The 72,089-nt window shown below is 38.1% G+C and overlaps 4 protein-coding genes across 4 annotated transcripts; 2 read left to right on the forward strand and 2 right to left on the reverse strand.

Moving 5' to 3' along the window:
* Positions 1–1,355: 1,355 nt before the first annotated feature.
* On the reverse strand, positions 1,356–2,996 carry LOC131649364 (uncharacterized). The gene is made up of 2 exons (XM_058919126.1): positions 2,651–2,996; positions 1,356–2,470 (listed from the first exon to the last, which is right to left on the reverse strand). The coding sequence occupies exons 1-2, from the start codon at positions 2,994–2,996 to the stop codon at positions 1,356–1,358; spliced, it is 1,461 nt and encodes a 486-aa protein (XP_058775109.1).
* Positions 2,997–39,506: 36,510 nt separating this feature from the next.
* LOC131651483 (formin-like protein 4) lies at positions 39,507–43,189 on the forward strand. Its single transcript, XM_058921143.1, has 2 exons — positions 39,507–40,880; positions 41,029–43,189. Exons 1-2 carry the CDS (start codon positions 39,676–39,678, stop codon positions 42,239–42,241), a joined length of 2,418 nt encoding a protein of 805 aa, XP_058777126.1. The 5' UTR covers positions 39,507–39,675; the 3' UTR covers positions 42,242–43,189.
* A 907-nt stretch (positions 43,190–44,096) lies between these two features.
* On the reverse strand, positions 44,097–48,751 carry LOC131651484 (protein WVD2-like 7). Its single transcript, XM_058921145.1, has 8 exons — positions 48,523–48,751; positions 47,601–48,287; positions 47,038–47,517; positions 46,856–46,920; positions 46,550–46,643; positions 46,375–46,446; positions 45,493–45,597; positions 44,097–44,455 (listed from the first exon to the last, which is right to left on the reverse strand). Exons 2-8 carry the CDS (start codon positions 48,285–48,287, stop codon positions 44,426–44,428), a joined length of 1,533 nt encoding a protein of 510 aa, XP_058777128.1. The 5' UTR covers positions 48,523–48,751; the 3' UTR covers positions 44,097–44,425.
* A 16,935-nt stretch (positions 48,752–65,686) lies between these two features.
* LOC131649365 (uncharacterized) lies at positions 65,687–67,249 on the forward strand. The gene has a single exon (XM_058919127.1). The coding sequence runs from the start codon at positions 65,687–65,689 to the stop codon at positions 67,247–67,249; it is 1,563 nt and encodes a 520-aa protein (XP_058775110.1).
* The last annotated feature ends 4,840 nt before the right edge of the window (positions 67,250–72,089 follow it).

Here is a 72,089-nt window from a genome sequence, read left to right on the forward strand (position 1 = left end):
TCTTGTTGTAACGGATCTTTATGTATATTGATATTTCTGTTTAAATCCTTGAATCTTGTCTTGTTTAATGCTTGCTCTTTGTACAGAACTTCTGATGCTGTCGTATAAGGCTTTATGGCATAATATCTGCACACTCAATGAAATCATTAGTAATAAAATTGTTACTAACAAAATATATGCTTGTTATCATCAAAACCATATTCTTAATATAGATTCTCAATCTTGTTCTAACAATCTCCCCCTTTTTGAGGATGACAAAAAACATGTATTTTCATGGAACAATTTTATGAGGTGATAATAATTAAGCAAGTATATTGCATCCCCTTTTATATGTTCAATCAAGCAACTTATTTTTCAACAACTTATTCATCAAAATCTATTATTCTTTCTCCCCCTTTTTGTCATAGTCAAAAAGCTTTTAAGAGGGTCAGATGGGGTTGAACAGACTAGGTTCACTAAGATAATTTCTCCCCCTGAGATGTGTAGTCTCCCCCTGAATTTGATAACCATAGACTCCTGGTTAATAGCTGCTTCTGAGATAAATTCTTCAGTTTGTTTCTTCAGAAGTTTGATAGATGTAGTTGTGCATGTACTCTTCTTCTACAAGTTCTAAAGATAGTTTCTTTTAGATTCAGATTTTCCTGCACAATTTCAAAGCAGATACTACTTGTACACGAGTTAGGAATATCATGTCAATTTTCAAGTTTCTCCTCCTTTTTGATGTATAACTTTTAACAAGAGAACTTACTTCAAAATTTCTAATATTTCACCTATACGGTTACTTATAAGATTATTATTGTTGTAATTGATTGCAAACAATAAGCAAGGAGCATAAAATGAAGCACACACAGATGTTCATAAAGCAGTGATCAAAACAATCCACAAAATAAGCAAAGTTTTAATATACACAAAGCTAGGATTATATCAAAAATTCAGACAGAAACGGGATCTAAGGTTGCTTAGAAACAAGAGATATTAGAAGATTTTTTATTTCATTTGTAGACTCCTCTTGCCTCATCATCCAGGATTTGAATTCCCTATTGGTTGCGTCCTGCCTGGCTAGTCGTTTTCTGACTTCTGCATTTTCCTTCTTTAGTTCATTTAGCGTTTCAAGCACTTATCAGATTTGTCACTGGCAACGCTTACAAGCACAGAGGAAACCGTGAGAACTTTGGGAGACAACTGTTTGCATTTACTTTCTAGGTTGGTATTCTTCCTTCACAAATGTCTTCATGCACTTCAATTGGAATTTGCTTTATCAAGGCCAAGGAAGTTGCTTGATCATCATCAATATCCATATGCTCAGAAGATGTGGAACAGGGAGTGTTGCGGATTACTAGAGGAGGTTTTAGCGCCTAGAGATCCATCACAAGAGTGATGATAACATTCAGATATTCAGAAAATTTCTCATTAGCATGAGTGCGGCATACTTCTTTGAGTTTAAGAGACTCAGAGTTGAATCTCCTTCTGAATGCATCCCAAAGGGTTTCTGAGGCCACTAGACTTCCATTTGTTACACAGTCAGCTTTTAATCTTGCAATCCATCCCTGCATCTCGGTTTCAAAATTCTTGAATAATATGTCAACATCTGTTAGGATGGGTTCAGGATGATGAGGTTCAAGAGAAGGTTCTGCTTCGGGTTCAGAGGTTTTTTCAAGTTCAGGTTCAATGGATTGTTCTTGTTCTTGTTGTTCTGTTTCCGGTTCAGCAGACTGATCTGGTTCTGGTTCAGTGACTTTGGTTGGATGAGATTCTGGAGTTGAAACCTCTGAGTTTATTTGGGGTGAGTTTGATGTGTGAATTGGTGAATTTTGTGGTGAAGGTGAGGCTGAGATGATTTGAACTTCTAGTGAGGATGGACAGACAGAGTCTTTTGGGGATGAGAGAGGTGAAGTAGTTTTAGTTAAGTGTGGTGGTGTTTGTGTGATTGATTCTGCAAGGGTGTTATATGTCGGAACATTGGGTAATACTGTCGCTAAAGGGCTGGTAATCCCAGGAATGTTCCATGATCCTTTATACCACTCATAAGGTTTTTCAATGTGGTTTATAGTTTGAGGTCTGATTTCAGATGATTCTGAACTGACATTTTCAACATGGAATGATGGATCATTTACTGATAAAGGTGAAGCTTCTGGTTCAGAAAAAGTGGTAGATACCATTTCTTTTGGTTGTGGATTTTCTTTTTCTTTTGGAGGTGAAATTTCAGGTGGGTTTAGATTTGTTGGTGTGGGAGTAATGACAGGATTTTCTTGCTGGAGTTCTGGTGAAGTGATTTTTGTTTGGGTTTCAACAGATGGTATGGGTGAGGATTCTTTTTGGTTGGAAGTTTGAATATCTGTTTCTTTTGGATTTTCTAAAGTACTGGAAATAGCTAGAAGTGTAGGGGTCTGAGTTTCTTGTTGCTGGGTGACAGCAATGGTTTCTGTTGGTTTGGATGATTCAGTTGATTTTGAGTCAAAATTGTCAATGTCTGACAACAGCTGTACTAAGTTTTGATTTTCTCGAGAATTTGTGGGATTGGTTTATAAAGTTGGGATATCAGGAGATTTGGAGGATTGGTGGATAGGGGATTCAATAGTTTGAGGCTCAGGTAAGGCAGATGTTTCAACATTATTAGAATTAATAGGAGAGATGAAAGTAGAAGGATTACCTGAGCGCTTTTTCTTCTTTCTCTTCTGATCTTTGGAAGTTTTGGTAGAGGTTCCTTCTTCTTCCACCTTTATTTTCTTGGATTTCTTCTTCTTCTGAACTTTTGGAATAGGATCATTTCTGACCTGAAGCCAAGCCGGATCAATTGGTATGCCAGCCTGCTTGTTCAATTCGATGAAGTTAAGAATGATATCTGGAGTATCTCCAGCATTGAACATAGGGAAATCATTTATCTGAACTCTCCTTTGATTAATGAAGCTTTTTGTATAGGGAGTGGGTGGACAGACAATTTCATTGATGATTTTCATCTTCTTCAGGTTCTTTCCACTTAGAGTTTTTCCATACATTGGTTCTAATTCTTCCACCAGGTTTGCCTCTGCTAAATGAGCTACTATGCCATTTTCATTCAGAATATTTGAAATCAATCTTGAAAGAGGAATCCAGTTTCTCTGAATCTTAACTTCCGATTTTCTCTGGACTCGTTGACATGAGCCCACAAATGTTTGAAGAGAATATATGATAGATCAATCTTGATGTCTTTACCTAGACAGTAGAGTAGAAATTATTGATCGGTATTGACATAATTTGAAGAGCTTGTTGCTTTTCGATGGAAGATGCTGAAGGAGTGAAAAACACTTAGAAAGGGGGGATTGAATAAGGGTTGTTTCTTTTTTGAAAATAAAAATAATGAACACAATTATTTTTATCCTGGTTCGTTTGAACTCAAACTACCTCCAGTCCACCCTCACAGGTGATTTACCTCCACTGAGGATTTAATCCACTAATAAAAAATGATTACAATGGTTCTCCACTTAGATCAAACTATAAGTCTTCTTGAGTCTACAGATCACAACTTGATCACTTAAGGAATTTTGGTTTACAAATATATAATCAAATACAAGAGATTAAAGTTGCTTCTAATAAAGCTGTAATCACCAAGTGATTTTTCTCTTAAGCTTAAGTTCTATAACTCACTAAGAATACAAAGGTATGTGATCTTGAAGATGAAGTTTGCTTGCTTTGATCAAGAGCTTTTGCGTGAGACAGAATCAGAGTGTGTGTTGTAAATTTGTAACGTAAGCTCTAGCCTTTTTCTTGGACAAACTTGTTCCTTTTATTGGCGTGAGAATGTGACCGTTGAACAGTTATGCATTTAATGCTTTGCGTAAACAGTACAATGCTGCATTTAATGTTTCATGCTTTTGTCAACTGCCTCGAGCCTTGCATTAACTGCTACTTCTGACTTTGCCTTTTGTAGCCATACTTCCAACGTTCCTTTTGTCAGACACACAGACTAGCCTTTCTAGCTTTTCATCATTTGCTTCTGTTTTTGAATCAGACTTTATGTTTTAGATTTGTTCATTAGAGTTTCCAGCGTTTGGTGCAGATCAGAACTTCAGCGCATCAGACTATGGAAGTTCTTTTGAGCGTGATACCTTTCATAGCTTCAGAGCTTGCTTCTCATAGTACATGTTCTGACAACTTCAAGACCATCTTCTGATGTCTTCAAGGCCATGTTCTGATGTGGCCATCCAGAACATCTGGGTCAGAGCATCTGAAGAATGAAATGTTGCATACTCTTTTATGCTTTTCCTGAAATGGAAAACGTAATCTATTAGAGTACCACATTGTCTTATACAAAATTCATATCTAATGTTATCATCAAAACTAAAAAATATGATCAGAACATTTCATGTTCTAACAGATACAGCCCATGAAGATCTTTGCCCAAACTTGGTAATATTCCTTCATATTTTTGAATTTTGAGGAAGGTTTCCCATTCTTAAAGATTTCAGTATAAACAGCTTCCATATCTGGTCTTCTGTCAGCAACTCCAACTACTCCTTATCCTTTAAGACCGAGTAACTGTTTGATTAGGTTTTCTGTAATAACAATTTGCTTACTCATAACCATTGACAAAATTGCTTTGCATGAATCCAAAATTCTTTAACAAGAAGAGGGAAGACTGGTCCGATTAATCTGTCAAAGAAACTTTCCCATCTTTGAAACCTAACTGCTGGTAGCAAATCAATCCTGTTTTCTTTGATGTTTTCCAGGTCGACCATGTATTCGCATATAACTTCTATTTCATCCACAGGAAGAAGCATCGTCCTTTGTGGTTCAATATAACTTTTGGGTAGAGGGCGGTTGAAGGCAGTAGAGGGGTTTTGATGGGATGATGATGCAGACGCCATTGATGAGCGATTGAGATATTTGAGAGAGAGAGAGAGAGAGAGAGAGAGAGAGAGAGAGAGAGATAGAGAGAGAGAGAGAGAGAGTAAGAGGCTTATAGGGTTTTTGAAAAGACGAGGGAGCGAAAGAAAGGATGAACGGTTTCACAGACTATTTATAGAGAACACACATACAGTTATTAAAAAAACTAAATTGAAAATAAAAGATTTTTATCAAATATCAAAGATACAATCATGATAAACATTTAATAGATTTGACAAACATGGGAAGGTGTAACACCCAGAAAAATAATTATCTGCTTGATTTAGACATTTGTGATGTTTATTGAAATTTTTGAGTTTTGGAGCGATTTAGTCGGTATTAGTTCGGGATAGCGGATCGATATTTAATCGGAAATTTTAATATTTTTAGTATTAGAAATATTAATGAGCTAATATCTAGCGTTTTGGGAATTTTCCGAGTAATTGAGATTAGACCGGAAATATGAGGCTTTGAGTAATAAATCGGTATAGTAAAATAATCGGATTTTAATTTAGTAGAATATCGTTAGAAATAGTATTTTAATTTATTTGGAGTTAGTGAGCATATTGGGCCTATTTTGATTAAATGAAGAATAGAAATGTGGTGTTATTTATTAAGCCTCAATATTATAGAAAGAATAGGTTTTGTGTAGTTAGAGGTTTAGAAAAGAGTAGAGAAAACCAGAAAAAGAGAAAAATCATTTTGGGAAGAGAGGAAGCTAGGTCTTGAAGAGGAGAAGAGGAGTCCCAATTTAAGTGCTAGGGTTTGTAGAGTTTTCTTCAATCCAAACAAGGTATGTAACACCCCTCTAATAACCCGCGGCAATTAACGAAATTAAATCAGAGTAACATGCAGAAAGGTGTCACAATTCATAAAAAAAATAAACCTCGTTTGGTCATATGTCATGCATTCACCAAGAACATCCAAACATAACTCATCATTCAAATTATCATGTTTACACAGCAGAATAAATCGTCAAGTCAACAATCACATCATCAATGTATCATACTTCAATTAAAGTAAACAAATAGAGTTATATTCTAAAACTCAAAACATCGCGTTCCCAGTGTTACACCTATCAGAGCATGACACCCGACACAACAACTAAACTGACTTATGAGCTAATCCTCACCAAGTCACACCGCTATCCTCAATCTGAAAAATGACAACAAGTAAGGGTGAGTCTCATCACAGTTAACCAATGTTATTGCATCATAAATAACAATATATCATAGTTATATCATTCACCTAATCGTTTCACATTCAGACACATCACCGTCACACATCCACAGACATCAAGTCATCACATATCATATATTAATCATGTTATAAAAATCATGCATATGTATGAAACTGACACTATGCATGTGGCACCAACATCATCAATGGGAAAACCCATCGACCGATCTATCATCATTCAGATACGGCCGTGCCAGCACAGATTCCACACAGTGGGAATCTTGCCCTTCACTGAATCCTCTCATCATTAGGATTCAGCCCTCATCAATGACTATGAATGCATGCAAACATATATACAACATACTATCATCATCATCATACTATGAGTAACATCATCTTATACTCATTCATCATCATCACTATCATCATCATCATTAATAAACAAGTATGTTCATATATATATTAACATCATTCAATAAATCATACATCAATAATTCAAACAGATTCATCAGTCAAAAGTTACACGTCTTCAAACTTTCAAAATTCACAAAACAGCAAAATCTGCATCTCACGCTGGCCATACGGGTACCATACGCGTACCAACAGGGCCAAAAATCCACACAAAACACACCATACGCATATCATACGCGTATGAGCAAAACCATATTTCCACACAAAACACGCACATACGCGTACCAGCCAGGTATACGCGTATCAACCAGATACCATACGCGTATCATACGCGTACGAGCAGGAAGTGCATCCTGATGTACATTTGGGGAGCGTACCATACGCGTATCAACCCCCCCCCATACGCGTACTATACGCGTATCATACGCAAATGGGCAGTAGTTTACCAAAACCTGCAACTTACACATTCGTCTTCCTCGCGAATTCATCTATACAGCCTGCGATTTGGATCAAAAACCAGAATTTCTACACTTCTAAATACATGGCAATCATCTATCATCCATAGTCTGTCAATCCATGTCTATTTTATTCGATCCAAACATAATTCCACTAAATCTTTTAGGGATTCATAATCTTAGGTTTCAACATGTAGATTAACACAATAACAAATCAAAATATGGAACCCATGGATCTAAAAAACATTCCTAATCAACATCATCATTCACAACACGATAATAGAGATTAAATGGAGAGTCCCCCCTTACCTTAGCCAAGAGTTCTTGATTGGTTCTCCCTCTTCAGTTTCCTTGCAGTTCTTCGTGTTCCCAAAAACCTTCAGACTCTCTTTTCACGTTCTGCCCCTTTCTTTCCAATTCCAATTATTTTATGAAAAATAATATTAAAAATTAGTAAAAGCCTTACTACACCATACCCCCCCTCTTTTACTATTCTCTCACATGGCCCAAATGCCATAAGCCATTATTTTTCCATTATTTTCACAAAATCCTTAATAATTCTAATTATTAATTCAATATTCCAATTAAATTAAAATTAAAATTATACGAGTGTTATAACTCTCCCCACTAAAAGAGTTTTCGTCCTCGAAAACATACCTCAGATAAAGAGTTCCGGATAAGAATCCTTCATCTGGCTCTCTAGCTCCCAGGTAACAGTTCCCTCAGACGGTCCTCCCCAAGCTACTATGACCAAAGCTATTTCCTTGCCACGCAATTGCTTTAGCCTTCGATCTTCAATCCTCACAGGCAAGGTCTCAATTGTCAAGTTGTCTTTCACATGTACGTCATCTACTTGGATCACATGGGACGGATCCGAAATGTATTTCCTTAACTGAGACACATGAAATACATCATGCAAGTTTGCAAGCATCGGCGGTAAAGCAATACGGTATGCCATTTCTCCCACTCTTTCAGAAATTTGGAATGGTCCAATAAAACGCGGAGTCAACTTCTTTGACATCAATGCCCGACCAATACCTGTCATAGGAGTAACTCTCATAAACACATGATCTCCCTCTTGAAACTCAAGTGTTTTCCTCCTCTTGTCATGATAACTCTTCTGACGACTCTGAGAAGTTTTCATCTTCTCTTGAATCATCTTAATTTTCTCTGTAGTCTATTGTACAATTTCTGGTCCGATCACAGCACTCTCACCAGATTCGTACCAACACAACGGCGTCCTACATCTCCTACCATACAAAGCCTCAAACGGAGCCATACCGATACACGAATGATAACTGTTGTTGTAGGTAAACTCGATCAAAGGCAGATAACTATCCCAAGCACCTCATCTTTCCAACACACAAGCCCATAACAAATCTTCCAATGACTGAATCGTCCTCTCAGTCTGTCCATCCGTCTGCGGATGATAAGCAGAACTCAATCTCAGCTTAGTACTCAAAGCCTTCTACAAACCTTCCCAGAACTTTAACGTAAACCTCGGATCTCTGTCTGACACGATACTTGAAGGAATACCATGTAGACTAACTATCTTCTCAATATATAACTGAGCCAGCTTCTCAATCGGATAATCCATTCTTACCGGTATAAAATGTGCAGACTTCGTCAACCTGTTCACCACGACCCAGATAGCTTCACAATTCTTGACAATTCTTGATAAACCAGAAACAAAATCCATTGATATGCTATCCCACTTCCACTCAGGAATAAACATCGGTTGCATAAACCCAGATGGCTTATGATGCTCAATTTTTTACTTCTGACACGTCAAACAAGAATACACAAACTCAACAATTTCTTTCTTCATTCCAAGCCACCAAAACAGCTTTTTCAAATCATGATACATCTTGGTAGCACCAGGATGAATACTTAATCCACTACGGAGTCCTTCTTCTAGAATACTTTTCGAAGCTCAGCAACATCAGGAACACAAACTCTGTCACCAAACTTCATTATACCATTCTCGTCAACTCTGAATTCATCGCCCTTGCCTTGGTTAATCAAAGTCAACTTATCGATCAATTCGACGTCAGCTTTCTGACCCTCTCTGATCTCTTCAAGAATACCGTTGGTCAGCTTCAGCATACCCAATTTAACACTAGTAGGAGTACCTTCACATACCAAACTGAAGTCTCTGAATTGTTCAATCAAATCCAATTCCTTCACCATTAGCATAGACATATGCAAAGTCTTCCTACTCAATGCATCAGCAACTACGTTTGCCTTACCAGGATAGTAATTCAAACCAAAATCATAGTCTTTGAGGAATTCTAGCCACCTTCTCTGCCTCATATTCAACTCTTTCTGATCGAAGAGATACTTCAGACTCTTATGATCACTAAACACCTCGAATCTCGAACCATACAAATAATGTCGCCACAGCTTCAAAACAAAAACCACAGCTGCAAACTCTAAATCATGAGTCGGATAATTCCTTTCATGCACTTTGAGTTGTCTTGACGCATACGCGACTACTTGTTGATTCTGCATCAGCACACCTCCCAAACCCATCAGCGAAGCATCACAATAAACCACAAACGATTCTGTCGGATTCGGCAAAATCAAGATAGGAGCACTTGTCAGCCTCTTCTTCAACTCTTGGAATCCTTCTTCACATTTTGCATCCCAAATAAAAGTCTGACCCTTCCTGGTTAATTTAGTTAACGACAATGCTAACTTTGAAAAGCCTTCTATAAACTTCCTGTAGTAACCTGCCAGACCAAGGAAACTACGAATCTCTGACACTGACTTCGGAGCTTCCCACCGAGATACCGCTCCTATCTTTGTAGGATCAACCGCGATACCATTCTTAGAAATCACATGTCCCAAAAAACTGACTTCCTCCAACAAAAACTCACACTTTGATAACTTGGCAAAAAGTTGCTTCTCTTTTAACAGCTCTAACACAGTTCTGAGATGTTCCGCATGCTCCTCTTCACTCTTAGAATATATTAGGATATCATCTATAAACACCACCACGAACTTATCGAGATAAGGATGAAAGATCTTGTTCATATACTCCATAAAAACACCAGGTGCATTAGTAACTCCAAACGGCATTACCGAATATTCGTAATGTCCATACCTCGTCCTGAAGGCAGTCTTCTGAATATCGTCGTCTTTCACACGGATTTGGTGATACCCAGACCTCAGATCAATTTTACTAAATACACATGCTCCAACCAGCTGATCCATCAAATCATCAATCCTCGGCAGTGGATACCGATTCTTGATAGTAACTTTGTTTAATTGTCTGTAATCCACACACAGTCTCATCGAACCCTCTTTCTTCTTTACTAGCAACACAGGCGCACCCCACGGAGAAACACTAGGACGAATGAATTTCTTCTCAAGCAATTCTTCCAATTGTTTCTTCAGTTCAACCAACTCAGACGGCGACATACGATACGGTGCCATCGACACTGGACTAGTTCCCGGAACCAAATCAATAGCAAATTCTATTTCTCTTTCTGGTGGTAATTCATTAACATCTTCCGGAAAAACTTCTGGAAATTCATATACCACCGGTAGTTTGCTACTCGCTACTTTCTCTTTCAAATCCATCAATGCAAACAACATAAATACCGTTGCACCGTCTCTGATAGCTTCATTCACTTGTCTAGCTGTCATGTTCAGATCATCGACACTGACAGCTTTAGGAAAAATTATCGTCTTCGCAAAACAGTTGATATGAACACGATTGAATTCCAACCAGTTTATTCCCAGGATTACATCGAATTGTTTCAATGGAAGACACACTAGGTCCATCCCGAATTCCCTACCAAAAATGTCAAATGGACAATTCAAACAGGCAGATGAAGTAGTTACTGAACCCAACGCAGGAGTGTCAATAACCATGCTTCCATTTATGTCAGATATCTCTAAATTCAACCTCTTAGCACAATCCAAAGAAATTAAAGAATGAGTTGCGCCAGTATCAATAATCGCAACTAAAGGTGTGCCATGAATGAAACACGTACCTTTAATCAATCTATCCTCTGGAGTAGTCTCTGACCCGGTCAAAGCAAAAACCATTCCTCCCGACTGGTTCTTCTTTGGCTTGGTACAATTCGGACTAATGTGGCCCTCTTCACCACAGTTGTAACAAGTCACAACCTTCTTCTTGCAGTCAGCAGCAATATGGCCCACTTGGTCACACTTGTAACACTTCTTCTGATCAAGCTTACACTCGTTCCTATGATGTCCCATCTCACCACAATTATAACATCTGATACGAGCACTGGAATCTCCTCCACTAGGTTTCTTCCAATCAGCATATTTACCTCTACCATATGGCTTACCTCTATCCATATGTTTCTTACCCTTCCTGTCAACTAACTCGCGAGAGTGAGATGACTTCAGCTTAATGTTATCCTCTTCAAAAATCCTGCTACATTCCACTAAGTCCACAAACCTCCGAATCCTATGATATTTAATGCCTTGCTTGATCTCGTCACGAAGGCCATTCTCAAATTTGACACACTTTGAGAACTCACTAGCTTCATCATTGTTGTAGTGGACATAGTACTTTGCCAACTCAACAAACTTCGCAGCATACTCTGGTACCGTCATATTACCTTGAACCAGCTCCAGAAATTCAATTTCTTTTCTGCCCCTAACATCCTCAGGGAAATACCTTCTCAAAAATTCCCTCTTGAACACAGCCTCAGTAACTTCTATACCAGCAGCCCCCAGTTCAGCTCTGGTTGCCATCCACCAGTCATCAGCTTCTTCAGACAGCATATGTGTACCATACCTCACCTTGAGATTCTCAGCACAATCGATGACTCTGAAAATCCTCTCGATCTCCTTCAGCCATTTCTGAGCACCTTCAGGATCATGCGTGCCTATGAACAATGGAAGATTGTTCCTCTGAAAATTCCCCAGTTGCCTATCAGCACCAATCCCTGCTCCTACGGCATTTCCTCCAAGCACACCAGCAATCATGCCCAGAGCCTCAGCGATAGCATCATCATTTCTTCCTCCTCTTCCAGCCATTGTTCTGCTTAAATCACAAACAATTTAAATCAGAACAAAAGTATCGACAAATAACTCGTATTAGTCGCATACACAGGAAAGACTAACACTAAGACTCTGGTCACAACGACCGACTATGCTCTGATACCACTATTGTAACACCCCTCTAATAACCCGCGGCAATTAACGAAATTAAATCAGAGTAACATGCAGAAAGGTGTCAAAATTCATAAAAAAAAAATAAACCTCGTTTGGTCATATGTCATGCATTCACCAAGAACATCCAAACATAACTCATCATTCAAATTATCATGTTTACACAGCAGAATAAATCGTCAAGTCAACAATCACATCATCAATGTATCATACTTCAAACAAAGTAAACAAATAGAGTTATATTCTAAAACTCAAAACATCGTGTTCCCAGTGTTACACCTATCAGAGCATGACACCCGACACAACAACTAAACCGACTTATGAGCTAATCCTCACCAAGTCACGCCGCTATCCTCAATCAGAAAAATGACAACAAGTAAGGGTGAGTCTCATCACAGTTAACCAATGTTATTGCATCATAAATAACAATATATCATAGTTATATCATTCACCTAATCGTTTCACATTCAGACACATCACCGTCACACATCCACAGACATCAAGTCATCACATATCATATATTAATCATGTTATAAAAATCATGCATATGTATGAAACTGACACTATGCATGTGGCACCAACATCATCAATGGGAAAACCCATCGACCGATCTATCATCATTCAGATACGGCCGTGCCAGCACAGATTCCACACAGTGGGAATCTTGCCCTTCACTGAATCCTCTCATCATTAGGATTCAGCCCTCATCAATAACTATGAATGCATGCAAACATATATACAACATACTATCATCATCATCATACTATGAGTAACATCATCTTATACTCATTCATCATCATCACTATCATCATCATCATTAATAAACAAGTATGTTCATATATATATTAACATCATTCAATAAATCATACATCAATAATTCAAACAGATTCATCAGTCAAAAGTTACACGTTTTCAAACTTTCAAAATTCACAAAACAGAAAAATCTGCATCTCACGCTGGCCATACGCGTACCAACAGGGCCAAAAATCCACACAACACACACCATATGCGTATCATACGCGTATGAGCAGAACCATATTTCCACACAAAACACGCACATACGCGTACCAGCCAGGTATACGCGTATCAACCAGATACCATACGTGTATCATACGCGTACGAGCAGGAAGTGCATTCTGATGCACATTTGGGGAGCGTACCATACGCGTATCAACCCCCCTCCCCCCCCCCCCCCCCCATACGTGTACCATACGCGTATCATACGCAAATGGGCAGCAGTTTTCCAAAACCTGCAACTTACCCATTTGTCTTCCTCGCGAATTCATCTATACAGCCTGCGATTTGGATCAAAAACCAGAATTTCTACACTTCTAAATACATGGCAATCATCTATCATCCATAGTCTGTCAATCCATGTCTATTTTATTCGATCCAAACATAATTCCACTCAATCTTTTAGGGATTCATAATCATAGGTTTCAACATGCAGATTAACACAATAACAAAATCAAAATATGGAACCCATTGATCTAAACAACATTCCTAATCAACATCATCATTCACAACACGATAATAGAGATTAAATGGAGAGTCCCCCCTTACCTTAGCCAAGAGTTCTTGATTGGTTCTCCCTCTTCAGTTTCCTTGCAGTTCTTTGTGTTCCCAAAAACCTTTAGACTCTCTTTTCACGTTCTGCCCCTTTCTTTCAAATTCCAATTATTTTATGAAAAATAATATTAAAAATTAGTAAAAGCCTTACTACACCACACCCCCCCCTCTTTTACTATTCTCTCACATGGACCAAATGTCATAAGCCATTATTTTTCCATTATTTTCACAAAATCCTTAATAATTCTAATTATTAATTCAATATTCCAATTAAATTAAAATTAAAATTATACGGGTGTTACAAGGTAAGGGTGGGGTTCTCTTCCTATAATGGGGCTTATGAGCAATTGTATGTTAGGATTAGGGATTTAGGTTTTGCTTTTACTGTGTTAATTGTTATCGGAGCTTAGAAATTCTATGTTTTCTGTGGCGCTGATTGTTGCTGTTTATGCTCATGCTTATATGCTTCTGTTTATGTTCATGTTCGTATGCTACTGGAACTGTTGTGTTTGTGTTGTTAGTGTGAGTCTGCAAATGAATATATATGAGTGTTGAATACACTATGACGAACGGCATAGAAGTCATTAACATACGGCCGTGACTCCTATAGCCCCCATGACGGGCGGCAATCATGGTGGGAGAGGGGTTGTCGAGTGGCACCCCATTAAGCTATGCCTTGATTTCGTTTTGTGTAACTTTTCTGTGACTTTGTTTTCTCTTGTGCCATGCCGTTTCATTGTATGTTCCATAGTCTGGAAACGAAATTTAATTGTGAAGTGATACAAAATTGAATACTATAATTAGGAACAGAAATAGGAGTGGACTGAGACTGAACATTGGGATAGTTTACAGTGGCTTGATTTCCTTACATCAGTAGTATGAATTAATTAGCAGAGTAGCAATTAACAACAGAATCTTGAGTTGGAATTTAATGAATAACAGGGAGTTAGTATATAGCAGTACATATTGGGTTTAACCGAATAAATCAGCTTATCGATAATTAATTGAATTGTGTCCGATTAACCAGTATTGGTTTATGATTATATCCTTGACTTTGTCGTGAATATCTTGTAATGATGGTTGCTAATAGCTTTGACCGTTGATTTGATGAATTGTCGGAATTGTCCGTTGTTATGTGAAGTTGATGTATTACGTGTGAAGTATTATTGCCTTTTATGATCGGTGATAATGATGTTATGGGCGTGTGCCTTGTGACGAATGTTTTGTGAAGTCAATGATGATAATGATGTTGTGTAATGTTCGGTTCATCGAGTCGCATACATTTGCATATATATCGTGACGGACTGGATTGGCAAATTAGTGATGAAGGCTTATGCCTTGTGCCTCTGAATTGGGCAATTGGTGACGGGGGCTGAAGCTTCGATTGGTACCACATGCATATACATGAGTCATGTACCATATGTCATATGTGATTGATAATTGTGACGTTTTGTGACTATATAGTGATTGTATTTTGTGACTTGTTATATGACGAAAGTATGTGAATTGTGAATTGAAGACTTTGTGAGTAGAATGATGATATCAATACTTGTGAATGCAATTAACTGAAAATGTCTAATTTATGATATACAATTTATCATGCGCTCAATTATATGAATTGATATATCACCCTTTCTTTGTTTTGTTGCTGCCTTTATATTGGTAACGTGCAAGTGATTCGCATTGAGAAGAGGTTAGCTGAGTTGGTCTTGAGTCATTGTTGCTCTGATACGTAGCACTCGGGGGGACGAACGCGTTAATTTACTTGTTTTTGATTTATTATGTTTTGGCAAATACTTGAGTTGTCTTTTGGAGATTGCCACTTTAATTGTGTTAATTGTTGAATTATGATGCTATGAATCTTTGAACTAATTGTTGAGTTTCCGTTGCACTTCTATGGAAGTTGATTCATGTTAAAGATTATTATTTGATGTTTCGGTTCTCCCGTATTTTGAGAATGTTATATATCCACTTTATGCAACGAGGTGATTTGCTTTTGAGAATGAATATGTGATACCTCAATTATTTCGTTTGTGAATTTTTATACTCTGATTTTATTTAAATTCCGCGGGTAGATTTGGGGTGTTACAGAAGGGACATGACTATTGAATTGATTGGAACAGTTTCCTAGAGTTTCGTCACCATACCTTGTACGCGCGATGTTTTAGAGACTTACCCACATGTTAACATCTTGGAGTTAGTGTGACACCGCACTATTGTAGAATGGATCTTTTGACCTATGATCTTCTAAACCCGAAGTGCAGATGTGTTTCTTAGCAAGGATTTGTTCTTTTCTTCTGAAACCTCAGAAGTTTATTGTTTTATCCTTTCAGAGTTGATAGATTTTATAAAAAGAACCAGTTTACTTTCTTTTCTTTTATTTGGTTTGACTTAAAATGAACACAGTGGTTAAGGTCTAACTTAGAGTTATAGCACATGCATGGAGAATATGACAGACAGTAGAGTAGGTGACAACTAATACTAGGCATGCAAGAGATATTTATATACAATTATTAATAAACTCATATTAAAGTTAGCAGAATTATAAAAGAGAGTTTTAGAAAAATATGACAGTTCTGGATGATAAACCTTTCTTCCAGTATCTTCTGAGAAAGAGTATCTTCTTGAGCAGAATTTCTGCCTTTCCTTGCTTCAGAGTCTTAGTTCTAAAATCTTGTTATACCTTGTCTTCTTCCTTTGATTTGAACTTGACATCTTCTGATTATATTGAGTGTTGGGATATGACGTTGATTTTCTACTCAGTGTGGTTTTTTTCCTTCGGGATCTCTCTACACAGTTAAGTGTTTGATCTTGAGATCAATAACAGAGCCATGCTCTGATACCAATTGAAGGTGGATAAAAACACAAGAAATGGGAGATTGAATTGTGTTCTTTATCAAATTAAAATTTCCTTTCTTTCAATTCTTTTCTTTCTCTTAGTTTCTCATCTTCTGGATATGCTTTAATGTTGCGGAAGCATGTTTGGAATGGAGTTGCATAACCAATGAGATGTTCATTTTAAATTCTTTATATCATCAGAACTTTTGACTTGCCTCAGTACAGTTCTAAAGACATTCTGCATGAATGATTTGAGTTAAATGAATTGTACAGAAAGTAAAAGACACGTTCATTTTTATCCTGGGTCACCTTCTGAATAAGGCTACCTCTAGTCCACCCTCCTCAGGTGATTTGCCTCTCAACAGAGGACTTAATCCACTATAACCAAACTTGATTACACCTGCACAATCAACCGTCGTGACTAACAACCTGCACAACCAACTGCTATGACTAACCCTACACAAGCTACCCGCGAGTGACTAACCCCTAGATGACTGAACCGTTCAGTGATCCCTTCTAGATATAATGTTCATCAATATAGTAACCCTACACAAGCCAACTGCTCGTGACTAACTGCAATGGACTGTTCAGTGATCTGATCCACAGATATAACATCCATTGACTCCTGGACTTCTGACCTTCACTTGGTCTCCAAGAGAATTTTCACAATGACCACCATCATTGTCTTCTCAAGCTTCTGACCTTTGCTTGGTCGCTCAAGGAATCATAACCAAATTAAATTGGTTTTAATACAGTACTTCTTAAGTAAGCTGATGTTCTAAATACAAACTGTTTGATACCAGGACAAGTAATTTCTTTAAAGTGAACAATCGTTTGAATCTTCTTGTCTGCATCTTCTGTTCTTCTCTTCAAGCAGATTAAGAACAACAGTTCTTATTCAGAGTTGCTTCTTGTTTTGATCTTCTGTTCTTCTCTTCAAGCAGATTAAGAACAACAGTTCTTATTCAGAGTTGCTTCTTGTTTTGATCTTCTATTCTTCTCTTCAAGCAGATTAAGAACAACCGTTCTTATTCAGAGTTGCTTCTTGTTTTGATCTTCTATTCTTCTCTTCAAGCAGATTAAGAACAACAGTTCTTATTTAGAGTTGCTTCTTGTTTTGATCTTCTATTTTTCTCTTTTTGACTGTCTCTAAAAAGATGGTGTTTCAGATTGCTTTTGTTTAAGCTTTAATCACTTTAGTGATTTTAGCAGTCTTGAGCACTACATCTTTTTCGAACCACACATTCCATGATGAATCTTTCTTCTATTTGTACCTTTTGGATTGTATCCGTTATCTTGATCTTTGGAGAGCACATTAAATGCTTGTGTGCTACTTTTTACTTTTATTTTCTCCAATAAGCTGCATGTGGGTTGCTTCTTTAATCAACATTGGGAGTTGTTCCATTTAATTATTACAACCGGTTTGCTAGTGATGATGTTTGTAACGGTTTTTCTTTTGATTCTGAACTTTTGTACTTTGTAGGCTGAAGTTGTATTTTCTTTTCTTGTCCGCGTGTGCCTTTGTTGTTGTAACATTTTGTATGTCACTGTGTCATACCCTAAAATTTCCCCACCATATTCAAATATTCAAATTATTTTAAAATTGGATTTTTTATAAAATTTTGAGGTCATTCACATTGACGTCTTGAATTTTATAAATATTCGATTTAAAGTCTATTTTAAAATATAATAATTTACTCTTAAATTATTTATATTTTAATAAATAGCAAAATATTTTCCCATGCTTCATACACTTTCAATTGGCTTTTCTTTCCAACAAATAATATAGTGCAATTGGTAAGGATGTAAGGCTTGCAAGTACAAAGTCTCGGGTTCGAATCTCACTTCTAACACTTTTTTCTCTTATTTGTTTCTAACTATAATTTTAATTTTATTTTCATTTATATTAAAAAATAAAAAAAAATCATTTTTTATCATTTTATTTTTAATTTTTGTTTTAATTAATAGGCATTTTTTAAAATAAGCAATTTTAACTTTTTATGCATTTTTAGTCAAAAAAATCACTAAAAATCATAAAATATTCAAAAAAAATCCAAAAAAAATAAGTTTTTAATCTTATTTGTCCTATGTTTAGCACTTTTTATAACTTAGGGAACAAGTCAATCTTATTAAATTAGTTTGATTTAATTTTTTATTAAAATTAAAACAAATTGATTTTTGGGCTTTGATTTGGTCCATAGTTTTACTATAATTATTTTTCTTCTAACTTAATTCATGATGATAAATAGGACTAACAATTCTAACCCTGAGGTGAACTCTCTCTCTTCTCACAAACACAAAAAATATTTTCTCCTACTTCTCCTTCTTCAGGGTTGCAATTCCGGTTGCAGCACAGTAATAAATTTTCCAGCCTATCAATCGAATTCTGAAACTACTGTTTCGATTTGCTCCTAATTTTTTCCAGAAGTTCAGAAAAAAATCGTAGAACAATACTCCTTATTTTAAAGGATTTCGACCCTCAAAATTGCAAATTTCTCTTTTTTCTATTTTATTTGATTTAATTTCTATTTTCATATTTTCAAAAAAATCTAAAAAAAATTGTAGTTTCGTGTTCTTATTTTATTTGATTTATAATCAGGTTTTTATATTTTATTTTATTTTATTTTAATCACTTTTCTATTTTCCATTTGTTTTCTTAACCGTAACATTGCGTTGGTTTATGAACAGGTTTTCTATGGATTGACCAAGTGGATGGTATCCCAATTGCTTTTTTGGCCAAAAACCTTTTGGTATTTGGCCAAATCAAGGTTATTCGTAATTCTGTCCATAATTTAATTTGTTAAACCCCAATTCTTTTCTTGTGTTATTATTATTACTATTACTAATATTCTTATTATTATTATTATTTTATTTTTTTCAGGTACCTCCCTTGGCCAAAGGGGGACAGATGTCAATTCTTCCTTACACTTATTTGTTTGCTTCATTGCCCCTGAAAACCTTGGTAAAATCTCTTTTTTAACCATTAACCCTAAAATATATATAATAGGTAGATGTTGTCCATTTTCATGAATTAGGGTTAGGATTTTATCACATCCTTTATTTTAAGGCTAATAATTATTTTAAGGCTAATAATTATTTTTAGGCTAATTAATTTATTTTTAGGCTAATTAATTTATTTTTAGGCTAATAATTATTTTTAGGCTAATAATTATTTCAGGCTAATAATTATTTTTAGGCTAATTAATTTAATTTTAGGTTTGTTAGCCTTGTTTTCAAAAAAACCTTTTTGTTGCGTTTTCGCTCTCCTTTCAATTTTATCCTGCTTTTATTTTCGCGCCCAATTCTTCCTCTATATTGTAACTGCCCCAAAGCCTTGTAATAGCTAGGGGTTTCTATTATTTTGCCTCTATTCATCTGCAGGTGTTTATTGTAATAGATTTAGGTTTTTAATTTCCGCCTTTACTTTCTTGCCTTTATTTTTCTGCCCTACAAGTGTTTATTGTAATAGCGTAGGAACTTTTAATTTTGTCTTTATTTTTTATTTTTAACTGCGTGGTTAGTAATCCTAGGGAGTGCAAGCCTTGTTAAAATTAACCTAGTATCACTCTAATTACAAGATAAAATATCTGAACTTAACCACCTGATTGTGCCACACACACATCTTTAGGGTAACCTCTTTTGTTGCCTGTTGCCTTTCAACATTAAAATAGTCAAGTCCCTCGAATTTGAGGATACCTAAAGCAAATGTTACTCTCAGTTCATCATCATAAGATCATAGTCCCTTCGAAGTTGCCTACGATAAAAGTGATCTTGTCCCTCGATGTTGCCTCGGTAAATGATGATTTGTCCCAATTGCTAAGGTATCCTCACTGGTTTCCTAAAGAATAATGACTATTCTATCCTTCCCTAAAGACTACCTACCCTCTATATGGTAGGGACTGTGAATACAAGATCACACTCACAAAGAAGTTTTTGATCCATGACAAACTCCACAAGCAAACAAACAGCAAGGCTTAAGCAAAAGAACTCAAGGAAATGCTAGGTTGGCTATTCAAGACAAATCAGGTCGACCTGCAATATATCTAGGTCGACTCAAAACTAAGAAAACAAGAAAGATTCAGAAATACCACAAGTAGGTCGACCTAACCACACTCCCAGGTCGACCTAAACTGAAGAGTTTTTGTCATATCACTGTTAGGTCGACCCACTCACATCCACAGGTCGACCTAATCTGAAGAATTCTTCAAAAAGCTGAATTAACTGATTCTAGGTCGACCTAACCTAGAAATGGGTCGACTCAACTGGCAACAAATTCATTCTGACTCATTCTTACCTCTGTTAGGTCGACCTAAGCACCAAGGTAGGTCGACCTATCTGCTAAAAACTTTCCAAATCATGTGTTCACTCTGCTCCAACATACCAGCAACTCATATATATTGTCCAAGGTTCAATTATTGAATACAACACCAACGACTGAAAGATACACAAAGGCTTCTCATCTTCGTTCTTCGTCATCTCCAACATAATTACACATAATCATTCTTGCATTGAGGGTTAGTGATCGAGTTCGATAACGTCCATGGAACGGAATTGAAGATTCCTAGTGGGTGAAGATTTGTGGGGTTTTTGGTGAATAAAATCCGAGGGTTTTGTCCTCCAAGATAGGTGTTTCTTGGGGGTTTTTATCAAGAGGTTTCATCGAGGATCCATCTGAGTGTGAAGATTGAAGAACAAGGGTTCAAGGCAATTCAAGACACTACAGAAAAGGGATCAAGTGAAGCTCTTGGATCACCTTGATCTGGCTCAAGATTAAGGGGGAAGAAGATTCAAAGGATCGACAAATTCGGTTTATTGTTTATCGCTTTGTTTTCTTCTTTGTATATACTACTTTCAACATTAATGGAAGATTTCCCAATTTCAATTTGGAATTGGGGGCAGACGTAGTCGTAGCGAGGACGATCGACGAACTGCCTGAACAAATATCGTGTTCTTGTCGCTTTTATCTTTTCATTTACGTTCTGTTCATATTTGGTCATAATTGCAAAATTGATTAACGATTCAAATGTTAAAATTGTGAATTAAGGTTCTGCATAAACATCACAATTCACCACATCTTGAATCATCATCAACTTGAACATTATCACCAAGTGTTTGTCTTTTTGCTTATTCCATTATTACTGCATTGCAAATCAAAGTTTGTCAATTTAGAAGTTAATTGATTTTCAGCTGTGAAACGTATTGATTCGATAACATATCACTTCATCGTTAATCTCAATTATCTTGTGGTTTTGTCACATATACGACCCTTGCAATAATGGTCCGGAATAGACGCAAGTCGATTCAGAACCGCTTTCGCTTTAGTTCGAAATAATTCCGAAAAACTCTGTGAGATCTATTCACCCCCCTCCAGATCCTCAGGCCAGCGTCTAACAAGTGGCATCAAGAGCTCTGGTTTATTCCGTGCTACGTGAAACACTTATTGGAAAGATGGCTTCCGGACCTAAAGGGGCTCACAATAGAGCTCCAGTTTTCAACGGTGAAAACTATGGCTATTGGAAGGATTGTATGTGTGTCCACATCAATGCAATTGATAGGAACATCTGGACAGCTATTGTCAATGGTCCCTTTCAGATCACCATGACAAATGCAGCTGGTGCAGTTGTTCCAAAACCAGAAAATACTTGGGATGCTGAAGATGAAAAGAGATATGCATACGATTGGAAAGCGAGAAACATTCTAATCTCAGCTCTAGGAGTTGATGAATACTATCGCGTTTCCCATTGTAGATCCGCTAAAGCTGTAACACCCCATATTTTCTAAATTTAATTTAATTGGAAATTAAATTATTATTTGGAATTATTCAGTATTTTGTGGAATTATTTGGAAAGAAATATGAGATGGGCTATTGGGCCAAGTGTGGTGTTAGTAAAGAGGGGGGTGCTATGTTGGTAAAGCCCTTTACTAATTAAAATGTTATTTTCATAAAACATTTTGGAAATTGGGGAAAAGAAAGAAGAAAGAACGTGAAAGAGCAGAGGAGATGAGGGATTGGAACACGAAGAACGTGAAAGAGGAGCAATGGAGGAAAAGAACCAATCAAGAATCTTTGGCTGAGGTAAGGGGGGACTCTCTGGTTATCATCTATTATCGTGTTCTTAGATAATAATATTGATTAGGGATGTTGTTGAGTCAATTGGATCATATGTTAGGTTTAGGGAGGTTATGAATTGATGAAAATTGTATGGATTATTGATTGATTATGTGTTGTTTTGATGTGTGATGATGAATAATGATGCAATTGATGATTAACTGCCTGTATATGACGTTTAGAGTCAATTTTGGACTCAGATTGAGTCAGATCGCAGGATCTGACGCAGACCCGATAGTCTGCGAAATCGCCAGTTCGCGCCGCGTCCCCGTGTTGGCGCCGCGAAGGCGTAACTTTTTCTCGTTCCGCGCCGCGTGCATAGGTTGGCGCCGCGAACGTGTTTTTGTGGTTCAGGTCGCGCCGCGAACTTGGGTTGCGCCGCGTGCTGTAGCGTTAGTTGTTTTCTTGGAAAAGTTAATTGATGTGTAACTTTCGAACCGTAGGTCCGTTTTTAGTGCCGTTTCGAGCACGATGAATCTTATGAGATAGCCTACGTGTTTAAATGATGAAATGAGGTGTGAATCCAATTATTTTTAAATATGATTTTATTTCTTAACGAATGATGTATTGTACATATATGTGATGAGATGTGTTAAATACATGCTATGTTGAAATATTAATCATGTGACGATTTGTTGATTGGATGATGTATTGTTGACATATATGATGAAATGTGACAATATGAGATGTTGTTTTGAAAGCATTATGATGTGATGATTTGTAGAGAATTGTATGATGTTGATTGATTTGTTTTGGAATGATGTGGGTACATGTGTGTTCTTCTTATTGATGATGATGATTGATGTGGACACATGTATGTTCTTTGATGATGATGATGATGATGTTAATGATGATTATGAGGATTGATTGTATTGAATGATGCTAATGTATATAAACATACTTTGATGATGATGATGATGTTAATGATGATGATGAAATGAGTATTTGATGATGTTACTCATTAGACTTGACGATGGTATAAGTATGTTGTATATGTTGCATTCATTCATGTGCATTGTTGATACTGTATCCATGAGGGATGTGTTGGATCAGTGAAGGGCATGATTCCCATTGTGTGGAATCTGTGCTGGCAGGGCCGTATCTGGATGATGTTGGATCGGTCATGGGTTATTCCCATTTGATGATGTTGGTACCACATGCATAGTGTCAGTTCATACATATGCATACTTTTATAACATGATTGGAAGTATTCCAGTGTTATAAATATTGATGATGTGTTGATTGTGTGTTTTGTTGGATTAATGTTGAGTATGATTGTCTGTGTGAAAGATGTGTTCTGTTGATGTTTGTGTAAATGACGGATGTTCCTGATAATCTGAATATGATGAATTGGGTGAATAATATAACTATGATGTGTTGTTATTTAAGATGCTATAACATTTGTTAACTGTGATGAGACTCACCCTTACTTTGATGATTTCAGATTGACGAGTAGCGGCTTTTGGCTCGGTGAGGATTAGCTCATGAGTCAGTTTGTTTAGTGTAGCGTCAGGTGTCATGCTCTGATATTGTAACACTGGGGGAACGTTAGATTAGAGTTTATGATGATACTCTATCGTGTTGTTGTTATTGTATTAGATTATGTGGGATATTGCATAGATGATGTTATGCTTATCCGTATGATGAATTTTCCGCTGTGTAAACATGAGATTTTATGTATTATGGTGAATTGTTCCTTAGTGAAAGCATGACAATGAACATATGATGAATTTGTTTTAATTGGAATTGTGGCACCCTTGTTTTCATGTTTTACTCTGAATTATTTTATTAATTTCCGCGGGGTTATGAAGGGTGTTACAATAGTGGTATCAGAGCAGGTCGGTCCGTCCGGCCAATTGTTGAGTCAGTTGAGTTGCGCGACAGTTGTATATTGTCGGCATTTTATTCCTTGGTATGCGACATGTGAGTGAATCACTGTCGGTACTTGGTTGTTTGTTGCAGGTGTTGGATTGAAACAAGTGGGGGAGAAGCTTCGCTTCTCGGTTATGTTTCAGTTGAAGGAGATTGATTCAGTAGGCTGTTGTTGGGAACAGTGCGAGCGTTGTCGGAGCTTGTTGTTTTCCGAGTTGAAGGTGATTAGAGGTAATTGACAGTTATTGTAAGAGAAGGAGATTGGAGAGTTGTGATGTGTCAGTTCTGCTGGTGTGCTGCGAAGTTGTCAGTTGAGTAGCCTTGCGCCTCGGAAGAGGTTCAGTTACGAGTTTGCAAGGAGGATTGTTGTCGTGATGTTGCAGAAAGCGGACTTCGGCGGGGGAATGTGTCGCTTAAGTTATAAGGATGTTTGGAAGTGAAGAGATACGAATAAGGGGCTGTTTGGAATGTGATAGAGTTGAAGAGAATGAGTTTTGGAGGGAGATTTTCGTAAGTAAAACGCAGGAAAATTGCTGAATAGCTGCGGAACTTCGAAAATTCATAACTGGAGTTCTGGACATCCGAATTGAGTTCCGTTTGAAGCGTCGGAAAGCTAACGAGATGAACTTTGTTATAAAAATGGTTGCAACAGCTGTAAGATAATTAATTGTGACAGGATTACATTGGAAAGAGGTGAAGTTACGGTTACTCTTGTTCTTATAACTAGACTTGTTTATTGGTACTGCACGGGATGTCAGTGTCAGTGTTGAATGGATCGAAGGAATAATTAGAAGGTTTGTTGAGGAGTAATTTTAAGAATTGATTATAGCATTTGAGGAGTTTTGGATATATCGTATAGAGTGTCGCTGCATGAGTCCGTGTTGCATGTTTCGGGCAATGACTGGAAAATTCATATCTTGAGTTCCGAGTGTCGGATTGATGTACCGTTTGAACCTATGAAGAGGAGAGATTATGTTATACCTTATGGGAGAGTTATAAATACGGTAGAGTGACCCTGTGAGGAGAGGTTCTGAAGTCGGTTATGGAAGCGTGAAACTTGTTGAATAAGAATGCTTATTACCGTGATTGTTGGAAACAAAATTGAGTGTAACATGTTGTTGATGAGATGTTCGGTAATAAGGATGGTTTGAGTACCGATGGATTTTAGTGAGGATTGAATTAGTAGTAAAGATGGGACAAACTGTAGAACCCTTGGGATCGTATTTGTGATGGCAAGGTAACGATAAGTATAAAAGAAGAATTGTAGGAAATATCTAACATTTGTTGACGTGAAGGATGTAATAGAATTTAGATTAAAACCACGAGTTATGAATGTTGTGCTATTGTGTTGCGTAGGAAGTCTTTAAATATGTCGGTGCTAAGGATGAATGAGTTGGATTTAATTGGACAATTTAGAGACTTGAGTTGGTATGTGAAGGTGACTCCTAGTAGTGTTTGATTGGGTATGCTAGAAGATTACTAGTGGTATTCGTGACGAGATTAGAGAAGGTCAGAAAGCTGATGTTGAGTTGATCGATAGGTTGACTTTGAATTACCAAAGTAAAGGCGGTGAATTCAGAATCGACGAAAACGATGTGATGAGGTTGAGTGATTGGATTCGTGTAACTGATGTTTTGAGCTTCAGAAGGATATTCTAGCAGGACACCGTAGTGAATTATTGGACTATGACGATGTTAATGAGTTTGGGTGCAAACTCGGAAAGGAACACTATTATGTAGTAACGACGGTTTATGCTTAAATATGATTTTCAACTAATATTGACAAATTTAGGACTTGATCACCCTAAATCTCTTGTTGGTAGTAGATGAAATCATATAGAAGAGATAAGCTTGTTTTGTTACCTTAATGGTTTAAGATGTGATGGATACCGAGCCGTGAGAATAATCACTCACTATGTTGTGTGAACTTATGAAGAAGTGAATATGAAAGAGTGCGACATGGTGGATGATGACTTAAGATGGGTAATCGGAGTCGCGCAGCAAAATTGTGATGAGGAGTAGTGTTATGAGTACTACTCGCGGAAAGTAAGGAATTAATATGTCGGAAGCCTACATAGAGAATATGTATTGAGCTATATGTTGGATTTAGAATTCAGTGGATGTAAGGATGTCGTGTCGGAGAATTATAACTCCTTTGAATAATTGCCGAGATGATGAATATGTTATTATGGTTGTGCGTACTTAACGAGTACGTATTCGGCGGGATTAAAACGAAGAGTTGATGCTATGTGACGTTGTGATATTTTTGTGTTGTTGTCAAGGGGTTATTGTAGATTCCAGATATAATGAGGAATTATACTCTATGAAGGGAGAAATTGATTTAATTCTTAGAAAAGAGCGAAACTCAAATCGAGTTGTTTTGTAAGAAATGGTGCATCGAGGATGACGAGCGTGATTATAATTACTTGTGTGTGCACTCATTCCGATGGTTGGAATGTTTAATAGATGAAGTAAATCAGGAATTTGGTTTTAAGTGCGAGTAAGTATTATTGAGTGGTAAATTAGTACCATGAATGATGAAGAATGATTCTTGAAACGAATGAGTAAAGAGAGTCGGAATCAGGTAAAACTCAGAAATCTATTTGGCATAGATGATTGTGATGAGTAATCAGAGTATTGCGAAAGAAGCGGAATGTAAAGTACTAAATAATTGATGGTGTGACTTAAGAGGAGTCAGATAATTGGAATTCAATAGTATGGAAATGTGAGTATTGAGTTCTTGAGGGAAGCGGTTGGTGAAAAATGTAAGTATTACATTATCACTTAGATGGAAAAGTGTGTCTAAGGTTGGTATGTTTGGTAGATGGAATGCACTACTGCAGTGTTGATCAGTGTGATCATACTATGGATTGTGTAATTGTATTACTCAGTGGATGAGCGTATTGTATAGGTTGTACCTATGTTCTGTTGTTGCTAATCTTTTTGGAGATATAGCGGGTGGTATACTTTGGATAGTCAAAGGTGACATAAGAACTGGGATTTGAATGTGTGAAACATGCTTCCTGTTGGTTATGTCAGATGGATTTTGAGGATGGACTGATGGTACTGTTAATTGGGAGCTGAAGAGTCAGGTGGAGGACTCTTATACGAGCTGGTTACTTGAGGTATGTTTTCGAGGACGAAAACTCTTTTAGTGGGGGAGAGTTGTAACACCCCATATTTTCTAAATTTAATTTAATTGGAAATTAAATTATTATTTGGAATTATTCAGTATTTTGTGGAATTATTTGGAAAGAAATATGAGATGGGCTATTGGGCCAAGTGTGGTGTTAGTAAAGAGGGGGGTGCTATGTTGGTAAAGCCCTTTACTAATTAAAATGTTATTTTCATAAAACATTTTGGAAATTGGGGAAAAGAAAGAAGAAAGAACGTGAAAGAGCAGAGGAGATGAGGGATTGGAACACGAAGAACGTGAAAGAGGAGCAATGGAGGAAAAGAACCAATCAAGAATCTTTGGCTGAGGTAAGGGGGGACTCTCTGGTTATCATCTATTATCGTGTTCTTAGATAATAATATTGATTAGGGATGTTGTTGAGTCAATTGGATCATATGTTAGGTTTAGGGAGGTTATGAATTGATGAAAATTGTATGGATTATTGATTGATTATGTGTTGTTTTGATGTGTGATGATGAATAATGATGCAATTGATGATTAACTGCCTGTATATGACGTTTAGAGTCAATTTTGGACTCAGATTGAGTCAGATCGCAGGATCTGACGCAGACCCGATAGTCTGCGAAATCGCCAGTTCGCGCCGCGTCCCCGTGTTGGCGCCGCGAAGGCGTAACTTTTTCTCGTTCCGCGCCGCGTGCATAGGTTGGCGCCGCGAACGTGTTTTTGTGGTTCAGGTCGCGCCGCGAACTTGGGTTGCGCCGCGTGCTGTAGCGTTAGTTGTTTTCTTGGAAAAGTTAATTGATGTGTAACTTTCGAACCGTAGGTCCGTTTTTAGTGCCGTTTCGAGCACGATGAATCTTATGAGATAGCCTACGTGTTTAAATGATGAAATGAGGTGTGAATCCAATTATTTTTAAATATGATTTTATTTCTTAACGAATGATGTATTGTACATATATGTGATGAGATGTGTTAAATACATGCTATGTTGAAATATTAATCATGTGACGATTTGTTGATTGGATGATGTATTGTTGACATATATGATGAAATGTGACAATATGAGATGTTGTTTTGAAAGCATTATGATGTGATGATTTGTAGAGAATTGTATGATGTTGATTGATTTGTTTTGGAATGATGTGGGTACATGTGTGTTCTTCTTATTGATGATGATGATTGATGTGGACACATGTATGTTCTTTGATGATGATGATGATGATGTTAATGATGATTATGAGGATTGATTGTATTGAATGATGCTAATGTATATAAACATACTTTGATGATGATGATGATGTTAATGATGATGATGAAATGAGTATTTGATGATGTTACTCATTAGACTTGACGATGGTATAAGTATGTTGTATATGTTGCATTCATTCATGTGCATTGTTGATACTGTATCCATGAGGGATGTGTTGGATCAGTGAAGGGCATGATTCCCATTGTGTGGAATCTGTGCTGGCAGGGCCGTATCTGGATGATGTTGGATCGGTCATGGGTTATTCCCATTTGATGATGTTGGTACCACATGCATAGTGTCAGTTCATACATATGCATACTTTTATAACATGATTGGAAGTATTCCAGTGTTATAAATATTGATGATGTGTTGATTGTGTGTTTTGTTGGATTAATGTTGAGTATGATTGTCTGTGTGAAAGATGTGTTCTGTTGATGTTTGTGTAAATGACGGATGTTCCTGATAATCTGAATATGATGAATTGGGTGAATAATATAACTATGATGTGTTGTTATTTAAGATGCTATAACATTTGTTAACTGTGATGAGACTCACCCTTACTTTGATGATTTCAGATTGACGAGTAGCGGCTTTTGGCTCGGTGAGGATTAGCTCATGAGTCAGTTTGTTTAGTGTAGCGTCAGGTGTCATGCTCTGATATTGTAACACTGGGGGAACGTTAGATTAGAGTTTATGATGATACTCTATCGTGTTGTTGTTATTGTATTAGATTATGTGGGATATTGCATAGATGATGTTATGCTTATCCGTATGATGAATTTTCCGCTGTGTAAACATGAGATTTTATGTATTATGGTGAATTGTTCCTTAGTGAAAGCATGACAATGAACATATGATGAATTTGTTTTAATTGGAATTGTGGCACCCTTGTTTTCATGTTTTACTCTGAATTATTTTATTAATTTCCGCGGGGTTATGAAGGGTGTTACAATAGCTATGTGGGACACATTGCAAGTTGCCCACGAGGGAACGGATGATGTCAAACTAGCTAGGATCAATACGTTAACTCAAGAGTTCGAACTCTTCCACATGGAAGATGGTGAATCCATCGAAAACATGCAGAAGAGATTCGTTCACCTGAAAAATCGGTTAAATTCTCTTGATAGACCTGTTTCCAATGCAGTTGCTACTAACAAAATCTTAAGATGCTTGAACAGGGAATGGCAACCCAAGGTTACAGCAATAAAGGAAGCAAATGATCTAAACACCTTAGACATTACCACTCTCTTTGGTAAACTAGAGGAACATGAACAACACCTTAAATGTCTTGACATGCATGAGAAAAGGGCAAAGAAAGATAAGAACATGGAGAAAGAGGTAGAGAAGAAGTCAATAGCTCTAAAAGCTTCAAGCTCCAAGACCTCAAGACAAGAGCTAGAGGATAGTGATACAAGTGATGACGAAGACTCCGATGATGAGGAAATGGGACTGTTTGTGCGAAGATACAACAAATATCTAAAGAAAAATGGAGCAAAACATTCTGACAAAGGCTTGATCAACTATAGAAAGCAATCAAACAAGTTCAAACAAGATGACGACAACAAAGGAAAAATCAAAGGCCCTTGCTTTAATTGTGGGAAAGCCGGTCACTACAAACCGGATTGTCCATACCTTAAGAAGGAAAAAGAGAAGAACCAAAGCAAAGGTCATAACAAATCTAAGAGAGCCTACATAGCATGGGAAAGTGATTCATCTAGTGAAAGCTCATCAAGCGATGAAGAAAAATCAGCAAACCTATGTTTTATGGCTCATCAACACAAGAAAAAGAAAGCTGTAAGTCATCTTAAACCTGAACTCGTAGATAAGGTATCTCATTCTCAACTAAAACCTGCTTTTGAAGAATTACATAGAGATGCAATTAAAGCTTTCAAACTTTTGGCCTCAAATAAGAAAATCTTTTCATATCTTGAATCAAAAGTTGAGAAAACCGAAAAGGATATGGAAGCTTTAAAACAATCTATGCTAGACATTCAAAAGGATAAAGTTGAAATAGATCCTACATCATGGTTTGGTTGTGAGACATGTCACATTTGGCAAAAAGAAGTAAGAGATCTAAAAGCCAAGTTAGACAAGGCTCTACAACCAAAAGTGACTTTTGCGGTTGATCCAAATAAGTTCAAAAGATCGTATACTCCTTTATATAGTAAATACACTTTTGTACCAAAAGTATCAACTAGCAAAACAGCATATTCTCATCATATTACCTGTCATTATTGTTGCAAAAAGGGACAAACCATTGAAAAATGCAAATTTAGGAGAATTTAAGTTCCTAAAGGAGTATTTCAATGGGTGCCTAAGTGCAACAACTTCTGTACTCACCACCTAGGACCCAATGAAGATTGGGGACCTTCCATTCTAAATTAATTTTGCAGGAAAAGTGTCTTGACATCGCCGAAAGGTGGTGGTTCCTTGATAGCTGATGCTCAAGACACATAAAGGGAGACATATCACTTTTGGTATGTCATCTATGAAGAACTATTCTTGGCAAAGGAAATATAGGTGACCTGGCCACCACTAATGTATAAGATACATCACAAATACAAGTTAATCCGAAAAACACAAAGGACGCATTACTTGATGTGCAATTGGAAAATTGCATTGCAAGGAAATTTAAACCTATTCTAAGCAGAATAATGTTTGGGACCCTGTCCCGCATCCGGGAGAACATCAAGTAATCGATACTAGATGAGTTTTTCGCAAAATCAACCAATCAAGTCATGAAACATTCTATCAAGACAATTCATCATCAAATCTAGGAGTATGGCACACTGACAAGAGGATTCCACACAATGATGACAAAACACCTACACATTGAGAAAGCGGTAACATGTTTATTGTTCACTTCCAAAAATTTTATTGATACTATAATATGATATCAATTAACATGCTTATAGTGACTTCATATATGTTTATCTATATATCTCAATTTCATATATGTGTCTATCATCTCCATTCATAACATATCATGTTTTGGGCATACAAGCAAGTAGCTAAGCATAAATGCATCATATAGTAACATCCCTAAGGCATTTCAAACATTTGAAGCAACTTAGGTTGACCTACCTTGCATCTGAGTCGACCTACAGAAGAAAACTTTCAGCAGAAACCAAAAATGCTCAGTTACGTCGACCTACCCATATTTTAGGTCGACCTAAATTGATCATTTTTCTCACTGCTTCTGTCAGGTCGACCCAGCCTTCATTTAGGTCGACCTACTGCTGTAAAAATTCCCAAAATTGGGTCTGTTGGTCGACCCGACCCATCCCCATTCATTCATAATCATTCCTCTTTTCTTTCCCACTCATTCTCACATCATTGTGTACGGCTAACCCTAATTCCTCAAACTCAAAGGTTGTCAAAAATCATCCCTCTCACACAAATCATCATCAAGAATGCCTCCAAAATCAAGAAAGGGAAAGGAAATCGCATCTGGATCATCCTCTCAACCGGTAAGTGGTGTAGCCCTTGTTCATCCTGATTGCAAAGAAAATTTTGAAAAATGGCAAATGAAGAGGAAGGTAGTCAAGCAATATATCTATAATCAACATGTTGCTAAGCACATGCACATTCCTGATGTTGTCAGTCTTGTTCAGCATCAAAATGTTCACCCCCTTTTGGAGTGTGCCACACCGTATTGTGAAAACACTGTTAGGGCTTTCTATGCAGGGTTCACAAGAGAGGAAGGTTGTAATTTTAGGTTTAAGATGGGGTCGAGATCCCATATTGTTGACAAACGAGCCTGGATAAGTATCTTTGGTCTTACACTCTTGGGAGATGAAGTTCGTATAGAAGACGGTGACTTTTCGGCCAACTATGATCATGTCGCCTACATGAAATATATTCTCAAAGACCCTGCCGTCTTTGACAAGCAAAATGAATCCATCACAGCCGGTCACCTAAAAAGAGATCCTAGGCTCCTCAACTGGATTATCTCAAGAGTCATTCGACCACGAGCAGGCGGATTCTCAAGAATTGAACGAAATGAGGTTGTGTTAATGTACCTGATTCAAAATAGGACACGTGTGCACTGGCCACACTTTCTAACTGCCAAGTTTGAAGAGGTAAAGCAGAAGACTACTGCTCTATGCTATGGCTCAATCATTCAAACAATCGTGAACCATTTCGGCATGAAACTCGATGGATTGTCCTACATTCACATGAAACAGAATCAAGACTTCTCCCAAACAACCTTAACCCTCATGGGATACCATTGGGATCCAAATAAGAAAACCTACTATCTCATTCAAAAGGGAACCGGAAAGATCATCTACAACTATGATGATCCTACGGAATTTGGTCACATTGCAGGGAATGAAGAAGAAGGAAATGATCAAGAAATAGCAAATGATGAGGATCACACCATGGAAGATGTAGCTCATGACACGGACTCAAATTGGCAATATGTACCTCCTCAAGAGGAAGAAATTCCTTGGGGATACACTGCTCCACCTCCGCCGGATCAGTCCAACATCATCTCCATGCTTGAAAATATGCAACTCCTACAACAACAACACTTCGACACACAACAGCTCCAATTCCAACAAATGCAACAGCTCCAACAAGATCGCTATGAAGAACAACAACGACAATATCAATCGTTGTACAACTTAGTTCAAGACCACAAAAGCAATTTTGAGATTTTTGCCTCCAACTCGACTCTAAGAAAGAATCAGTTTGAGGAAATGGCATTGCATCATCATGCCAACATAAGTCAAAGCTTCAATACTCTAAACCACTCCGTGCTTGATCTGTTGGAACAAGTTGAAGAAGATCGTCCTCAGACATTTCAAAGAGGAAGAGGAAGACGGGGAAGGCGTTAGGATGCATATCTTTTCATTCCATCATATCATTACATCTCATTCCATCATTGTCATGAATATTTACTAAAGATTTCTAAGTACTTAGTTTAGTTTTCTTTTAAATTTGTCTGAATATTATGTGTGCTTGGTTGTAACATTAAAAGTTTTTTTTTGGATATTATGTCACCTCTACTTGCTTCTGTTAACGATTATGTGTGCTACGTTCCTGCCTTATCTATTTTATACTGTCTCTTGTTTCTATTACTCGTGCATTTCTTTTTTGATGTTGTCAAAGGGGGAGATAGATGTTGAGTGTACGGGGGAGCTCAGCTGAGTGAATAGTTGCTGAGTGTACGGGGTGTACGGGGGAGCTCGGCTGAGTGAATAGTTGTTGAGTGTACGGGGGAGCTTTTTACCACTTATTGCCAAAGCTTCTACTACCGGTTTGCCATCATCAAAAAGGGGGAGTATGTGAATACAAGATCACACTCACAAAGAAGTTTTTGATCCATGGCAAACTCCACAAGCAAACAAACAACAAGGCTTAAGCAAAAGAACTCAAGGAAATGTTAGGTTGGCTATTCAAGACAAATCAGGTCGACCTGCAATATATCTAGGTCGACTCAAAACTAAGAAAACAAGAAAGATTCAGAAATACCACAAGTAGGTCGACCTAACCACACTCCCAGGTCGACCTAAACTGAAGAGTTTTTGTCATATCACTGTTAGGTCGACCCACTCACATCCACAGGTCGACCTAATCTGAAGAATTCTTCAAAAAGCTGAATTAACTGATTCTAGGTCGACCTAACCTAGAAATGGGTCGACTCAACTGGCAACAAATTCATTCTGACTCATTCTTACCTCTGTTAGGTCGACCTAAGAACCAAGGTAGGTCGACCTATCTGCTAAAAACTTTCCAAATCATGTGTTCACTCTGCTCCAACATACCAGCAACTCATATATATTGTCCAAGGTTCAATTATTGAATACAACACCAACGACTGAAAGATACACAAAGGCTTCTCATCTTCGTTCTTCGTCATCTCCAACACAATTACACATAATCATTCTTGCGTTGAGGGTTAGTGATCGAGTTCGATAACGTCCATGGAACGGAATTGAAGATTCCTAGTGGGTGAAGATTTGTGGGGTTTTTGGTGAATAAAATCCGAGGGTTTTGTCCTCCAAGATAGGTGTTTCTTGGGGGTTTTTATCAAGAGGTTTCATCGAGGATCCATCTGAGTGTGAAGATTGAAGAACAAGGGTTCAAGGCAATTCAAGACACTGCAAAAAAGGGATCAAGTGAAGCTCTTGGATCACCTTGATCTGGCTCAAGATTAAGGGGGAAGAAGATTCAAAGGATCGACAAATTCGGTTTATTGTTTATCGCTTTGTTTTCTTCTTTGTATATACTACTTTCAACATTAATGGAAGATTTCCCAATTTCAATTTGGAATTGGGGGCAGACGTAGTCGTAGCGAGGACGATCGACGAACTGCCTGAACAAATATCGTGTTCTTGTCGCTTTTATCTTTTCATTTACGTTCTGTTCATATTTGGTCATAATTGCAAAATTGATTAACGATTCAAGTGTTAAAATTGTGAATTAAGGTTCTGCATAAACATCACAATTCACCACATCTTGAATCATCATCAACTTGAACATTATCACCAAGTGTTTGTCTTTTTGCTTATTCCATTATTACTGCATTGCAAATCAAAGTTTGTCAATTTAGAAGTTAATTGATTTTCAGCTGTGAAACGTATTGATTCGATAACATATCACTTCATCGTTAATCTCAATTATCTTGTGGTTTTGTCACATATACGACCCTTGCAATAACGGTCCGGAATAGACGCAAGTCGATTTAGAACCGCTTTCGCTTTAGTTCGAAATAATTCCAAAAAACTCTGTGAGATCTATTCACCCCCCCTCTAGATCCTCAGGCCAGCGTCTAACAGAGACAGTTTTATGGCGAACGATGCTTCCTCGATGACCCTTTACATCCAATGAAAGGACTTCCTACCGTCTTTATGGTATGGATAGCCCTTTCAAACTGAAAAGCTAAAAGAACAATTTTTCTAACTTAGGGTAGGTTCTCCTGATTGCTTGCTCTTTTCAAATTCAAAAAATATCTTTTCCCACTTATTTTCAAATCAAATTCAAAAAGACTACGCTTATTTACAAGATAAAGTTCTTATTCAAACATTTTCTTATTCACACACTACACTTCAAACATTTTGAAAACAAAAAGTGAGTTAAGCAATTAAGAGCCCATGGATAACCACGGATACAAAGGGTGTTTACACCTTCCCTTTGTATAACCTACCCCCCGAACTCAAAATCTTTTTAAAAGGTCTTTCTATATAAAAGTCGGTGGCGACTCTTGCTATCCGCAACATTTTTTAAAAGTCAGTTCTCCCACCGTATTACACACTGCATTACTCTATCAGAACTTCTGATCTTCTATTCATATGATCTTCTTGTTGTAACGGATCTTTATGTATATTGATATTTCTGTTTAAATCCTTGAAGCTTGTCTTGTTGAATTCTTGCTCTTTGTACAGAACTTCTGATGTTGTCGTATAAGGCTTTATAGCATAATATCTGCACACTCAATGAAATCATTAGTAATAAAATTTTTACTAACAAAATATATGCTTGTTATCATCAAAAACCAGATTCTGAACATAGATTCTCAATCTTGTTCTAACAGAAAAGCCTCTTGGTTATAGACCATCTAAAAGAGGCCTTAGATGTTGGGTGAGACCAAGGGATGCCCAGTTCTGGAGGATTTCAACTTTGACTCCTGCCCTCTTGTCTCATATACTTTGGGTATGTCCCAGTTCCGAGATGGATTGAGAGTTTCAGTCCTTTTTTAAGAGGATTGTGCATATTTCTCGGGCAAAGCCAAGGTTGTTTGTTAGCATGAGATGGCAGAAATGACATACCAACACACATGACGTCAGTTAATTTATAATTTGGTGCTATTGGGAGGGGGTATCCTTCTACCTAACTGTCTCCAAAAACAGAGAGAAAAAAGTGCTCTAGGAGCGTGTCGACGCTCTTGCTATTGAGCGGGATTGGTATCTGGATGAGCTCACAAAGGTGGGTGGTCAGCTGAGAGAGATAGACTGATGCGCAAACTTTTGGGTACCATCACTTACTAGATGAGAGGTTGTAGTCACTTGTGCAAGAGATGGAGAAGAATGATGAAGCCATATCATCTGCTCAAACGACTATATCCATAATTGAGCTCGTTATTGTTGAGCAACCTAAACATTGGACTCCTCTCACAAGACGCTAAAGGAGTTTGAGGTGTCCCTAAACGAGGCTCAGTTAGGTTGAAAGAATGCTGAAGAAGGACTTTGAGAGATGCGTCTTGAAAACCTCGAGTTATCTAAAGAGTATGTTAAGTTCGTGGAAGGCATTTTCTCTGTTCTGTAGATTTCTTTTGAAAACGCCTTATAGTAGATGGAATTTTTTTCATCCTACAATGCATATTTTATGATAGTAGATTTGTCCCAATCAGGAGATAGCAGATTGGAACTCGGTCATCATTGGGGATGAGTCGAGAACGCGTTTTTTTAATGTTCGGGTTGTTCTTACCAGGTGTAACATTTGTTTGTAGAATAAATAAATTCCAAAGTTGTTCATATTATTTATTTTATTTATTTAGTGTTGTTTATACCTGTTATGGTGCTTATTTAGTTCCCTAAGGTCGTTGTCTGTTTCTTTGGAAATAGGTTGGCGTTTGAGGTGGTGCTCAAAAGTTGTATTAGACGTCTCGGAGGACTGTGTCTGAAAAAGGGTAAGTATCCCTTCCTTTCCCCCAAGTTTGAGTTTGGTTTGAGGTCGACGTAATGGAGACTCATCTCTAAGCTCTAGAGTGGCTAGCTATCAAGAAATGGTGAGCCCTAATCACCACTTTGTTTCGTAGTATGCAGGTTTTATCCATGTGACTTTTATTGTGGGATTTTGATTGCTTTGGTTGTAAGATGGTGGCGTTTACGACATTGCCCTTAGGCCGTGCATATCTTTTATGATCCCAAGGAAGGAAATTTATGAAAAATTATTCATTCTCGTTGAAAAAGATATTACATTGTGATGTAGAATGTGTTTTATGTATATAGCAAAAAGAAACTTAACCAAATAACTATGTCGTTACTTATTGGTCTCTGAGTGTGTTGGTTTCTCATTCTTTTAGGTTATGTTTGCGAGTTTGGAGAGGAGGGGAGGGGAAGACTTCCGAAAACGAAAATTTAAAAAATATATATATAAAAAAATATTTGACATTTTTTGAAAAAATGATTTTGTTTAGAATGATAAAAGAGTCATTATCATTTACTAAATTTTTAATTTTTAGAATAGTATAACAACCTAAAAGATATTTGAAAAATTTATGTAAGCCCTCCAAAACCCTCATTTAATATAATTTTTTAGTTCTCCCATTTTATAGGATTTTTTGGTGTTATGAATAAAATGAAACCCTCCAAAATTCTCCTACCCAAAATCTTTTTATTTTTTTTATTCAATTCTTCTTATTTTCCAAAGTACTCCTCTCAATTCCCCTTACACCAATTGAATTAGAAAGTTACTTTCTATACCTATTAGGGACACTTGTTTTTTTTTACGGTGGTCACCATTTTTTCAACTTGGTGAAGGAGATCACTTTAATTTTCATTGCACTTTCTTTAAGATAGAAGTTATTAATCAATTAACTGTCTCTGCGTCTAACAATGTTTGAAATGCTAATTCAAGCAATTAGAATATCTTTACTTGAAGCATTTTTTCAAGAACGTTGGTTAGGGCATTCGTTAACCTTTCTTTTGCAATCTAATACTATATCAAAATTGATTGGAAAAAAAATAAACATGTCAACGTCTCAAATTCGTCAAAGTGATTTATCATTTTGTAATAATGGAGATGTAATTACTCCACTTCTACGATCTCCAAAAATCAATAGTGATTCACTCACTAATTAGTTAGGTAAGCCACTCTCTTTAATACCAAAAAAACCCAACTTTGACTTGAATCTTGGGGTTGGCCATAACAAGACCATTAAATCACCGAAAACCTTAATTACCTAATTTGTGTCTTAAAAGCATTCTTTAATATATTATTAGAGTATCTTTCATTCTTCTTATTTTAAGCCCTCAAAATAATTATTTTAATAAATGTTGCTAATATTTCATAATAAATATTTTGAAAACCAAAGCTAAGTCAAAATTTGGATAACTTTTATAGCATTTGAAAAGATCTTTCAAACAATTAATTATTATAGTGCCACAACACAACCACTTCAAACGTGTACCTAAACATGTTTGACATTGTATAAACACTAGAGTCATTTTCAACGCATTTATAAATCCATTTGTGAATTTCAACGTAAGAACTTTGTGTCAAATTACTAAATCACCCCCAAATACACTTAATAGTTACAAAAATCCGAAAAAACGGGGCGAGATAGACCTGACATAGTTAAGGGAGTGGGTCTAAAATTTTGGTCTGTCCTAAAAAATAAGGGTGGGGCGTTTGTACCTTTTAGGTCAAAAAATATAAAAAGATATTCGTGCCCGCAAAAAAACATGACGGAGTAGGACGGACATATTAGAAGTTACGAGCATAAAATTTTGGTCTATCCCGCAAAAAAGTGCGGACAAAACAGACATATATCAAATGGAACAAGCCCGTTTTGCCACTCATATATAGCAGGGTCATGTTTGTCATTAATAACACATGACACCTAAAGAAAAAATTTCACTTGCCTCCAACATAATTTAAATACCTAAACAAAGTTATGTGATCTTAAAGTACATTTCTAGAAATATTTTAGAAATGTGACACTAATATTAATATAATTGCTTGCTTTTATGGAAACTTTCAACTACCAAAACCAATAGCACAAGAAAAAGAAGAGGACAAAACATGTAATAATCATCAAAGAAAAAAAAACACAAAATCATATTCTTGTTTAAAAACCTCATTGTAATTGTCATTGTAATCTTTGTTCCTTCATGGCTTTAAACATGATGTTTCATCTTCTAAGCCATGTTCTTGTTTTACAAATTTTTCTAATACAAACTCACTATTGCCAACCTCAAAATCAGAACATTGAAACTTTTTATCCAATTGAAACTCCACAACAATCCACACCACCATCACCACCATCATCATCACAAGCACCAACATCTTCAACAACATCATCATCATCATCCACAACAAATTCTTCATCAAACAGTAAGATAGTAACTGCTGTAGCAGCAACTGCAGCAGGAACTTTAGTTCTTTCTGCTCTAGTTTTCTTCTTTGTTCTTAAATGCTTTAGAGCAAAGAAAAAGAATGTGAGGGTGAACAACAATAGCAACAACAATGATTCTTCTTTAGTTCATAGAAATGTTGTGCCTCAAGTGAAGAATGTGTTTGAGAGAATGGAAGGTAACATAAAAGGACTTATTGTTGATGAAGATGGCTTGGATGTTGTTTATTGGAGAAAGCTTCAAGATCAAAACTTTGATAAGGATATGAAAAAGGGTGTTTTTTTGAATAGTCCTAGAAACAAAGATCATGATCAAGGGAAGGGTTTAGAGTCCAATAATCAAGAAATTCATTTGCTTAGGGGAAAATCTTCAACCTCACATATGAATATATTTCCACAAGAATCTTCATATACAATTATGAAGATTACACCTCCTGCTCCTCCTCCTCCTATTAATGATTCTTCTCAACCATTTTCTCTAAAGCTTCTTCCTTCTTCGCCAAGAAAGCTCTCTACTTTTTTCTCAACAATTCCAAATGTGACAAATTATCATGGACCATCAATGGTTTCGGATGATAGAAAGAGTCAAGAACCGCCTCCACCTCCGCCACCTCCTCCTCCACCAATAGTACCTGATAGAAAAAGCTCTGCGCCGCCGCCTCCTCCTCCTCCTCCTCCACCGATTCCAGATAGAAAGAGTCTTGCAACACCTCCGCCGCCTCCTCCTCCGATGTCAACTAAAAAGATTTCTACTCCAGCGCCGCCTCCACCACCAAAGACAAGTGGATTGAAACTAAAGTCATCATCAAAACCGCCACCTACCCCTCTTGAAACAAAATCTAGCAACAATATACAAGGGAGTTCTTCAAGTGAAGTGAAACTAAAACCATTGCATTGGGATAAGGTGAATACTAATCTTGATCACTCTATGGTGTGGGACAAAATCGACCGCGGTTCATTCAGGTAATCCTAATATACAATATGGTACACTTCATTGATCAAAATTTATTTATCTTTTGGCCGAACTCCGGATTATCAGGGTCATGGCCTGAGAACCGGAGGTTAAGACAAAAAGAATATTTATAGATTTTTTTTTTTAAAATATCTTCAGGGTTGATGATGGTCTTATGGAAGCTCTATTCGGGTATGTTGCGACCAAACCAACCGGTAACACTTCAAAAGGAAAAGAGTCAACAAGTCCAAACAAGGATGCATCAACAAATGCTTTCATTCTTGACCCTAGAAAATCACAAAACACTGCTATAGTTTTGAAATCTCTTGCAGTCTCGCGAAAAGAAATCATTGATGCACTCGTCGATGGCCAAGGCCTTAATGCAGATACAATTGAAAAGCTTTCAAGAATCGCTCCAACAGAAGAAGAACAGTCTCAGATACTCGAATATGAAGGAGACACAACAAAACTTGCAGCAGCTGAATCTTTCTTGTACCACATCCTCAAAGCTGTTCCTTCGGCATTTAAGCGCTTGAATGCGATTTTATTCAGGTTGAATTATGACTCGGAGATCAAAGAAATCAAGGAGATTCTACAGACACTTGAGATGGCGTGTAAGGAGCTTCGAAACCAAGGAGTTTTCGTGAAACTTCTTGAAGCAGTTCTTAAGGCCGGAAACCGAATGAATGCAGGTACTAATAGAGGTAATGCTCAAGCTTTCAACTTGGTTTCTTTAAGGAAACTCTCTGATGTGAAGAGTGTTGATGGAAAAACCACATTGCTACACTTTGTGGTCGAAGAAGTAGTTCGTTCTGAAGGGAAACGCGCGGTTCTTAACCGCAATCATAGTTTGACTCGTAGTTTCAGTAGGAGCAGTAGCAGCAGCAGTATCGGAGACTCTAAGAATTCTGCTACCTCGGATGAACAAAAACTAATGGAATATATAAAACTAGGATTACCAATTGTAGGAGGGGTCAGTGCCGAGTTTTCCAATGCAAAGAAAATTGCTTTAACAGATTACACTAGTTTCATCGGTTCTATTTCAACACTCTCTGCAAAGATAGTTGAAATTCGACAACTTGTTTTGCAGTGTGGAAATGATAAAGGAGGGAAGTTTGTGAGAGAGATGAACCATTTTCTTGAAAATTCTGAGAAGGATTTGCAACTGGTGAGGGAAGAACAAACAAGGATAATGCAGCTTGTTAAGAGAACAACAGATTATTACCAAGGAGGAGCTTTGAAAGACAGTGCAGGAGAACAGGCTCTTTATCTATTTGTCATAGTGAAGGATTTTCTCGGAATGGTGGATCAAGCGTGTATCGAGATTGCGCGTAACATGCAGAAAAAGAAGACATCTAAGGCAAAGTCTTAAAAAATCTCCCAGCAATTTGTTCATGACATCGAGATTTTTCATGTCTCTGCGACCAATGCAATTGCGACGGATGCTGTATATGTCATATTTGACTGCAATTTTCCACGACATCAAGAATTGTGACGCGTTAGCAGCCGCAATTAAAACCTTGTATAACAAGTTAAAGGTTGAAGTCAGCAGAGGCACTAGCACAAAGGACTCATTGATTGGCCTAACTAACTCAACTTTTTCCTATGGGACCATTTAGATAAAGGAACTGAAATTCTGCCATGACAGGGCCAATTTGTGTCTGGAAAACTAAGAAGCCAATACGTCTTTGTCCTTGTGGTATCATCATTTTTTTTCACATTTCAACGTTTAAATGTATGTGCTACATACATGTATAGAGAACAATTGTTCATTAGCATTTTTGAAGTCTAGTGTATATACATGTTGATTCTTTTGGCAATAACTAGAACTTGCACCATATCTTGCTTTCTATAGTATTTGGGGCATTCCAATGCAAGGATTATGTTTTTTTATTGAGTCAAATATATATAAACTAAATAGTAAAAAAAAAAGTCTTGTGTGTAAGAATAAGCCTTCACTTTTTCAAGAGAGAGAATGAACCATTCGCCAACACTGACTGATTCATAAACCAACAACCCTAAAAAAAATCAACAAACAGGACGACTCTTTCAAGCCAAACAATCCAACATCAAACAATTTAGTGATACCAATATAAAATTAGTCTGACATCAATCACGATGTCTGATACGGATATTAAGTTAGTGCTAGCACGGAGGAGACAAACCTTAAATCTTGAGACTTGTCGATCTCAACAAATTTAGAGACAATCCTAGAATCAAAATATCAGGATCCAAATCCTGCACAAGAAACACTAACATGTAACTGTGGCTAAACCACCGTCATTTAAGGAACCTACAAGAAAACAAAGGAACTGACACCACTGTCAGAGACGATGAATCGACCCCTCCACGAATATGAGTGCTGAAATTGAGTCTCAAACCGAAACAACAAACCACAAAAGCGACTCAGCTACCAAAAATATCGTGTAGAGCCAACCGTCAATGAATCGAAAATAGTCACCGGAAACGACGACTAAACCAATCGCCGGCAAAAATCCAACCGAAAACAAAGCTAACCGACGACACAACTCTGAAGGTCAGCATGGCAGGCGGCAACATCGGAGAAAGGACTTTGCAGTGCTACCCGAGTACGGTGAAGAGATCCCACCATTTATATTATAGTAATACATTTTTGCTTGGAAGAAAAATAATTCAACCTTACATCCACGTCACTACACAAAATAAGAACAATGTTCTCAAGTATAAAAACCAACTTAAAAAAGACTTCTAAAAATGATCCGGAGCATTAAGTGTGTATACCTTAATGATGATGTACTTAATCTGCATTCTAGTTTTGGCTTCAAAGATGGGTGAGTATGAAGAAACATAGTTTGCATTCTATAGAAAACTTTATTAGTTTTGGCTTCAAAGATGGGTGAGTATGAAGAAACATGGTTTATAATACATTGGCCGTGTTGGTTTGTCAATGAAAGATCGCAAAAAAAAAAAAATTTGTTCAAATTCCACTACACTGTTGATGTTGTCGATGAAAGATCGCATAAAAAAATTGTTCAAATTCCACTACACTATAGTGTTATGGCAATGGCACTGCTATAACATTCGATGTTTGATAACGTTTTGCACTAAATAGCATACCGCCTATAATTTTGCTATGCTATATCAACTATTTGGCAACAGCATACTTTGTTATAGCTTTTTGTGGTCTACAACAAGTTAGAGGCATATCAGTCCAGCATAGAATGAATAGACAAAAATAATGCAAGCAATTGCAAGAAAATATATGCATTTTTCAACATTATTACGGATATCATACAATAACATTTCTAGTTCGAATTTCATAGAAAGGCATGAAGAGGAAATTTGTCATCAATAAATGATGCATACTCCTTCCTCCTACTCCTCACCATGTTCATGATTAAGCTCCTACTATTTAACTAGAAGAACATTGCTCCACTGTTGCTTACTAAACTAGAATATCATATAGTGCTGTATTGTCTCCATTGACATTTTCCCTGAACACATACTACTACCATACACACTGATGTATTTAGCTTCTATTTCTTTACTCCTCTCTTTACCTTCACCATTTGTGCAGCTACCGACGGTTCTCAGTTTTAGCATCACCCTGCATTAGTCATGAAAACAAAACACTATCAGCTGCAGGCATACAATAGGCCTCAGAACTTAACGGAGCATAATAGGGCTCTAGAATGGAGCACAATTTGGAAAACATCAATTATTCAATGAATCTGACAATAGACTATCGGCTTATAACAGTGACCAGAGGGAGAGGGAGTATGAGAATAATTTTGCAACTATATATCAAAAATGATTTTCCTTTCCCGAAAAGAAATATTTTATAACTTTTGCATTTGAATAATAAAATCATGGTATTGATTCAAAATCAATTTTGTACAAAATTGCCAAACATGTCGCCGCAGATTCTAAACCAAGTTCCACATATGCTTTTAAAGATGGTATATGTTTTCTTATTGAGTGAAATTTATATGGGCTTTGTTTTCTAATAATAGTGTGTTGTTACTAGAGCATTTCTTAGGAAATTATTTAGAAGTTTGATGAGAAATAGTAGAGGTTGATGGCATTGTTTAGGGAATGGATCCTCTTACGTGAACATGAGACGAAGAAATGTAATCTTTCAGCATTTAGAAAAGATATAAAAAAAGGGCGGGTCCACCTCTCCCGAATTAGAATGGTGAGATATCACATTTCTGCCGATCCTATGATTTTATATATACGAGCAGATCTATTCCCATACTTTTTGAGTACCACGATCCTAGAAATCTTGTTGATTGTAAAAAAGAACTTTCATCATTATTTAGTTGTATGGACCACCAACCCCATATGCTCAGTTGGCAGAAAACATGTTAATTTTAAAAGCAAAACAAAACAGCCAGGTCCCATAGTTCTCTCCCAAACTTGATTGATTACAGTTATTAGTTGTGAAACTCAAGGTTTAAGCCGACTTCAATTAAAAGTCAAGTTTCAAATTTTAGTCATTTTCACATGTGTCTGGTGATTGCAATCATTTAGCTGTTGCCAAAAGTTATGCTTCAGATTGCTTTTTAGCATTAAGCAACACATAACTTTTCAGTTCAGTTATGAATATGATAGATAACATTAGTTCAGATGTAAAGCACATACCTTTTCTGTGCGACTTTTTGATGCTTTTTGACCACGATTAAAAGTTGGTAGGGGTGTGGCCTTGAAATCATGTTTTAGCTTTTTCATTTCTGCCTCTTTTTCCTCCTGTGTTCAGACATGTTAGTCTACGAAAATAGAAATGTCCATTCATACCCCAGATCGTCGGCCCTTCTATAAGTACATGTTTGTTTAGTTTCACAGTGGAAATTATCAGAAATTATTGTCTCTATCATATCATTCATATGTGATTTTTGTACAGAACAAAAGTTCGGTTAATAAAAGTAGCTTTTGGGTTTAGTTTGTATGTTTGGCTCTAAGTGGAAAAAATTAATTTTGAATGAATTGATTATGTAAAATTAATTTAGTAAAAATTGAGTTGACTGAGTGTGTTTGGATTTGGCAGACCATTGAGCGAGAAGCTCCATTTTCAAGCTTTATAAAATCAATGAGTATGCCTTGAGAAGTAAGAACGATGAGTCATCGTGATTTGTGGTTCCAAACATTGCGCTAAAAATCAATTCTATAGGCAAAAACTAAAAATCTCAACTTCAAGTTAAAATCAATTGTGAAGGTAAAACCAATATTACTTGAAGACACTCAAACATGTCAAAATCAATACTACACGCGTCTGCCATCATTTTTGTCTCTCCCTAAATTGAATTCAAACATTACAATGTTTATATCAAATCTTCTTCTAGACTAAAAACAACTCAAACATAGATGACTTTATTTAAAACTCAATTTTAAAATCAAATTTAAAAAATCAATTACGAGTAAATCATATTTTATTAAATGCTCACCCAAATACACAACAAGTATAATCTCCCTAGTTACCTTTTAAACTATCAAATTCAAGAAACATTGTGGAATGAGGAAGAGTACCTTCAATTTTGTTTGGAGACGTGTTCTTTGTACCTCATTTGCATTATGTTTTTCCTCTATTTTTCTTGAGGACTGATAAACATGAAAGAAAAAAACATAATTTAGGCGGACAAAAACTACAAATAAAGGGTAAATTTCAATTTTAAACATCAAAGAGGTAGTCCTATACCCCTACCTCTTTCCCTTTCTCTGTTTTAGTGTCACTTTTTGGGCCCAAAGTTCGTGAAGCATTTCCACTTCTTTTATCCATCCTCTCAACCGTAGTTGGCCTATTCAAAAATAATCACCGAGAGTCATCATACAGAAAATTTAATTCCATATACTTTCATCGACATAGATCTTTGTCGGATAAAAAAACCCTATTCACTGTGTTGGTAAGATGCATAAATAGTATGAAATTAATATGCAAAAAACTGCTTATGCAAAATGCATCAAGTAAATGTGCATATGAGACAATAAAAGTAAAGATTCAAAAACTTACCGTCCATTTTCTTTACGCGAAGTTGTAGATGTTGAAACCTTTGACGCAGTCCCCCTTGAAGGAACCTGTTCACGTCATACGTAGAAAACCATTTTCAAATCAATGCTATTTTACTACTGATAAATATCAGCGATATCACCATCTATTAACAATGAACTACAGCATAAATATTTTCCAATTACCTGTTTTTTTACTAAAGATCTGTCTACTTCGCCGGAAGTTTTCAGCTGGTTGAAACCGTTCTGGAATGTCTTAAATGCTCGTTTGACTATGTCCTTATCTCCCATACTCTCCATGATGAGAGATTTCCTCATAGTGGTAGGAGGAACTGGTTTGACTATGTCCTTATCCTTATCCCCCATGCTCTCCATGTTGAGAGATTTCCTCATAGCGGTATGAGGAACTGGATCGGAACCTAAGCTCATAGACATGTGCAAAGATCGGTTAGCAACTTTTTTGTTCTCCATACTGGAAGTAATCCGTCTCTTAGGTAAAGATGACGAATTTCCTTTTTTAGTTGAAGAGGCAGACGTCGAAGTTTTAGTTGGATTTGATGTCGGCTTTGAACTTCTTGGCGTCGAAATTTGAGATGCCTTAGATTTTGGTTGCACCGGTTTCTTCTTTGTTTTGGCTACATTATTTTCCCTGTTGACAGAGATAACCTAACCAAAATAGCCAGTAATTAAACACTCAATCTCTAAGAAATTTAACATTATGATTTCGGGAAAAATGAATTAAGTCAAACCTTAGATTCATTTGGATGATCCAATTTCACAACTTTTTCTTCAACTTGTGTAGCCTTTTCTGTTTCCTTGTATACAACATGTGAGATTTCTTTCACATCTTCGGCTTCAACAACGTCGAGAGTTTCTTCTAGTTTTATACACACATCTTCTTTAGGCTCATCTATCTTGTAGGAACCATGTGATCCACTTTCTTCCTCTTTGTTAGAGACCACCTCAACCGGTGAACTTTGATAATCTGTATTAACCGCAACCTCCTCCTTCAAATCACCCACTCGACTCTGGCTGGTTTCACCAACCGGGCTGATTCCGATTTCTTGCTTAACGCGTTCCTTAGTATGACCTTGAACTTTAGATATACTGAATTCTGAATCAGTCTCACAAGTGTTATCTTTGCCGTTACTACTCAGATCTATACCATTTTGATCTTCTGATCTGAAAGAATCCTTCTGAATTTCCTTCTCTTGAGCCAACAATTCGGCTTTCCGAGCAGCAATCTTCTTGTAATGAGCTTCAAAGTAAGCTTTCTTCTGTGCTACTGATCCAGGTGTGGCACACTTCTCAACTTCTTCCAAGTACTTATTTGGAGAAAAAGAAGACCATCTCTCCCATGACAAAGAATCATTCTCAAATCTACCAAAAGAAACAGACACTTGCAAAGCAGAATTTGAAGCAGTAGTCTCTCCCATCTAATCAAACAACAAAAACAACAAAACAACATTCTCACACTCATACAAACAATTTCACAAACACTTAACAAACAAAACAAAAAATAAAATAAAATAAAAAGAACACTAAAATTTCCATAATCATAAATTTAGGTATTTATATGATCCAACCCTAGAACAATTATAGTAAAAAAAAAAACCAAAATTAAAATTCATACCAAAAACAAAAACAAAATTAATGAAAAAAAGGATTTACCTTATCTTGAACAAAACCCACTTATCTACAACCCAAATGAGTTGGAAAGATATACCAAGTTCAAACAACCCATGAGATGAATTACCATTTTTTTTCTAGAGATCTAACTGAATTGATCAAGATTGAGTAATACTTCACTATGAGACAAAAAGAGGGCTCTATAATAATTTTGCAAAAGGGAAAAAGAACATATGCATGTGGATTTAGGAGTGAGAAAAGAAAAATGGAGAGAATAAGAAAATGGAGTACCTTTTTTTTCTTTATTTCAATAATAATTTCCACTTCACCTTTTCTACAGTAACAGCATGATTTGTCTGATTGTGGGAAAATCCTAAGAAAAATAAATAAATATTAATTGATGGAGTAAAGTGTAAAGTAATTTCAGGGATGGAATAATTGGAGATCACAACTGCATTTTGTGTTTCTTAAAAGGTGATTTAACTTTTGTTGGTAATAAGTACCTCTTTTTTCTTTGGTGAGGGCCAGGGTTGAAGAGTTTAAACTTTAGAGATCATTATTATGTAATGAAATTTAAAGTACAGAGAATTATGAAGGGAAAAGATGGAAAATAAAGAGAAGAAAAAAGAAACCAGTTATAGAAGATGATTTTTTTTTATTTAAGAGTGATTTGTTTTTACTCATATCATAAGTGAGTTAGTTATTAGTTAATAGAATAAATTAGATTACTATAGAAACGATGAAAATAATGGGAAATAAAATGTTTGGTGTGTTATTTAATTTATATTAATTTATAAAAAAAAGAATTATTTAATGCTTATATAAAAAATACTTTTAAAAAGACTATATATTAACAATGGAGATAACGTAGATATTATGTTGTTTTATTAAAGTGGACACTGTAAAATTTACTAGCCAATAGATTCAAATGTGTATCGGAGGAGTAATTTGCTTTCGTAGAAGGTAGATCAATACTTGACCTTTTATTGCGTTTGAGATCATCCCTAAGTTGAAACGAAAAACTCGAGGTAATATGGTGGAATTAGCACTTAAAATAGACATTGGCAAGGCCTACGATAAGGTGGATTGGGGTTTCTTGAAAAATATGTTGAGCAGAATGGGTTTTTCGGAGAAATGGGTGCATTGGATGATGATGTGTGTGACATCACTAAATTACTCGGTGACGGTTAACTAGGATCGTGTGGGATCTATTCAATCAGAAAGGGGTTTCAGACAAGGAGATCCACTCTCTCCGTCTCTCTTTATTTTGATAGTGGAGGGTCTGTCGTCGTTAATCAAGAATATGTAGGGGGCACCGTTGGTGTCTCACCTAATTTTTGTTGACGACTGTTTTACAGGGCTAATCTTGTTGAAGTTTGAAATCTCATGGAGATTCTGAAGGTGTATGAAGAGGCATCGAGCCAAGAAATCAATTTGATTAAGTCTGAAGTCTTCTTCATTCGTAACTTAAGCAAGTAAGCGCAGGAAGATCTTTCTCGTATCATGGGTGCTTGTCATGTTTTGGGGTTACAGTCGATGGTGGGCAGAAGCAAGAAGGCGACATTTGATTTTGTCAAAGACCGGATATGGAAACGAATCAATTCATAAAGGGGTCGACCTATGTCTAACACCGGTAAAAAGATCATGATTAAATCTGTTTTGCAGGCAATTCCTACTTATGTTATGAGTGTGTTTATTTTGCCTAACATATTGGCGGAAGACATAAAGAAAATGTTAAACTCGTTTTGGTGGGAAGGAGGTAGTAACAATAAGGGTATTAGATGGCTAGCATGGGAGAATTTGACTTATCCTAATGAGGAGGGTGGCTTGGGATTCCGTGACTTGGAATCTTTCAATATGGCTGTAACACCCTGGATTTCCGCTTACCCCGCGGGGCTTCCGGCCTACCAAGCATGTCACCAGCTTAATCAATAATCCCCCCTAGGTCCGCTTATCGGCTGCCCAGGAAATATTGTTTTTGCCTCCCGCAGGAATCGAACCATGTACCTAGGGGTTAAGTACATATTCATAGCAATTCCTGCTACCACTTGACCATATGGTCAATTGGTAGCAGGAATTGCTATGAATATGTACTTAACCCCTAGGTGGTAGCAGGAATTGCTATGAATATGTACTTAACCCCTAGGTACATGGTTCGATTCCTGCGGGAGGCAAAAACAATATTTCCTGGGCAGCCGATAAGCGGACCTAGGGGGGATTATTGATTAAGCTGGTGACATGCTTGGTAGGCCGGAAGCCCCGCGGGGTAAGCGGAAATCCAGGGTGTTACATTAAAAGGCGCCTTTTAATGTAACACCCTGGATTTCCGCTTACCCCGCAGGGCTTCCGGCCTACCAAGCATGTCACCAGCTTAATCAATAATCCCCCCTAGGTCCGCTTATCGGCTGCCCAGGAAATATTGTTTTTGCCTCCCGCAGGAATCGAACCATGTACCTAGGGGTTAAGTACATATTCATAGCAATTCCTGCTACCAATTGACCATATAGCTCAAGTGGTAGCAGGAATTGCTATGAATATGTACTTAACCCCTAGGTACGTGGTTCGATTCCTGCGGGAGGCAAAAACAATATTTCCTGGGCAGCCGATAAGCGGACCTAGGGGGGATTATTGATTAAGCCGGTAACATGCTCGGTTGGCCGACACGGTTGATGCGTGCAGCGGATATCGGGGTGTTACAAACCACATCCTTTTATAAAGTGATTCACAATTAGTGGTTCAAGCTATTCACGCTCCTTCATACGGTAACTCTGAATTTATTTTTATCATGCTAATATTAAGAATCTTCTTATTTCTCGTAACGACTTTAAGGGTCAAGTTTGTAAAGCGTCAAGTTAATTGTATTGCTCGTAGCCTAGCGCAGACGGCCAATTCTTGGCCTCGATGCATTGTGCTTTATTTGAGTCCTCCTCTATATTAAATAATTTTAATTTAATAATTATTTAATAATATGAATTGAGTTTTCTTTTGTCAAAAATAAATTAAAGTGGACACTATAAAAATAATTATATAAAAACCATCAAATATTAAAGAGGTGAGAGTACGTGAATTTGAATAGATTAAAAAAGAAAAATATAAATTTAACGACTAAATTTTTAACATTTTTCTTTTGATCAAGGGTAAGAAAGCTTGTTAAGAATCGGCTTGGCTTGCCATTCTTTAGGTTTAGTGCCTCTTGATAGGGTTTTGGTGGATGTCCCCCTCTCGTTTTGTATCAATCTTCCTTTGCATCAATATAATTTTATTTAAAAAATATATATAACCTCACATACAGAAATGTGAATTTAAACCGGCTACTACTCATTAATTCACATTTAAAATTTAAAAAATTAATTAATTAATTTTTGCTACTAACTAATTAAAGAGAGAAAACGAAAAACATAAACGTATCATAAAAAGTTATTGATATTGTTGGCATAATTTACTTTCGCTAGTTAGTTATAGAAAAATATCTAATTATAAATATTCGAATTTGAATTTAAAATATCTCACTTATTATTTTTAAGATTGGAATTTTAAAAAAAAAAATAGAGAATTTCTCAATGCACTCTATAAATCCCTTAGTCATCTGATGAAATTCCAATTATGCTTCCTGCTTCCGTAGATGCACATCTGAAATCACTTTATTTTCAAAATATTTGTTTCCTTCCGTAGATGTAATTCAATTTTTTCCAGTTCATTAATTCTTCCGTAAGTACATCTACGGAACGTGTTGAAAACAGAGTGTTCCGTAAATGTACCTACGGAACAGTCTGCTATATTTTCAAATCATATTCATTTCACTCCAAAACTCAATTTTTATCACAAAAATGGAAAATCATATTATAGTAAATTAAAGTAATGCACTTTAAAGTCAATAATAAATGGTAGACCTTAAAAAATATATCGTATAAATCGTCGGTCATAATGTCGAATACATTATCAAAGTAACATATATAAATGAAATAGAAATACTGACATTAAAAAAACCACAGACATCACTACTGTATGTGCCAGACATCATCATGCGCATCTCCTCTGCCTCTGGTCCCGCCTCCGCCTCTGCGTCCACCACGCCCTCTACTGACTCTTCCTCTAGCATCAAGTGCCACATCAGTTCTGCCACGATGTCGATGGTACAGAAGTTCCTCCTCTGTCGGCCTAATCATACCATTCACCATACGCCTAACATCAAACCCCTTAGAGAATAAACCATCTGCAATGCCTCCCCGACCCATGTCAGCTATCTGATGATATCAAGGAAGAACATCCTGATCAGTCCCCGACCCATGTCAACCTAATCAGTCCGTAAAATCTTCTCGTGGACTGGTCTGGCCGGATCTCCAGGTGCAGTGGAAAGCATGTACGTGTGTGACACACTGTAGTACCAGGTGATGTACCCCTCGACGCAGCTTCAATCGGTCTCAGCTCTCATCGCCCGAGCTTCGTCAAGAACCATGTGATGCTCCCAGTCTGCCAAGACATCGTCTAGCTGCCGACGAGTCATGGCGAAATGAGCGGAGACAGGAGGGTCACGAGGTATCGTCAATTGGGACGGATGTAGAAGTCTCGGCTGGAACGGGTGTAGGAGGTGCATCAGGTGGAATGGTAGCTCCATAAGTGGCCTAAGATACTACACCTGCCCGTTCACGCCGCACGGATGCTTGTTGTGCAGTCCTTCCATGTATAGTGCGGTCTGGATGGTCGCGTCGGCCATAATGTCTGCATTGTGATACAAATAAAATCGAGTTATATACTATGTATTTATAACAATAAAAGGAAAAAAATTACTCTTTCGTAGATACATCTACGGAAGTACCTTAGTTTCAAAAAACTAGGGTTCTTCCGTAGATGCATCTACGGAATGTCCCAACGTTCCATCTTTCCGTAGATGAATCTACGGAAGGTTCTGAAACTCAAAAACTCAACAATGGTGTCTGGCCACTGTTCCAGCCAGTCAAAAATTTCATTTTTGTGGCTTGATCGTCCGTTTTACACATCAAACAACACATACATTGTTCGTAAACTATATTTCTAAAACTATCCAATCATTTCTACACCTAAAAAACGAATTCTAACTCTATTACAAATACTTTAAAATAACTAAAAAAGTCAAAAAAAACTTACCGATTAAATTGAGTTTTGAACTTGATGAAATGTGTTGATAGTTGATGTTGACGTTGTCGACCGGACTCGGGAGAAAGAAATGCACTATTGGGAAAGTTTGATTTTTGAGGTTGAGAGAGTATGAGAGTTGAGAGTTTGAAAAGTGAAGAATGAGAGAGGGGAAGGGTCTGACGCGAGTTTAACGTCAAATGCTTCCGTAGATGCATCTACGAAAGATTCTGTATATGCATCTATGAAACAAAACAATGTTAACAAAAAAAAAAAACGCTTTCGATGATGATTTACGAAAACAAAAATACAATTTTACCAATTCGCAGGTGTGTGAGAGATTTATGGGGTCTAGCTAGAAATTATCAAAAATTATTAACACTTGTTTGATAATTTTTAAAATTTTGTTTAAAGTAATTAAAAAATGTGAATACAATCTTGTAGCTTGCTATAAAATCAAAATCAGCATGGCCAACTAAAATAAAAGTAAATAAAATCTGAACAATCAATTTATGTCCCATGATTAAAATTATTTTGGATTGCCTATTAAAATTAAATATCTTAATGTAAATGTATTAAAAATTATTTATGTCCCATAACTATATCACCAATTTTTAAGTGCCAAGAAAATTAATATGTAGAAATTTGAATTTATAGTCTAAGTCAATAGTTGTAATTATGTAGGGATATAAATTTTAGGAGGCGAATTTAATTCACAATATTTCATTTATTATCTTTAAATTATGAATTTATGACTATTAAATCCAAAGCAAATGCATAGTACTTAGTAATATATTAGTAGCTCTTTTTGCCCACTAAAAAAATACTAAAGCAAATACTCGTCCCAAATTATAAGAGAAAATCACTTTTTAGATTCATTGAATAATTAATGTATCTGGTCTATATATAGACCAAATACATTAATTATTCAATGAATCTAAAAAGTGATTTTCTCTTATAATTTGGGACGGAGGGAGTACTTAATTATTATAATTTAGAGGATTAAGAAAAACAAGTGTATTACAAAATAGTGTTAAGAATAAAATATTTTTTATTAAAATTAATAATTTTAATTTTTAATATATTAAATTTTAAAGAGAGTTTCCTAAGACACTCATTAGAATTTCTCTGGAAAAAAAATTAATTTCTTAAGTGTGAGCATGAGCATTTGCAATGAGTTTTGAATCAATTTTATAATATATTAAGTAATATTGAAAATTTAATAATCGAAAACTAATTGATTAATAGAATATCATATTAATAAAAAAACATTAATATATATATATGCAATGTGTGATTTTGTTCTCCTTTGGAAAATCAATTTAAATAATATTGAATACTATTTAATTTTGAATCGTTTATAATTTTATCAATTAATAATTTAAATTTAAATTAATTTAAGTTTCAACACTAAACAACAACAATATTATTGAGTCGGTATGATTAGAAACTTAATAATAATAATAATGAATTGGTTGATTAGATTGGATTAGATTTAGATGTAGATGTCATGTTGTAATGAAATAAAAAATGCAAGGCAAGAAAGGAAGGGGCCACATGAAGAAAAGATGCAAATAAAAGGTTCCATGTGACAGGTCTCATATCTTTATTGTAGATGTTCATTGGGCCACATGTGGACCATTATTCAATTACTTCAACTCAAAAAACTTTAGAGCATCTCTAATGGTGTAACCCATTTTTGAGTTTTTTATGGGTCCCACTAGCCACATCATCTTAAAATAATTTTTATTTTAATTGTATAATTCTAAAAAGTTATTATTGGGCCCACAACTTTACCTCATAAATTAATTTGATTGGGTATCACAATTTTTTCATAGTTGCATTGCAATGCAATGGTACTATGATGTGGCATGTCTAGGTGGAGAACTCAAAAGAAAATACCACTATTGAAGATGCTCTTATAATAACCAAATTATTACTAATAATAGAATGAGAATAAAATACAGTGCCGTATTCATCCGACAAACCTCAAACCACATCGTTTTCTTCTACATATAAATATAGACCATATCTTGTAAAATTTTAATAAACAATTTAACTTTTAAATTATGTACCAATTTTTTTATTTTTTATTTTTTTAATATCATTTGAAATTCTTTAAATTTAACTTGAATAAAATACATCATAATTTTACATCATTTTAACAATCTTCTAAGTTTTTTACCAAACAATAAATCTTAATCAAATCATTTTAAATTTTCTCAAAAAATCACTTTTCCTCCTTAAAATACTTCATCCAAACACACTTTTAAGAATAAAAAATGGTTTTAAAAAACACCCACGCACACATTACGATTTCTTGAAAATTTTATAATTTTAATTATGTTTTAATCTTTAATAATTATTTTAATCTTTAATGATTTATATTTTTGTTATAAAATGTCCAAAATTATTTTTTAACTTATAAAACTAAATTAAATAGTTGTAATAATTTGAAGAAAAAAATAGAAATATTATTTTTGAACATACAGAAATATATCTATTTTTTAAATTAAAACAAACAGACCAATATATAATATTTTGTTGAAAATGAAGAGTGGAAGAAAAAAATGTAACATTAGTCACTTTGCGTAAAAATGATATATGATTTTATTCTGAATGATAACTATTGAGCCAGTAAATCTCGTAACATTTCTACCGAATATTGTGCTAGCTAAATAAAATATTTTCTATTCCTGCAACTCCAAATAATCCAGCACACTGCAACCCAAAAGAAACTCAAGACTTTGATCTTACATTTTTTATTCAAAGCAAAACAGAAAAAATTAAAATGGATCGGAATAGTATGCACTTCATCCTCCTTGCTGAGACCAAGCCAAGAACTGATCTTTGACCAAATAGCCATGTTGACTGAACATCGTAGAAACAAATGAGCAATGTCCTCATCGGCTGCGAAGCAAAATGGACACAATAGATGAGCAATGTCCTCATCGGCTGCGAAGCAAAATGGACACACAAGATTGTGTGTACCCTCGACAATGTCTTTTCTGGAAAAGCTGCACTCATGTTGGGAGATGATTTTGAAGTAATCGCCAACAACATGCTTGCACAAAGCTAGGAATCATGCTTTTCCAAACCTGCTACAGACTTCGTGAAATCAATGCATCTACGCTGTAATTTGCATCATCATTGTCTACAATGGTCGTGTATTAGCTTCTCACAGTAAAGCCAATTTTATCCTTTCACCAAATAAATTGATCTTTAATACCTGCATGAATAGAAATTGGTTTGATAGAGTTAAGAAGTTCAGCTAACTGCTAAAACAGAGGGGACTGAGAATCGACTTGGTCAAACTCTAGGTTTCATCTCCACTTCCCATTAAGCCATCCCTTGAGATCCTCATACCTGAACTTCAGCAAGCCAAGCCAAAGCTTATTTTTATCCTCAATTATTCTCCAAAGCCATTTGCTCAACAATGCCGAATTGAAAATACCACAGTGCTTGACACCAAGACCCCCCCCTCTTTACTCTTACATATTTTGGACCACTAATCCAACACATTTTCTTATGACTCTCCACGTCTCCCCATAAAAAATCTCTCTGAATTCTGATGACCTCTTCTACAAATAACTTAGGGGCTTTGTAAAAAGAAAATGAAAAAAATAAAAATGCTAGTTAGCCCTAATTTCAACACCAGTATCCTACCTCCTCTCTCTCTCTCTCTATATATATATATATATATATATATATATATATATATATATATATATATATATATATATATATATATATATATATAAATTATATATATATATATATAATTTGTATATATATATATATATATATATATATATATATATATATAATTTGTATATATATATATATTGATCGTACTTGATCAGAAGAATCGTCGTTGGCTGCTCGGACTGGATCTTCTAGGAAGGAGGAGGGGGGGTGTACCTGCAAGGTACTCCGATGCCAAAGTGAGTAGACGAGCAAAGGAGTGCAAGTACGAGCTAAAGGTTAGAAAGAAGTGAATACCTGACCCTCTATTGAAAGAGGGTATTTATAGCCCCCAGCGCTGGGCCATGATCTCGCTAGTGGGTTGGACTTCCAGGCCCAACTAGGAGACTGCCAGGTTTCCTGAGCGGAAATATCGGAGGTGCGTGAGTGCCCTCTGTCCTGGTTAACCGCTCCGAAGTTTAAGGGAGACGCGGTCTTTTAGGGGCCACGTTGGCTCCGTACTATTCGGAGGGTTGGATATGAAGGAGCCTTGCGAGGAGCAGGGTCCTCGGCGATGAAGGTGCTCGCGCGCAGCGCATGTGCCGGGCATAACCCAGCTCGCGGGGAGCGTGGTGCCGAGGGTCGACCGACTCGGGGTCCAGTCTGGCCGGGTGCTACTTGGTCCACGAAGATGGTCTTGCCGAGCACATCTAAGATGGGTGCTTTAGACCCAGAGGTGAGCCACCGGGGAGCTTGGACCTCTGAGGTTTATTGGGCTGAAACTGTGTTGGGCCTACCCTTGGCCCAGTCCAGAACAGGAGCCCCCCAAGTCGGAGCTTTCTGGTCAAGGAGCTGTGACTTTGACAATGCCAGGACTTCAAGACCCCGGTAATGCTCGGCGAGATGAATCCTCGTCCAGTGGTTGTGCTCGGAAGGCACGATCTGTGGATTGGAACGAAAAGTCGCGTGTGGGCGACACGCGCTGACATGGAATAGGTAATGATTGCCTAGGGGTAGGTGGCGGCGCCTAGGGGATATGTGTCAGCCGACGTGATGTTTCGTATTCTGGGAAACCCCTTATAAAAAGGGACGAAACTCCTCGCTTAGGAACTTTTCTGCTCCCCGCTTGCGTGCTCGGTGTTTCAAATCAAATCCCAGACTTTGCTTTTTGCAGTGTTCTTTCATCAATCAAGTTCAACGAAATCATGTCTGAATCAGGTACGTCTAGGATTTCTTTAGATTTTACACGCTTTTCTTTAGAGTTATGACGGGTTTATGAGGTGATTCGCCGTTTTTTGCCATCTAACTCGGCAAATAGGCATGAAACTAGGCCTTCTCCCCGGGTTATTCATGCGATGCCCGGGAAAGGTCAATGTAGATGTTAAATTTTTCTCGCGTCTGCTCGACTTCCCCGAGTTTTCGATCGCCAAATTCATAGAACGGCCGGCGTCTTTAAGTCACCTGTCGGCTTATTCACAGCCATGCCCGGCGTATTCAAGGTTTCCGCCGGGGTGTTGGAGTTGGACCCGAGTATCTTCGTGTTTTTTATGTTAAGTTAAGCTTCTCTCGGCGGAGGGCCTTAGCCATAGATCTAACTTATTTTTCGAAGGGGTTTGGTCGGTGGCACTATTGCTCGCCGTTCCACCCTTTCACTTGCATCGCGGTGGAAGGGTGGATTTGATGATCGGTCGAATTCATTTTTTCCTTCTGCATGCAGGTGAATCAGGCTCGGGGTCTAGCTCGAGGTCCAGCTCGAAGTCTAGCTCCAGTTCCAGCTCGTGGGACGGTTCGCGGAGTACAAGTGTGAGTAGTTCTGAAGTGGAGGAAGTGGAGGTTGAGAGCTCGCATCTTACAGTGATAGAGGAAGGCGACGAGGAGGATGTGCCCTCGGAATCAGACGAGGAGGTTCCTCTAACTCCGCTCTTTGAATATGACTTCATGGTAGATTTAGGCTGGGTGGCCGAAGAGCCTCAACTCGAAGTGTCTCGGTATACTGACTCACTGGTCGGGGCCTTCCGTAAGGTCGAGGTTCGAGGGCCGAGTGACGAATTGAATTTCCAGGTGGTCTGTCCGACGGCCGAGGAACGCATCTGTTCACACTTCCGTGGGGACAGTTTTGCTATGTACGAGTATGTCTTCCAGGAGCTCGGGTTCCGCCTGCCTTTCACCAGCTTCCAAGTCTCACTATTGGTGCGTCTCGCGTTGGCTCCGTCTCAGTTGCATCTGAATGCCTTTGCTTTCATGCGGGCATTCGAGATCGTCTGTGACTATCTGGGCATTGGAGCTACGACCGACTTGTTTTGGCGTTGCTTCAGGGTTCAACGGAAGATGGCTGACGGGCGCTTTAGCTGGGTTTCCTTCAGGAATGCCGATCGGAAACTCTTCAAAATGTACGTTGATTCGGTCAAGGATTTTAAAGACCGTTATTATGTTATCCGCCTGCACAGCCGGGCGGCGTACACCTCGCTGTCAAAGATGGTGACTGTGTGCGGCGAGAATGGTATCCCGGAACGGGACGAGGAGGGAAAAGTCAGGACCAAGCTCTGTAGCGTGTTTCCCTTTGTTTGGTGGAGAGGCCATTTTAACTTCCCTCCTAAGTACTATGCTCGGGAAGACGGGGATCTGGATGAGCAGGACTCGACATCGTATCTTCGCCTTTGTCAATGGGTGGACAGCTTCAGTCTCAGCCCGTGGGTGACGAGGACGGGGGAGCCCATTTATGACGAAGAGGGTGTGCCGAAGACTGAAGCTCGGGCCATAAACACTAAGGCTCTCCTGATGTGCCGGACATCGGCTGAAACCAAAGCGTTGTTAGGTGGATTTTTGTCGTTTTATCTTGATTTTTCAGTTAATGCTCATTACTAACTGTTTGTTTTGTGTTTCAGATGCTATGCCATCGAAGGAGGACAAGGTCATGAAGATGGCCCAGGATGGAAGGAGAATCCGGGCATTAAAGAACAAGAATCGGGGGGTGGCTTCAGGTGAACATTCCGGCTCTGCCGGCTCTCCTTTGGTGATCCCGGAAGGGGGGACGCCGAAGAGGCAGCGTCGGTCAGAGATGTCCCGAGAAGATCCACCGGCCACTGGAGCTGAGCGCGGGTTTGTACTCCCTCCTTGCTTCAAAGAGGGCCAGTTTTTCGAGAAGTTTCCCCTGTCCATCTCTCCAGATGAGGCTCGTCGTGCTGAGGAGATGTCCTCTTCGGCCCGCCTAAAGCAGCTGGCTAGCGACAGTGCTGCTATAATGAGGGTCGTCGGAATGGCGCAAATGTTCGCGCAGGGGGGTGTCGCATCTGCCGAGGCCCTGAAGAAGGCGGAAGACGACAAGAGGGCCGCCGAGGAAGAAGTCACCCGGCAAAGAACTCTTCGGGAGAAGATGAAGAAAAAGATGGAGGACCTTGTGAAGCAGAAAGATGAGGAGGTAGAGGAGGAGAAAAAGAAGGTTGCCAAACTTGAACAAGCTTGGGAGCCGACGGCTGAGGAGTCTTCGGATGTGGCGGTGCTAAAGTCGAGGGCTGAGTTTGTCGAGAAGATCGACAACTTGAAAATCGAGCTTGCTGACATGGCCGAGGAGGGGTTTAAATGTGCTGTCCAGCAGTTGAAGCTTCTGAATCCGGGCCTGAAGACGGATAACATCGGGATTTCGAGCAGGATTGTGGACAGCCATCTGGTTCCCGGTACACCCGAAGAGTGAGCTTTGTTTAGGGCCTGCGTGCCTCTGTTTTCCTGGCCTGCGTGCCGCCTTTTGATTTTTGGATTTATGGGGCTCGTGCCCGAGATATTTGGGGGCCTGCGCTGTTGCACCCCAAAATTTGCCCTCTTTATTGGAGCCATAAGTTAATAATGACATTTATTTCGTCATCCAAAAATTGAAGAAAAATAATAAAGAGTTTCCATGGGTTTAAGAAGATAAGGCGTGGAAAATGGTTTAAACAGTGGAAATAAGAGAAAATTCGCAAGTCATATTTGGAAGGTGATATGAGCTAAGTTCCCGCGTTGTCTTGATTGTTTCGAAGATATCTACAACTTTCGTGTTCGGCTTGGAAGCCAATTCTTTGAGGAAGGTTTCCAGATTTGCAAGGTACTTGAGGTTTCGTAGTGAAAAACAGTGCTGAATGAAGGGTTTCGGACCTCGGAAAATTCATATCTCCTAATCCGCTCGTCGGATTCACTTGAAAATTTAACTGGAGCTCCATACTATCATTACCAAGATTTCATATGTTCGGACCGAAGGCCGATTATGCACGGAAAATTCCCAGAATTTTAAGGATCATGGCCTTGTTTCGGTAAAAAGTGTGTTTTCGAGTATGTCGCGCCGAGTTCGAAAATTCATAACTCCTTCGATTTTCATCGTATGAAGTCCATTCCGGCGGCATTTTCTCGGAAATTTCGTTAGCTTCGATTCTTCGTCACACATGCATGTTCAGATTCTGAGCCGAAGATAGGGTTTTATCGAGTTCTTTGAGCGGTACTCACAAAATTCTGCACAGTCGCACCAGATGAATCGGCGTTTCTCGCCATTCAAACGCGCGTATTTTCTTCATCGCTTATCGGATTGAGGTGATTCTCGCGGCATTGAGTCAAGAATTTGGTCATCTTCGCAATGGCATCGGTTTAGTTCCGAAATTTAGAGCCGAACCGAGTTTCCTTAAAAACGAGCCAAAATAAGACGCACCGAGGGCAATTTGGACATTTCGCGTTGACAATATATAACCATTTTGCTCTTCACAAATCAAAAGGGGGACTCTCATAATTTCAATTTACCAAAAAGATCACAAACACTTTCTCTCAATTCTCTCTCAATTCTCTTGAATCAAAACTACAAATTACATAAAGCTTTCATCAATCTTCATCAAGATCAAGATCAACATGGATTGAAAATCAAGATCTCGAGTTTGAATTTCTCCTTCCTCTACTTGATCTCGCGCGCCCTCCCTCTCTCTCACTTCGGATTTTGTTTTCGCGTCGTGTTCGTGTTCGTATCGTGTCGTGTTCGCGCTTCGGTTTGGATCTTCATCCGGTAAGCTTTCGGATCTTGAATTAAGTGCTTAATTGTTGATCATTATGTGAATTAGGATCTAGATCTATATCTTGTTCTTGATTTATGGATGGTTGATGATGATTGATCGTTGAATTTGCTCATCTTTTGCTCGAATTAGTCGTGTTCATGTGAATCGCGTTTGAATTGATGTTTGATTGTGTGTAATTGATATCTGTTGATGATGAATTGTGGTATTCGTGTATAGATCTATGATTCGGTGTTGATTTTGTGTGCATAATTGCTAATATCCATGTATGTTACTTGTGTTGCACTCAAAGTGTTTGTATAAATGTATGTGGTGCACTTTTGCTTGATGTTTGCTTGGCTCGACGCGTCGCACTTTGCATAATTAGGATAATTTTACTTGTGGACTCGTGCTTAATTCATAATTTGATGTTTGCTTGTGATAATTGCCTATGGAATGATTTTGGATTGAGTGCGAATGGCTCCGGGATCTTAAAAATGCACAAAAACTTGTTTTGCTACGCCAGGAACCGGGTTGTCCCAGGCGGGAACCGGTTCCCACTCAATCCAAAATGCTGATTCTATGGATTTTTGTACCAGGAACCGGGTTGTCCCTAGGTGGGAACCGGTTCCTGCGTTGTTTTTTCCCCCTGTGTTTTTGTACCAGGAACCGGGTTGTCCCTAGGTGGGAACCGGTTCCCAGTTTTTTGTCTCTGGTTTTTTGTACTAGGAACCGGGTTGTCCTATGCAGGAACCGGTTCCTGTGTTCAAATTTTGTGTTTTCTTTTCCAACTTCAACCTTGCATAACTTTTTACTCGTAACTCCGATTTGCACGTTCTTTATATCGAAGGAAAGCTTATGAGACGTACTATCTTGCTAGATGCTTTGTTTGCATTAATTTGTAGATCATCCATGTTTGATTTCCCCTTGATGTTTCATTGTCCCTTTCATGTTTACATCACTTGTCCGTTTCCTTCCGCTTTATAGTAATAACGCAATTCCGATTGCGATGTTTGTTATCTCTAACTTGTGTGCTAGTATGCAAGGTTCCTGGATAGTCACCGATTGGCGCTTATTACTTGTGTGTCCCGTTTCATTTGCGGGACACAATCTTATCCACTCGCATCGTGTTCTCATCTTAGAGACACGTCCCCATTACTTTATATCTGCTTGTTTGGTTTGCTTGTTCCTCTTGCAGGTGTATTGTGATTGTGCTCGACGTGCGTGTCGACCTTTGTGTGCTTTCATGGCTAATCGGTGTGCTGACCATTTTCTTTTGATTTGCTAGCTCGCTCGCGGGATTCTTAGTTTCTTCGCTTTGCTTCGCTTTAGTTTACGGATCATCATCCGTCTGGTATTGATCCAGTTTCATTTTATTTCTATTGCACTTTATCGCTTTCTCGCATCATCCTATAACATGAGAAGTAGGACTTAGACATGCATCTGGCCAAGTCCTCGAAAGAGGCTCTGTTTTTGTTGGTGTGTTTATATTTGTGCTTTGCGGCAGGGAGTCACGGTGTAATAAGTCCTATATGGCACTCCGTTAAGTCCTCATGGAAGGCACGCGGAAAGGGTTAGAAATCAACCCCCGCCTAGTCTCATCGAGTCTGTTCAGTATGCGCATGCTACGCGTTGCTTGCTTATCGAGTATGTCAGGAAAATGGTTCATGCAGCCGGACCCCCGCCTTTCCTATAGCTCACGTCGCTCGACGTTGATGCTCGGTGTACGCACGCACCATTTTCCTTTACGATCCGTAACGGCTTGGTTGCTGAGAGGGGTCCGCCCTCTTGTCTATGGCCCGATCATTTTTGCGAGGTCTAATGCTTGGTTAACTTGGGTTGAGCTGCTCCCCTTGGCTATGGCGGGACCGCTTTTCTACCACTCGGTCAGTACCGTTGGTTTGTTTGCTTTACGAGCGGACGCTCGTTTGTGTGATACTCTTGTTTGCTTCCCCTTTTCCCTCGTAGGTTGTTAGTTTAGTTTAGACTTGCACCCTTTGTATGATAACATTAGGTAGCAAGCTTTCCCCCTTAGCTTAGGTTTTCCTCATGCATTCTTTAAAACACAAACCACACTCTTTGATTTTCTTTTCTTAAGAGCTTGTTATTTCCGCTCCATTCCCAAGCATAAGTCTCCAAAGGTCGAGCAGCGGAGTGTGAATGTAACTCGTTCACCTAAAAAACACAAAACAAACAGAAATTAGTTAGCCGAGCTACGGTAGCTCTGATTCTGCAAAACAGATACGTAGGCAGCGGGGTAGGGCCCGTGCGAGCATAACACTTTCTTTTCCCTACATTCTGCATTCATTTTAGTCCAGATTAGCATAGATTTGCTTACACACCCATAGATTTAGACACAGGCGTGGATACCATTGAGTACGACGGGCGCGAGGGGTGCTAACACCTTCCCCTCGCGTAACCGACTCCCTTACCCTTTTTCTCTGGTCGTGAGACCGTTGTTTTGTTTTGTGGTTTGCTGGCATTCCCTTCCTTTTCAGGATAAATATGTTAGTGGCGACTCTGTTAATTTTCGCGGTAGCGACAGCTGGCGACTCTGCTGGGGACGTCTCGACCTATTGCGGGTCCGGACTCAGCGAGTCGATCCTAGCGCTTGTGTGTTTATCTTTGGGTGCTTTACTGCTTTGCATATTTACCTGCTTGCATTGCATTCTATGTGCGCTTTTACTTTTCTGCATCATACTCTGGACTGTCTGGATTTCTATCTGTGGGTGGGTGTTTCAAGAGGTAAAAGGCCCAATACCCAGGCTATGAGTGATACCATAGGAACTAGGAATAGAGTGGCCGTGACGGACAGAAGGCGTATGCCTGATTGATCTGATCACGTATCCACGGGCAGAGCTTGGTGGAATGAGGCAATATCGTATGATAGCGCCTACATTCGATCCTCTGTTGGCTTTTTGACCTACCTTGGCCTAGATTTACCCGTGAGTGGGGCGGGAATCAATCATTGATTAACAGGTACATTGATGGTGACTTTGGATCTTGTTCGTGGGTTACCGCTGTTCTCGTTCGTGGGTTACCGCTGTTCTTGTTCGAGGGTTACCGCTGTTCTCGTTCGAGTGTACTATTGGTTCCTGTTCGTGGGGTACTATGGTTCTTATTTGATTGGTGATCTGTGTTCTATTCCAGTGTGTTGTTGACTATGGGTGGTGGTTCCGTGGTTTGACATTCTATGTTCCGTGTGATATATTATTTGGAGCCGAACCTTTGGCTCTGTACTATGTGTGTTACCGGCAGTCCAGAATGCCTGGTGGGCGGCAACAAGTCCCACCACTCTGCATCATAGCATATTTATTTCCAAAAGAAACGCAAAAAAAAAAGATATGTATAATAAGCATTTGCATGTCATATTTTCAGGGACATTCAGGAGTTCACCCAAGTTGAAGATGGACGTTCCCACTGATACTGTCAAAGAACGTACGAGGCATACTAGAGCTTATAAGATTCCGGATATTGATGTTTCGGGGTTGATTGGTTTGAGTTCTCGGTTGGAAGGGGAGGTTCTCTGTGACTTCAATCATGATTATGGCAATTTGCTCTCCATCCTCAATACATCTTTCGATCCAATGGCTTTGATCACCCTGTTTCAGTTCTATGATCCACAGTTGAGGTGTTTTACATTTCAGGACTATCAATTGGTGCCAACACTCGAGGAGTTTTCTTACATACTCAACATCCGAATCACTGATGATGTACCTTTCATTCGAGTTCCCGAGGTTGTGAGATTTGAAAAAATAGCTGAAGCTCTTCACATGGGTATAAAGGAGGTGGAAAGAAATTGGAAGTCATCAGGCGGTGTTTCTGGTTTCTATCTTTGCTTTTTGATCAGTAGGGCTGAGGACGCGGCTAAGAACGAGCAGTGGGTTGATTTTAGTCGTTTGCTTGCTATCATGATTTATGGTACTGTCTTATTCCCATCAAAAGAGAACTTTGTGAGTTTGGCGGCGATTTGTGTCTTTATGAACAAAAACCCCGTGCCAACGTTGCTTGCAGATGCTTATTTTTCGATCCATTCGAGAAGTAAGAAGGGAGAATATGTTGTTGGTTCTTGTCTTCCATTGTTGTATCAGTGGTTCATGTTGCATTTTCCGGTGAGAGGACCTTTTGTGCTCAAGAAGAGTTCTCTTAAATGGTCAGATAGGATTGTTAACCTCACATCTTATGACATCAGGTGGAACTATTGTGTGGGGGAAATTTGGAACATCATCACTAGTCGCGGTCAATATCCCAACGTTCCTCTCATGGGAACCAGAGGTTGCATTAGTTACAATCCCACCCTCGCCTATCGTCAATTGGGATATGCAATGGAAAGGGCTCAGAATGACGTAGAAGCGTTTGAATCAGTGTACTTTGCTGATGGTAAAGATCCTCTGGAGCTAGAAAAGATAGCGTATGCTTGGACCAAAGTCCATAGAAGGGATCAGACTACTTTGAGCAAGAAAGTTCCCATTGCCATGGGTCCTTACCGAAAGTGGGTTGAAGCGAGAGTGGCAAATCTGTTGTTGCCATTTGCGAGGTCATGTCCATTGTATGAGCAACCTCCCGTGGTTTTATCTGATACCGTTGCGGCTGAACTCTATATTCAAACTGAAGCGGACAACATCAAACTAAGAGCAAAGGACAATGAGGTTGGCTTGGAGAGGTATTTTCAAGATCGCGAAAAGGCGGAATTGGCTCGTAAGCTCAAGCATGCGCAAGGTGAAGGTTCAAGCATGACACGTGCCCAAAGGCGATCTCATGACTTGATGGAAGAAAGCTTGTACCGAAAACAGCAGGAATGTGCGAAGTTGCGAAGGTCCGAAAGCAATAGCAAGAGAAGGATGCAGGATTCAGAACAACAGTTGATGGAAGAAAAAGCCAAATCAGCTCGACTTGAAGAAGAGCTCGCAAGACTCCGATCCCAGCGGAGAGGATATGGAGGAGCTCATTCTGTTGTCAGACGATCATAGTGTCGCTGTGGATTGGATTTGTTTGGTCTAGGGGGTTGATTTTGTAAGTATCAGATGTGCCTAAGAGGGGGGGTGAATTAGGTTTTCAAAAATAATCGGTTTTATGATAATGTCTTTACTAAAATTTTGGTTAAGTGTTTGAAGGCTTTTGATGGTTTTTATCTTTTTCTTGGTAATGGTAATGAAAGCGGTAAAAGCGAAAAGATAAAGAACACAACGATATATACTGGTTCCCCTCACAATCCGAGAGTACTCCAGTCCCCTTTCAAACACGAAAGAGATTTCACTATAGTTAGAATTATTGTACAAGCCTATGCCTACTATCTAACCTATAGGGTGATCAAAGGTTCTTAACACCTTTAAGACCAAAACAACACTAATGTGAATGAAGAACAATCCTCTTCAAACACAACACTTACTTCCAACAATCCTGGATAGTAAGGAGAAATAATTTTTGAATGATACAAGAATTTATGAAGATGAATAATATATCAATCTTGAATTGATCTTCCCTTTCAAGCATACAATTCTTTTAATGATAAACAAGTGTTCAATGGATGTATGATATGAAACTTTGATATTTGAGTGAAAGTTGTATGAACAAAGTTTCAAATAAAAATGAAGTATGGACACTTGATGATTTTTGTGAAAGATATGGACACTTGAATTGTTTGAATTATTTGAATGAAAGAGGTAAAAAATAAAATCTGAAAAATCTGAAATATATAGCCTCTAAGACACCTTTACAAATGGTTATTTTGTATGGAAGGATGCAAGAGTAAAAGATGAAGAGGTACCTTTTGAAGAAAGAAAAGAAATCTGAATTTTTGAAAAAATTCACGTGGGAACCGGTTCCCTTAAAACAGAACCCAGGTTCCCTATATGTAACGTTACTAAAATTTGAAAATTTGAACTGGGGAACCGGTTCCTAAAAAGTGGAACTCGGTTCCTGGACTTGATGAATGAAAATATGCTGGGCAGAGGGAACTGGGAACCGGTTCCTCCAAACTGGAACTCGGTTCCCACATGCAAAAAACACTAAAAACTTATTTTTAAAAGCTTGAATGATTTTCTAATGTTTTGCAAATATTATGGAACATGTATGAATGTTTGAGAACACTTGTTTATGCATTAAGAGAGTTGTATATCATATACCTTAATATTTTTGACCAATGAAGTTTAAGCTCTTTTGAAATACTTGAATCTTTATGCTTTCATATGAATCGATCCATTCCTTTTGCAATTGAAATCTTGTCTTCATCAAAACCAAATTGTAGAAAGATTGTCTTCACAGATTTGATGTGTATTCTTGATGTTTGTCGCCCATGTCCAGGATTGTTGGATGGGGTCGCATTTTGATGTCCTGGATTTCTTTTGTATGCCTTATGAGCACATTGTGACACGGTCATGTATTTTGTCTGTATGAACTCAAATTCTCAGTTATGTTTGAATGAAATATGCTCAGTTTGCTGAATTATTCTCGCGCGTGGATTGCTGTTCGAATATATTCTGTATCAGGGTTTCTATGTCCTATCTGAAAGTGGGATGAACTCTTGGATACCTGAAAATTGACAAACATTTCATGCATATCATTCACATATCATACATGTCATACATTTGCAGGTTTTGCAGGTCTTATATCTTATGTCTCAGTGTTTTGTTATCATAAGGAGTTCTAAGACGGCTAATCACCCGTATCCGACTAGGAGCAATCAGAGAAGGCAGATGGAACAAATTCAGGAACAAATGGCAGAGATGAGAGCTCAACTGACAGAGCAGATGAATGCGTAGATGGCGCAGTTTATGGAAGCATTGACTAATGTGACCAAGGGGCAGGATGACTTGCGAGTTCTCGTTGAGAACTCCAGAAGGAATGAGAATGGAGGACATCCAGGGCTGTTTGACGATGTGCCTGGTAGAATTGACGATCACCATGATCCGCATGAGTTTGATCACGTGGGAGGGCACTATAATCCTTTCAATCAGCATCACGGGTTTCCACCTCCACCTCCGTCTCGTCTGTTGGGAAGGAGAGATCATCAGAACCGTGGTAATTTGGACTTCAATGTTGAGAACTTTGGCCAGGTATCAAGGCATAGTGCTGAGGGTGCACATGATGAAGTTGAGAGGTATCGTCTGATTGAAGAACGTCTCAGAGCTGTTGAAGGCAAAGGGGTGTTAGGCATGGATATCAATGACTTGGGGTTGGTTCCTGGTGTGAGGATCCCACCAAAATTCAAGGTTCCATCTTTTGACAAATACAATGGGGCAACTTGTCCCATGACTCATGTCAAAGCATACTATCGCAAGATGTCAGTTTATTCAGAGGATGAAGGTTTCCTAATGCATTTCTTCCAGGACAGTCTTGCTGGGGCTTCCTTGGAGTGGTATGTTCAACTTGAACGCACCCATATCCATTCTTGGAGAGATCTTGTGGAGGCTTTCATTAAGCACTATCAGTACAATGTTGATATGGCACCCAACAGGACCCAGTTGCAGAGTTTGGTTCAGGGGTCTAAAGAATCTTTCAAAGAGTACGCTCAGAAATGGCGTGAGTTAGCTGCGAGGGTTCAGCCACCTATGACTGAACGTGAGATGATTGACATGTTCACCAGTACTTTGTCTGGACACTATTATTTGGCTTGCAGTGCTTCAGCTAACTTTTCTGAAATGGTGAGATATGACGAACGTGTTGAGATGGGTCTAAAGATGGGGAAAATTCAGTTGGGAGCTTCTTCTAATTCTGCCGGTGGTAAGAAACAAGCTGAAGGTTATGCCAGAAGGAAAGAAGGAAATGCGGATGCCATATATGGAAGAAGGGGTTCAGGGAGAAGCAATTCACAGGTTAATGCTGTCATGATCCCAGTACCACAACAACAACAACAGCAGGGACAGCGTTCCAGTAATGATCGCTATCCTCCCAGGACTAGGCCTCACAGAAAGATTGATCCGATTCCTATGACATATGCTCAGGTGTTGCAACATTTGCTCAAGATTGAGAAGATTACTTTGAGAGATGCTCCGAATGCTCCGGACACACAATCTCCGAATTACAATGCGAATGCACGATGTGCTTTCCATTCAGGTGCCGCTGGGCATGATACCGAGAGGTGTATTGCGTTGAAGAATAAGGTCCAGGACTTGTTGGATCAAAAGATAATTCAGTTCACTCCTACACCCAATATTGTCAATAATCCGATGCCTGCTCACGGAGGTTCGGGTGTGAATGCCATTGAGAGTGAAGAGATAAGTGTTGTATCTGATGTGAGCTGTTTGACTTTTCCTCTTGTATCTGTGAAACAACATCTGATCAATAGCGGTATCTTCCCGGGCTGTGGTGTTGATTGTGAGAATTGCAAAAGTCAACCTGAAGGTTGTGCTGATTTGAAAAGTATGGTACAAAAGCTGATTGATGAGGGTCCTCTTCAGTTCTATCGAAGGTTGAGAGGTGCGAAGAGTAAGGATGGTGAAGTGTCTGTGATCTCAATTCCTTATGATCCAGTTGTTCCAATATGTATCCAAGTGCCTATTCAGATACCTGTTAGTATCCTGTATGAGGAACAACCAGCGGCGTTGATGATTACTGTGCCAGGGCCTATTCCGTATGAGAGTGAGAAGGCCATCCCTTGGCATTATGGTTCAGACGTATATTACTATGGCACGAAGGAGGAAGGCGAGCCATCTAAAGAGAAGTTTGTTGAGGCTTCAGTTGCAAACACTGATAATTTCACCGGTACTGGTAGGATCACTCGCAGTGGTAGGGTGTTCTCTCCTCAGCTTGTTCAAAACAATGCAGATGCTTTGGCTAAGGCCAAAGGAAAACAAGTAGTGACTGATGTCCAGAATTCTCCGACCCATAATGGGGCACCTGATAGTGCTGTGTCTTCCAAGGATGTGGAAGAATTATTGAGAATCATCAGGAAGTCTGATTACAAAGTTGTTGAGCAGTTGGGTCAGACCCAGTCAAAGATTTCCATCTTGCAACTGCTGATGTGTTCAGAAGGTCATAGGGATGCTCTCTTGAGAATCCTGAATGGTGCTTACGTTCCGCATGAAATATCTGTGAATCAGCTAGAGGCGCTAGCCAATAACATCTCCGCTGGGAACGGTTTGGGATTTACGGATCGTGATCTTCCTCCAGAAGGGAGAAACCATAACAAGGCTTTGCATATTTCGATTGAATGTAAGGGGACTACTTTGTCCCGTGTTTTGGTTGATACTGGATCTTCTTTAAATGTGCTTCCCAAGTCGGCCCTAATGAGAATTGACTATGCTGGTGTTGAGTTGAGGCCAAGTGAGTTGGTGGTGCGCGCCTTTGACGGTTCAAGGAGGTATGTGTTCGGAGAGGTAGATCTACCAATCCAAGTGGGTCCTCAGATCTTTACTACAATCTTTTATGTGATGGATATTCAACCTGCTTACTGTTGTTTGTTGGGACGACCGTGGATTCACAAGGCTGGTGTTGTGACATCCACTCTTCATCAGAAGTTGAAGTATCCGGTTGATGGTAAAGTGGTGACGGTTTGTGGTGAAGAAGATTATATCGTGAGTCACTTGTCCTCTTTCCGATATGTAGAGATCGAAGGTGAGATACATGAGACGCTATTCCAAGCGTTTGAGGCTGTGAATGCTGTGAGAACTCCTCCTTGTGAGATAACGAAGCCAGAAACGGTTATGTCCTCTTTGAAAGATGCTCAGGTTGTCGTTGAGACCGGAAGAGTGGAAGGCTGGGGGCAAGTAATTGACGTGCGTCCCAAATTTGACAAGAATGGTCTCAGTTTCAATCCTGGAAAGCAGAATGCATCGCCCAAGTCTAGTATCCTTAGCCCGATCAAGTTTG

Source organism: Vicia villosa, linkage group LG2 (genome assembly GCF_029867415.1).
Source record: "Vicia villosa cultivar HV-30 ecotype Madison, WI linkage group LG2, Vvil1.0, whole genome shotgun sequence".
Classification (NCBI taxonomy): domain Eukaryota; kingdom Viridiplantae; phylum Streptophyta; class Magnoliopsida; order Fabales; family Fabaceae; genus Vicia; species Vicia villosa.

Excerpts from the sequence above, each read along its gene's own strand:
- LOC131649364 (XM_058919126.1), bottom strand. The coding sequence starts at position 2,996 with ATGTATGGAAAAACTCTAAGTGGAAAGAACCTGAAGAAGATGAAAATC. Across the intron at positions 2,471-2,650 it reads AAAGAAGAAAAAGCGCTCAG|ACATTGACAATTTTGACTCA; the intron begins GTAATCCTTCTA and ends AGCTGTTGTCAG.
- LOC131651483 (XM_058921143.1), top strand. The coding sequence starts at position 39,676 with ATGGCTTTAAACATGATGTTTCATCTTCTAAGCCATGTTCTTGTTTTA. Across the intron at positions 40,881-41,028 it reads ATCGACCGCGGTTCATTCAG|GGTTGATGATGGTCTTATGG; the intron begins GTAATCCTAATA and ends AAATATCTTCAG.
- LOC131651484 (XM_058921145.1), bottom strand. The coding sequence starts at position 48,287 with ATGGGAGAGACTACTGCTTCAAATTCTGCTTTGCAAGTGTCTGTTTCT. Across the intron at positions 46,644-46,855 it reads TCGCGTAAAGAAAATGGACG|GCCAACTACGGTTGAGAGGA; the intron begins GTAAGTTTTTGA and ends ATTTTTGAATAG. Across the intron at positions 45,598-46,374 it reads GTCTCCAAACAAAATTGAAG|GAGGAAAAAGAGGCAGAAAT; the intron begins GTACTCTTCCTC and ends GTCTGAACACAG.
- LOC131649365 (XM_058919127.1), top strand. The coding sequence starts at position 65,687 with ATGGACGTTCCCACTGATACTGTCAAAGAACGTACGAGGCATACTAGA.